The 64315-nt window shown below is 42.0% G+C and overlaps 2 protein-coding genes, 1 long non-coding RNA gene and 2 other non-coding genes across 7 annotated transcripts; 3 read left to right on the top strand and 2 right to left on the bottom strand.

The window, feature by feature from the left end:
• Nucleotides 1–19792: 19792 nt before the first annotated feature.
• Nucleotides 19793–36899, top strand: fanci (FA complementation group I). 3 transcript variants are annotated; one of them, XM_048256787.1, is made up of 38 exons: nucleotides 19793–19843; nucleotides 21062–21238; nucleotides 21337–21409; nucleotides 21492–21622; nucleotides 21723–21876; nucleotides 22889–22946; nucleotides 23042–23083; nucleotides 23238–23361; nucleotides 23540–23625; nucleotides 23956–24088; nucleotides 24205–24294; nucleotides 24419–24555; nucleotides 24755–24935; nucleotides 25189–25276; nucleotides 25617–25747; nucleotides 26625–26695; nucleotides 26832–26946; nucleotides 27042–27164; nucleotides 28012–28080; nucleotides 28180–28281; nucleotides 28454–28642; nucleotides 28749–28870; nucleotides 28978–29136; nucleotides 30092–30271; nucleotides 30536–30701; nucleotides 31674–31748; nucleotides 31978–32094; nucleotides 32479–32530; nucleotides 33958–34085; nucleotides 34336–34401; nucleotides 34597–34693; nucleotides 34983–35164; nucleotides 35582–35623; nucleotides 35754–35813; nucleotides 36087–36158; nucleotides 36280–36375; nucleotides 36547–36654; nucleotides 36765–36899. In XM_048256787.1, exons 2-38 carry the CDS (start codon nucleotides 21146–21148, stop codon nucleotides 36825–36827), a joined length of 3975 nt encoding a protein of 1324 aa, XP_048112744.1. In that variant the 5' UTR covers nucleotides 19793–19843; nucleotides 21062–21145; the 3' UTR covers nucleotides 36828–36899. The 3 variants fall into 3 exon arrangements, with proteins under 3 accessions (XP_048112744.1, XP_048112745.1, XP_048112743.1); XM_048256788.1 differs by lacking the exon at nucleotides 19793–19843 and adding an exon at nucleotides 20583–20676 and having other exon boundaries at nucleotides 27042–27143; XM_048256786.1 differs by lacking the exon at nucleotides 19793–19843 and adding an exon at nucleotides 20584–20676.
• trnar-acg lies at nucleotides 20305–20377 on the bottom strand. Its single transcript has one exon. It is a non-coding gene; the product is annotated as a tRNA-Arg (tRNA).
• Nucleotides 35968–49733, bottom strand: polg (polymerase (DNA directed), gamma). The gene is made up of 22 exons (XM_048256789.1): nucleotides 49000–49733; nucleotides 48685–48880; nucleotides 48351–48518; nucleotides 47934–48080; nucleotides 47762–47841; nucleotides 47441–47623; nucleotides 47077–47219; nucleotides 46757–46880; nucleotides 46305–46529; nucleotides 46072–46189; nucleotides 45903–45983; nucleotides 44981–45097; nucleotides 43928–44088; nucleotides 43710–43763; nucleotides 43484–43601; nucleotides 42008–42143; nucleotides 41652–41898; nucleotides 41253–41375; nucleotides 40965–41133; nucleotides 37728–37936; nucleotides 37293–37453; nucleotides 35968–36970 (listed from the first exon to the last, which is right to left on the bottom strand). The coding sequence occupies exons 1-22, from the start codon at nucleotides 49569–49571 to the stop codon at nucleotides 36906–36908; spliced, it is 3597 nt and encodes a 1198-aa protein (XP_048112746.1). The 5' UTR covers nucleotides 49572–49733; the 3' UTR covers nucleotides 35968–36905.
• A 226-nt stretch (nucleotides 49734–49959) lies between these two features.
• trnar-ucg lies at nucleotides 49960–50032 on the top strand. Its single transcript has one exon. It is a non-coding gene; the product is annotated as a tRNA-Arg (tRNA).
• A 4829-nt stretch (nucleotides 50033–54861) lies between these two features.
• On the top strand, nucleotides 54862–62555 carry LOC125302936. The gene is made up of 4 exons (XR_007194987.1): nucleotides 54862–55126; nucleotides 56410–56606; nucleotides 57842–58083; nucleotides 62107–62555. It is a non-coding gene; the product is annotated as an uncharacterized LOC125302936 (long non-coding RNA).
• Nucleotides 62556–64315: the final 1760 nt, after the last annotated feature.

Here is a 64315-nt window from a genome sequence, read left to right as displayed (position 1 = left end):
GACATGCATTATACATGAACTGGTGGTCCGCGTTCTTTCCTTATATTCTGTCGCTTACTGTTGGCTTTGTGAAAATGTCATCAATGAACCTTCAGCACTGGAGGGGCGGAGGCAGAGCAAAGTGCTGTTAACAATTAGGCAGGGCCTTGTTGAATATTCACAGATTTTATGCACTTAACATGATCACCAGCCAAACTTGCACACCGGTTCATTCTTTCACACGAACATATGGGTATTTGTGGGCATTTAAGGGCGTTTTTGGGAGGTAACCAAGTAAGCCATGCTTTTGGAGGTGCAAACAAACACTGCATTGCCATTGAGATCACATAGTAAGGAACCAAAAATCCGATTGTTTGCACTATGTGACGCGAGTTTGTGTGAAAGAATTAGAAAGGATGGCGGCTGTCTGTGTTTATGAACAATGCTATGAGAGACTTTATTATTAATTATTAATTATATGTGGCACAAAGTCTCTCATAACATTGTTCATAAACATTTCTCCTTACTCTCTAAGTTCAACACGCCTTGGTTCTAGTTCTTCTAGAATTAAAAGAACATCCTCTTTCCTTATGTTTAATACACGACTTCAAAATTCGTTTTAATGTCATATGCAAACAATATAATGGTAACGACTTACAGAAGCAAAATCAGAAGTCATTATTAAAATATACAGGTGCTGGTCATATAATTAGAATATCATCAAAAAGTTGATTCATGTCAGTATTCAAAAAGTGAAACTGAAAAAACTGAAAGTGAAAATATTTATTCATTACACACAGACTGATATATTTCAAATGTTTATTTCTTTTAATTTTGATGATTATAACTGACAACTAATGAAAATCCCAAATTCAGTATCTCAGGAAATTAGAATATTACTTAACTCATTGAGTGCCTTCCTTCCCATGCGTTGAGTGCCAAAAACTTAATATTACGTTTTTAGCTTTTTTTTTTTAATTACGAAACTAGACACTCTAACACACCTTGTATGTGATTTTGTGAACTCTGTGATGAATGGAAATGAAATATATAACGATCGAAAACTCATGAAAACACACAATCTGGACATTTTATCTGGACATTTTTATCATAACTCGGTTGCCGCTTTGGGTCGAATCAGTGACTCATGCACGTCAGCTCAAAACCAGGCCATTTTCGTGGGTCTATCACTAGGTGGCAGTCTCGCCAGGTCTCGCTGATCACTTCCCGGAAAGTTTACAGGCAACACTTAATATTTCATGAAAGATGTTATATCAGAAAAAAACAGCGATTTTGATGAAAACTAGCCACTGTTTAGCTTGGGATTTCTCAGGAACAGAGGCGTGTAGAAATACACGGTTTGCACCCACCGAGAGCTTAAAGTCTCACCTTTTAAACGAGCCACTGTATGTGTTCATAGCTATAACATAGAATATGCTGTGGCTGTACAAAAATCATCAACAATGGTCTAAATTGCTGGCACTCTAGGACAAAGCTTCCGAAAACAGCTTGGCATTCAATGAGTTAAACCAGGTACTGGTAGCTTTGGCACTGTGTGCAGGTGCCAAGTCCTGTTCGAAAATGAAATTGGCATCTCCAAATAGTTGGTCAGCAGCAGCAAGCATAAAGTGCTCTAAAACTTAGACAGCTCTGTTGACCCTAGACCTCAGAAAACACAGTGGAACACCAGCAGATGACATGGCACCGCAAACCATCACTGACTGTGGAAACTTTACACTGGACTTCAAGCAATGTGGATTCTGTGCCTCTCCTTTCTTCCTCCAGACTCCGGGACCTTGATTTCCAAAGGAAATGCAAAATTTACTTTCATCAGAGAGAGAACATAACTTTGGACCACTCAGCAGCAGTCCAGTTCTTTTTGTCCTCCTTGTGTAAGGTGTCAATGGTTGTCTTTTGGACAACTGTCAAGTCAGCAGTCTTCCCCATGATTGTGTAGCCTACAGAACTACTGAGAGACTATTTTTAAAAGGCCTTTGCAGGTTTTGAGTTTATTAGCTGATTACGTGGCACCAGGTGTCTTCAGTATTGAACTTTTCACAATATTCAAATTTTCTGAGATACTGAATTTGGGGTTTTCATTAGTTGTCAGTTATAATCAAAATTAAAACTAGATGTACCGCACAGCGACACAAAATATACTTCTACTCCATCCCCCACTCTTGAAACTTTTGTGTATGCTTGTTTGGCATGTGTGTTTGCGAGCCGCACAGAAAGTAGCCTACTGGCGCTGCAAAGGTGAATAGATTTGTAGCACTTGCCAAAAAATTTGTAGCATTGTTATAAAACCTTTAAAATCTCTAAACAATCACAAGTAGGGCAGTTCATCACAGTCCATCCATTGCAACTGGAGTGATGAAAGGTACACCTATAGGCCAGAGTGCCAATTACCCCACCATAATTGAAGGGTACTGCTCCTTCACTTCTTCTGACCATAATGGTCCATTACCATATCAATCCCCACCGTGATTGCCAAGTGCAACATGTGTTGTGCAACACACATACAAGGTCTAAACATGCGACAAACTGATAATCAGTAGGCTACAGAATATCTCATCGTTTTTATACTGTATATCCAAAAGAGAACTGTTTTGATCAACTCTGCCCTCTGCCCTCATCTTGTCTCCCTGCGGCCTGCTCACGGCTTTCATCCTGTGCCTCTCTTGTCTGCTGGTCCTTAACACATGACACGAACAGTGTATAAAACCTAACTGCACCTACACTTTTAATGTAATTGTTTGTAGATAAAAAATAGTTTCATTAAGATAGTATCAGGGTTCTCAGATGAAACTACATTTATCAAACTAAAAATAGGAAATAATAGAATGTATAAACAATACCAACCAATTAAAAACAAATTCAAATACTAGCACATATTTAGCCTAGGCTACTTGGGTCTTTTTATGTTTCCACAGGTTTCACTGATGTAGGCTTAGCTACATCAGAATCAGACCCTCTTGTGCATACCGGTAATATAAAAACACAGGATCTGTGCCAAACTAATTTCAAAAGGGCACAAGAATTTATTCAAGATATAATGAGAATGGATACCTAGGCTATGGAGTTCATCTCCTTGGAAATGACAATCGATTTTACCTCACCACAATGTAAAGGTTTATTTAAATAGAGAATTACCTTGCTAACTAACCTTGGTAACTAAACAAGGTACACTTTACTAGCCTCAGTGGGTAAGTAAGTAGCAGGTAAGTAGCCAGTAATTCAATGTATGAAGAGGTGACATGAGCTATGAAAGAACAAACACGTTTATAAATGAAGGTTGTAAAATAACACATTTTCAACAAGGTAGACGTCAGTTAGCAACTTACATTTACCCATGCACGTCAGCAGCAAACCGAATTTAGCCTACTGGAGGAATTTACCTAGCGTTTTGTCATTCAATGTTGACACTTGCTCAGTTGCTTCTAGCGCCACGGTGGTTAAAAATGGTACGGTCCACAATAGGGGTTTCTGAAATCGCTTTACATTAAAATGTTCCTACAGTGAAAACAGGAGTTGACTTGTATTGTAACTGTAATGATATTTTTCACAATATCAGAGAAATTATCTGACCCCCCCAAAACTGATATTTCTGTCTCTTTGGGGGGTACTGAGTCTTCATTGGGGGGTATAGTACCCCCCAGTACCCCCTGTAATTCGAACTATGCTATACATTGTATTTGGGAAAAGCAGAAGGTAGCAGCATAATGTATTTATTTATTATTTATTTATTATTAAACAAAACAATCCCTGTCAGTTCCATGCAGTTTTCAACAGCTATCAAGAAGAGAGGTCATGTCATGGATTTTTGTGAATGTTTCTTCTTCTACATAATGCAAGAGTTTAGTCATCTAGTTCATATGATATTCAGCTTTATTGTCAATGCACAAATTAAATACCAGTAGTCTAAAACAAAATGCAGTTTTACCCAGTGGTGCAAATAACTGACATGTCCAAAAGGGCCTTCATGATGCGTCGCTAGACTATTCATACACATTTTAACGGGCCAAGTGTAAGAGCTGCTGTCCGTTACTGTTCGTGCAAATAATAGGCTGATTCATGTTCCCTTGCATCTTGCTACTGTGAGGTCCATGGTTAGTCTGGCTTTCGCCAGACCAAGCTCAATCTTTTAAGAAATCGAAAAAGGAATCGCCGGCAGTAGTCCATGGTAGGTATGGATATCCACGCACTGGCGCCCCCTCTGCGACGTGTTCGCCCCCCGGTTTCAGAGCTATCACACCCTAAACACGCACTTCGAACAAACAAATAGCAGTCTCAGTCTCACGGTATTGGACCGGTGTAACGTTGGTACTAAATCATCCATCGCAAATAATGATTTTTGTAGCACGTGCAACAAATATGTGTAGATACAGCCCTGCCCTGGATACATCTCAACGTGCGCTCTAAAACATTTGGTTTAAATGGAGATCTACACTGCGGCGAGTTGACACAAACTATTCACTTTGACGAATTTATGTAGTTTCAGTCCTAGTTAGCCTACTTTACTTTGAGCCACGCTCTTCCTTACTTGAATCACCTTTGAAAATAGAGGATTGAAGTAGTGGTTGTTTGGGAATGAACGTTGACTCAGATGCTTTTTGAGACTTTGAGCAGAAATGTCCCAGCCCGGTGTTTAGGATGCATCATAGACAGGTTATCTTTCAGGTAGCCTATATATTTTCCATTAGAAAACCATCACGTAGCGAACGTGTTGTGGCTAACTCACTTACAGTGATGGGCAAGTTACTTCAAAGGCATAATGCATTATTTATTACTTGTTACTGTCATCTCAAAGTAATGTGTTACATTACAATATTACTGTCTTTGAATTGTAAGGCATTACACTACGTTTACATTACTTTCACCAAAATAACAGGAAATATGGATTTGGTGTTCTCAATAGATCTTCATGTGTTCAATGCAGCTCATTACACGGCAGGAGGTGATGTGGTATGGCATAATGACTGAGCTAGGCTTAAGGCTAACAAAAGAACAATATAATGGTTGCAGTTATGGCTCATGGGACAATGTAGGCCCCAAAGGCCAAAGGTCACTCACAACTTAATATAGTAAAATATAGCCATGGTAAAATATAGCCATAGTGAAATTGTATGTTGACTTTAAATGGTTCTCATCATTGCTGGTTGCCTTTCCTTCCATTTACAGTGGTGTAGACTTAATGCAAATAGTTTGAGAATAATGGCTATGATCTTTGTCTCACTGCTTGAAATGAGAAGTATAGCCTAACCATGTTAGATCTGTTGCATGAATGGCAGAGATAACTCAAATTCCCTTTCTACAGTCATCTAAACAAGGCAATCAAATTCCAGGACCAGCATAGATGACTTTTTTTAATTCTTGGATAATCTTCTCTGGTGCCAATTGAGCATTTCTCAATTTTGGATTAAAAAGCAAAGTAACTTCAGTTACTGAGAATTGTACCGAGTAAAATATTACTGAAATTGTATTGGTAATGCCTTACATTACTGCATTACAGCAAAAAGCAAAGCAAAAAAGAAAGATACAATTAGTGCGGTTATCAATTTGCTTGGTAGCCTATACCGCATTTATGGTTTTCTACAAATACATCAATAATCAAATTGGCCTCCATCACTCAACCAATGGTAACGGTAACATTATTTTACCTAGCCTACGTCCTAGGCTATAACTTGTATAAGATTAACGTAGCCTACCTGCAGTAAAAACCAATCATGTCCAATAAACATTCTCAGATTTATTTAGAAATGGGAATTACATGTCACGCGGAAATTATACACTTATTAGAAGTTCTCTGTGGTAAACTACAGTGTTGTCCTTGTAGGAAGCGTCTATTGTCTTTCCAACCCACTTTAGATTAACTTCCAACAAAATTACGTCTCACTGCAACGATGCGCCATCTGGTGGACAAACGACTACGTAACGCCAATACTGGAAATTCAGCCAAATGATGATGAATATTTGGTTTTCCTTTAATCCTACTGAATTTGTAATTATGTATCGGCCGTTCTAATTGCCGATACTGATAGTATGTGCGTGCCTGTGTGTGTGTGTGTGTGCGTGTGTATGTGTGCACCACCATCTACAGGCCAATGAGTGTACAGTCACTAAATGTACACATAAATTAATTTTTTTAGAACCCCCATGGATGAAATTCTAAAATATTTGGCATACCCCCAGAGAATGTCAGGTTAATCATACACATAACATTTGTTGCAGTTCTGAACATTAACTGAAGAGAGGGGTGATTAAAGCAGAATAATATAGGATTTTCATTTTTTACTGGGGGCAAATCACAAATGAGTTATTATGGGCTAGGTTGATGTGGGCCCTTGAGACCAACATACCATAAATATTTCTTTATCCTCGGTGCCACGGTTCAGCAGCGCAGGGGGGAGGGGCCCCTGGGGACCAAACGAAAATTTTCCGTAAAAGTGTAGTGGGGCTACATACCCACCAAATTTCATGTGCCCCGGTGGTTCAGTGTCCCAGGTATCGTTGACCAAAAATTCAGGAAGTAGATGAGGGGAAAAAAAAAAAAAAAAAAATATATGACCCTTAAGCTAGCGGCGGTCATAATAAACACTTTTATCAGTCTGTGTGGAATTAATAACAAGTCTCACTTTTTGAACGGAATTACTGAAATAAATCAACTTTTTTATGATATTCTAATTAGGCCTATATGACCAGCACCTGGTCCATGCAGGCCCGTGGACCGTGGCCTACTGGTTAGCACTTCGGACCTGTAACCGGAGGGTTGCCGGTTCGAACCCCGACCAGTAGGCACAGCTGAAGTACCCTTGAGCAAGGCACCAACCCCTCACTGCACCCCGAGCGCCGCTGTTGATGCAGGCAGCTCACTGCATCGGTGTTATACGGTAACTGGCTTTCATGTTAACTGGCTGGACTGTTTACTTTGCCTCTGGAGTTAACGTAACCGCCCCCTTCTCTTGCAGGTGTGTTCAGCTGATGATTTAGTCTCCGATACCTGGCCGCAGATTCGTCTGGTTAACTCAAGTTCAAATAGACATGTTTGTGATGCTCCACTTTGTTGTTTAATAAAGCTTTACAACACGATGTGTCGGCGTTGGAAGTGTCTGTAGTAGGCTAGGCTACATGCGCTGGACCATGAATATGCCATCAAATAAATAAAACTAAATAAACTCCATGTGGGTCTCGAACCACTACTAAATTAAACTGCTTGCATGATAACCTGATATTTACCTGCTTGCGCCACTAAATAGGTGAAATTACATTACAACCTAGTGAAATTGACCATACTTATTTACTAGGCCTACAAGTAAAAGATGGCTTTCCCATCCATCTTACTCACGTTCGATGAGGGGATCTCACTCATTTTCAGGGGCCACATTACCCTCTGGTAGAGTGTAAATTGATAGCACAAGACCTTATACTTCCCAGGGAGTTGGCTTTGGTCGATCCTTGCCAGGCCATCACAGAGCTGTTTCACGACGGTTTTCCCCATCTGCTTGTCAGACAGCTCTGTGGTGTACTGCCTCCCCAGGCTTTTGATGGATTGCTCTGCGAGGAGTGGTATCTTCTCCCCTCCGACTACAAAGGTGGTGTTGTCGTTCCTGACTCCTCTCCTGAGTGACAGGCTGCGGGACTTGGAGGGCTTGATCTTCATTCTTGCCCATGACAGGAAGATCAGCTCATCCAACCTCTTCAGCAGTCTTGCTGTACATGCTGCTGTCTGAAGGAGGGTGGTGACGTCGTCCATGTAGCTCCTTAGTGGGGGAAGCCTCTGACCAGTTGGCAGTTTGATCCCTCCTACCATTTGCCTTGCACCGATGAGGATTCAAATGCTTCTCAAGCTTCTCTTCAAATGCATCTCAAATGCTGCTACGAACAGTATCGGAGAAATGGCACATCCCATTGCAATTCCGACTTCAAGCCGCTGCCACCCAGTAGTGAAGTCCTGTGCGGAGAAGCACATCTGCAGGTTGTTAAAATACTGTGCTACCAAGTTCTTGACACAGGTGGGCATGTGGAAGAAATCCATGGCATAGTTGATCAGCTGGTGCGGGACTGATCCATACGCATTGGCAAGGTCAAGCCAGATGACGCGCAGGTTGGTCTTCTCCCGCTTAGCTTTCTAGATTTGGTCCCAGATCATTGTGGAGTGCTCTATGCATCCGGAGAATCCTGGCACTCCTGCTTTCTGGCAGTTGGTGTCGATATAGCCATTCTCAAGCAAGTAGTTGGTCATCCTTCTGGCAAGTACTGAGAAGAAGATCTTTCCTTCTACTTTCAGTAGGGCGATGTTACGGAACTGGCCGATGTCTTTGGAGTTTGTTTCCTTGGGGATGAAGACTGCTACGGCTCTTTGCCACTCAGATGGAATGAGTTGCTTTTTCCAGGCAGTTCTCATTAGGTACCATAGCAGCTCTAGTACCTTGGGGCAGTTCTTATAGAGCTTGAAGGGGACTCCGTTGGGGCCTGGTGCAGAAGTGGACCTTGCCTTCCCCACGACTTGCCTGACCTCACTGAGCTTGGGAGGCATGATGTTAAACGCAGCTGTTGGCTGTGCGGGCTGAGGTACGTATCCTGGTGTTCCTAAGGGGATGCTCCTTTGCGGATCACTGTACTGTTCTCTGACATGCTGTTCCAACTGCTCCCTGGTGGTTTCGAGCTTGCCAGTCTTCTTTTCCTCCAGCCAGGCGCGTAGCAAGCGTGGGGGATGTGGGTGTTATAACGTATACACTTTTGCTGGAACACGATTCTATCCCCCACACTTTTTGTCAAATTAAAATGAAAGTAAAATATAGAAATAAACGCTCCCGTAAAGAGTTGGAACCGTATCTACCATAACACACACACACAGACACAAATAGGTCTGTTGATTTGATTGAACGTCATCCAATCACATCAAATTAGCCAGTGAAGAACCAGCGCCTCTCTGATCAAATTCAAAGTGTGCGTCTTTCAAGGCTGTGCTGCTGCTGCTTGGGTCTGCATTATAACGTCTGCAGTGAGCAGATTTCAGGTAGAATTGAAATGATAATTGTTACCGCATTACGCTAATTTAGTAAACCAAAATTCACTGTCTTTATTCACAAGTTTTTGTCGTCACTGTCGTTATTCACAAGTTTTTGTCACAATGTAGAAACGTTATTCACAAGTTTTGTCACAATGTAGAAATGCAGGGAGTCAAAGTGAAAGCCAGTGGGTTGGGTAAGTGCGGGGGTGATCTTCTCCTCATTTCCAGGTTATCATGCAAGCAGTTTGATTTAGTAGTGGTTCGAGACCCACATGGAGTTTATTTAGTTTTATTTATTTGGTGGCATATTCATGGTCCAGCGCATGTAGCCTAGCCTACTACAGACAACCTGACACTTCAAGATGCCCAGTCACCACACATCATGTTGTAAAGCTTTATTAAACAACAAAGTGGAGCATCACAAACATTTCTATTTGAACTTGGTGGCATTAAACCAGCGTTTCTCAAACTGTGGGACACTTCCAATGCGAGTTGTAGACTTGCCAGGTGGGGCGAAACTGGCGTGAAAAACAGGAGTTTTTTATTTATCTGAAGCCTGGGCCCAGGTAGCACATGCGCCAATGGGCGCACTGTGTTATTCACAGGGGCGCCTTCGTGTCAAGGCAGCTTAGTTAGTCCCGACCTACATGAGATTTTGGCGTTGTTGTGAGAGTGGTGAATTTCATCAAAACCGGCCCTTAAAGTCGTCGTCTATTCTCCGCTTTCTTGAAGAGATGGTAGCTGACCAAAAGCTACTGTTTCACAGTGAGGCAAGGTGGCTTTCCGAGGTAAAGTGCTGTCGTAGGCGTGTTTGAGCTCGAATTAAGCCTCTTCTTGGAGGAAGAGCGATGTTTGAATCTGCAAGCACGTTCACTAATGAACATTTCTTGGCCCGAAGCTGGCCTATCTTAGCGATATATTTGATATATCTTAGTGATACATTTGAGTTAAATGTCCAGTTACAAGGCAAACACAAGCACCTACCTCACCTAGCAAATAAGATTATGGATCCATTTAAAGGGAAACTTGGCAGGATTTCCGGCTCTGCTGGAGAAATTGTGCATTATGCTATTTCAAACTGTGGAAAAAGGTAACGATAAAGCACATGGATTTGTTTACAAGCTAGCAAAACGGTTAGCATAAGTTTGGCAGACAATGTGGATGTTACAAGGTAAGAAACACGATTTAAAACGAGTTTCTTGTTTCTCACTTCTCTTTCGGGGCCGGTAGTCACAATGTTGCAAGGTTGGTTTTCCGCCTGGGGACGCTAGGGGCAGCGGGAAAAGTCACCATTTTCACCGGAACAGGTCATTTAACCATCCAAATGATTTCTAAACGGGTTTATTACGTTAAAATAGTTGCCAAGTTCCCCTTTAATGCAGCATGTTGGTATTTCATTGAATATATTGTACAATGCTGTAAAATGGCCTATGTTGCTGGAAAACAGAAATATGTGTGTTATGTATTTATTTATTATTATATCTGCAGCACCAGCTGATTTTAACTGTTGAAGAGGATATATTTAGCACTTTAGAACTCTATATTTAGAATGACCTACCACTTTCTTAGAGCGTTGAGGGACCGGTGGGGCTCGAGAATGCCCCCTTGATCAAAGTGGGGAATGAAAGAGAACCACTGAGTTAAACAGACGAATCTGCGGCCAGGTAACGGAGGCTAAATCATCAGCTGAACACATCTGCAAAAGAAGGGGGCTGTTACGTTAACTCCAGAGGCAAAGTAAACAGTCCAGCCAGTTAACATGAAAGCCAGTTACCGTATAACACCGGGATTAGTGTGTGCTTCACCTCACTGTGTGCTGTGTGTGTTTCACTAATTCATGGATTGGGATAAATGCAGAGACCAAATTTCCCTCACGGGATCAAAAGAGTATATACTTATACTTATACCTGTAGTAGCTAGCCTACAACTACTGTAGGCCTATACTGTAGGCTAGTCGTTCCATAGCTGTCGCTGTCTCCAATATGCCAAGTAGGACTACAGCAGGCTTTCATGTGCTCACACAAAAGTTTTTTACCAGCCACTAGAGATACAGTATGAACATTTGATGAAAAATCATGACCAAAATTATCACGGTTATTGGTATTATTACGATATGATTAAAATGTGCTGACTTTTTTTCTAAACCTATGCCATCAATGTTGGACAGAACTCATAATTGGCCTGCCCTTCATGCCCAGTAGCAACAAAACTAAAGGACAACAGAACAGCTAGTGTCATAAAAGTGGTGTGGCTCCTTTAAGACACAATCCACTGGTGTGAGTTCTGGAGCCATCCAACTTTATCTAACTCTATACCATCTAATTTTAATATTATATCTAGGCTATATTTAACATTTATTTTCTATTTGGCCTGTTATGAAATCATGCATTGCCCAATTTAAACACACTTTAAGACACTTAAATACATGCATGCTTAGCATTTTGTGAAAATAAAAATCATGGCTCTTAGCCATGAGCTGTATATCCTCTGATTTTAATATTTACAGATATATAGGTATTTAAGAACAGCTCAGTTTTAAGACACTTAAAGCCCAAAGTTGGAGACCATATAGAAATTTGCTACCATTTCAAAACCTATTACTCTGGAATGGCTTATTGTACAGGGGATTGCATTACACCTTTGTGTTCGGTAAGCTCTGCTGTTTATTCTGGTTTACGGTTTGTCATGTAGTTGAACGAAAAGTTTGTGAGATATTCCACCTTATATGAATTGAGATGAGCGCAGAGCTGTAGAGTAAAAGCCTATGATTATTTCTTGAAAGTTAATTTTCTCGCGAACCGTTTATCACAGCAAATAGCGGCTATAGCACCGTATAAAAGTTATTTAATGTGATATCTGTGTGATGACTAGGCTATGTGAGTAGTTCAACCGAGAAGAATGGGCGGCCACACTTTGCGTCCGTCTCAGGTCTAACTAGATGTACCGCATAGCTGTAACTAACAAACTAGATCCTAATAGAAAGCTGTTAGCTTCCCTAAGCTACAGGTAGGCCTATTTACAACATAAATTGTCAATAGGCTATGCTGGCGACACAAATAAAATCTCCTTTCCGCCACTTCTAAATGGGACCCACTACACTGTGGGTGCTGGATGGCTGGGTAGCTGGGGTGCTGCATGGCTTGGTAGCTGGGTGCTGGATGGCAGGGGTGCTGGATGACTGGGTAGCTGGGTGCTGGATGGCTGGGAAGCTGGTGGCAGGGTAGCTGGGCAGATGGTGGCTGGGTAGCTGGCGGCTGGGTGGCTAGGTAGCTGGGTGCTGGATGGCTGGGTGCCTGTGGCTGGACAACTGGGTAGTTGGGTGGCTGGCTGGGGAGCTGGGTGCCTGTGGCTGGGCGGCTGGGGTGCTGGGTAGCTGGATGGATGGGTAGTTGTGAAACTGGGTGCTGGGCGGCTGAATGGCTAGGTAGCTGGGTGCTGACTGTATGCCATTATGCACTAAGAACAAAACAGAAAACAACCGGAAACCATGATTAGTTTAACTGCAGTGAAAGGGGGGTACAAAAACGATGTTATAGGGGCATGATTTGGAGAGTGTCTTTGTGCCTCTTAACAGACACAAAATGCAATTAAAATTTCTGTGCAACATGAACAGGGCCTTACTTGACAACAAGATGCGTTTTAAACTCATACATTGCGAAGAAACCATAGGAACATAGGTCGGTGACAGTACAAACTTTGAATTTAAACGATTTCTTCGCAATGTATGAGATGAAAATGCATCTTGTTGTTCATGTTGCACCGAAATTTCAATTGCATTTTGTGTCTGTAAGAGGCCCACAAAACTGGCAATATAGCTAACTGGGAGCTCCCCGCTAACCCTGGCTATCGGCTCAATTACCTCTCTAAACCACAATCTTGTTTCGTAATAGGCAGGTATTTGCTATTTCTTGTTCTAATTATCTAATCCTTATTAACCATAACAGGCTACCAGAGCTGCAGGAATATCGTCGTGGGAACTAGCATCTAACGTTAACAGTATCATGGGAACGGCTAACGTTAGCTTCAAACTGTCTCACAACAATAACAGCAAATCCAATGTTACTATAAGTAAATTAATAACATGTAAATGTGTTTAACATGTTTAAAGGTGAACTTGGCAACTATTTCAACGTAATAAACCCGTTTAGAAATCATTTGGATGGTTAAATGACCTGTTCCGGTGAAAATTGTGACTTTTCCCGCTGCCCTTAGCGTCCCCAGACGGAAAACCAACCTTGCAACATTGAGACTACCGTCCCGAAAAGATAAGTGAGAAACAAGAAACTAGTTTTAAATCGTGTTTCTTACCTTGTAACATCCACATTGTCAGCCAAACTTATGCTAACCGTTTTGCTAGCTTGTAAACAAATCCATGTGCTTTATCGTTACTTTTTTCCACAGTTTGAAATAGCATAATGCACAATTTCTCCAGCAGAGGGGGAAATCCTGCCAAGTTTCCCTTTAAAAGTAGGCTGTACAGTTGCTCGACCAAGGTTATTGAATACATTTTCCTGAATGTAAAAGTTAAAAGATGAATGGAGACATAATACATACCTCAACTGCGATTGCTGGTCGAACTGGGGGATAGGCTGGGTCTTGTCCGAGTAGAAAGTTTGAAAATTCCCGGTCTTTGCTGAGTCTTTTGGTTAGCCAGAAACATGCCAAAACTCTGTCCCGCTCTTCGCCCATCTTCTGGCTGTCCATAAACATGCCAAACAGCCCGTATGCGTCATCAGATGCTGTCCCCGCTCTTAATCTAACGCTACGGTTGGCCAGAAATATGCCATAATTCAGCCATACACTACTGGTGCCTTCTTATCTGTTATGGCTGCCCATAATCATGCCAAAAGTTTTGGTCTGCCAAAACAAAGCCCAAAATCACCAGATGTATGCCAAAGTGCTGCCAGAAAGTCTGCTATCTGGGACGCTAACGGTAACATTACCTAGGTCCTTATTGATATTATAAGATTAACGTACCTGCAGTAATAACCAAGCATGTCCGATAAACATCCTTAGATTTATTTCGGCTTCAAGAAGAAATGGGAATTACATTTCATGTGAACATCGTCCTATCCTTATTAGACGTTCTCTGCGGTAAACTACAGTCCTTGTAGGAAGCGTCCATTGTTTTTCCAACCCACTTTTAACTTCCAACAAAGTTACGTCTCACTGCAACGATGCGCCATCTAGTGGACAAACGACTACTTATCGCCAATACTGGAAATGCAGCCATGATGATGATGATGAATATTTATTTTGGCTTTCTTTTAATCCTACTGAATTTGTAATTATGTATTGGCCGTTCTAATACCGATAGTATGTTGGTGCCTGTGTGTGTGTGCATGTGTATATGTATATGTGTGCACCGCCATCTACAGCCCAATGAGTGTACAGTCACTAAATGTACACATAACCTAATTTTTTTAGACCCCCATGGATGGATGTATAGGAGAACTATTCTGCATTGGTTTGGAGTCACTAGGTCAGATGACTTGGGAGGTATTAAAAAAAAGGAGACCATTCCTTATGGGAAATAATGTATTTTCTTTAAAATATTCATATAAAATACAGTGTGCAAACAGTGACTATAAAAAGAGGTGTGTCTGATGAGTCCCATATAGGATAACTATTCTGCATTGGTTTGGAGTCCCTAGGTCACATGACTTGGGAGGTATTGAAAAAAAAGTCTCTTTCTTATATGAAATAATGTATTTTCTTTTTAAAAATTCATATAAAATACAGCGTGCATACAGTCGCTATAAAAAGAGGTGTGTCTGATGAGTCCCATATAGGATAACTATTCTGCATTGGTTTGGAGTCACTAGGTCACATGATGTCAAAGCTATTGACAAAAAAGACTATGAAGGTAATTCAGAAGGTACTTTATAGACGGTCCCTAATAGGTCGGCTGGGAGCAAGTAGACAGGTCATCTGTTTGTATATTGTCTGCAAACTCGGGGTGAAACCGGCTGCATTAAAAAAAATTGAATATCTGTCGAATATCTGAATATCAAATATCAAACTAACTTCACCTCGGTGTTGTGGACCGGATAACTGCGCTGAGAAAGTTGTATGCAGATAGACCCACCTGCTGTTGATCTAAAGACATATATGTATGCCTTACACTCGACTCTTGTTATTTAGAAACAATGCTGTGGTCTAGTCTAGTCATCAACAAAAAATGAACGGATTGCAAAAAATAAAATAAAAATGGATTTGGCGTGACATTTCTTGCATGTGCGTGAAAGCGTGAGATTGGTGCTGAAAGCGTGAGTGTCACGCCAGATGCGTGAGAGTTGGCAACCCTGCAGTAGGCTAGTGATTCTTGGTTGAGGGCGATCTCTCACATGCTCATGAAGTTCTTCGAATGTGGTTGGCCTCCGATAACCAAGAATGCGCTGTTCGACAATCTGCTGCCCTTATGCTTATAGCGCGAGAATGATGCCAAAAACCTCCCTTCCTACCAACCGGTGGATCCATCATGTCAAACGCCTACCAGCACGTTCATTGCTTTATCATGCAACAACTATGTGTAGCTACCTCTCTTAGAAAATCTTAGATTTTAGTTTCACATTGCAAGTAACGCTTAACATGACCAATACCCACACAGCAGTAGACTCCTAGGAGGATCCGCCTTCAACACGCCAAACCCGCGTGACTGTCGCATTCGTTTTGGTGCCGCACAGAGGATCAGCTCCGCCTCCAGGCGGCCCCGTAAATTCCACTGTCAAACAGCGGATCCTGAATGGACCCAAGTCGGATCCGCGAAGGTAGGACAGCGCATTTACTGTAACGGTTGAACATGACTGTACACCAAGAGCCAAGAAGAGTCATACTAGTGGATATTTTCTTTGCTGGGACACGGTTATGCTGAACCCTCTCGAGTAAGTGATATTTATTAATATATTGCGACATTCACAATAGCTAAACATTGGCCTTTGTGGTTTTATAATCATCATGTTTATTAATTGTAATGACGTTGTTTGATATTAGGACTAACGTTAACGTTAGTGCAACCAGAGACGTTTGTCATTTTGTGCAACAGTTTGTGCAAAGTTAACGTTATTGTTAGCTGTGATGCTCATATGAGTCTGTAGCCTATCTGATTTAAAATGGGATAGCAATTTCGGCAGAATATGTTATGGTAGTGTGATTTAAAAAACACACATTGTTATTTAACATTAGTCTGGTCTTGTCTGTTTTAATGTGTCGCTGTTGTCCATATAGTGCTACTATGCTAGCGGCATATAGCTGCTAGCTAGCAGGCTGCTAGCTAGCAATTGCATAAGTTATTGCTAATGTCTATTAGTGCTATACATATATTGAAATCACGTTTGCGATGCAAACCTTGATTAAGGTGATATTGGCACTGGTATTTCAGTCAATGAAGTCAGTGAAGCACTCTGCTATGATAGCTACCTACAACTTTAGCATGTTGACTCACTGATAATGGTTTAGCCCTAGCCTCTAGCTAGCTGTGCATTAACGTTTGCATTTTGCCAAGTTTGGTCTCATACGTAACTTTAGTGTCAATCTGCCATCTTTGTAATGAAAGCCTCGGCATTTTAATCACTGTTTAAGTCGGTTCAGACAACTATTGGCATCGGTTTGTGATTTATTATGCTAACGTAACGTAACTGTATGGAACTTGGTCCCCATCTTCTATTTTGTTTGTTCTGCAGCGTCAACTTTTATCGGCTGGATTCTAGCATCTAACGTTAACGTTAAAATGAAATGTGAACACATTACCGTAGCATTCCAAAATAGACCAGAGATGCTTGTACTATATGTATATTTGGAAATTTTGGGATTGCAATAACCATAATGATATCGTTATGTAACAGCCATCGTTTCGGGGACTCTGATGACAGTGAAGAGCCAGAAAATGGTGACTTTGCATCTCTGAGGTACCTTCCAACTCGCCTGGTATATCAGTTGAACCCTCAAGCCCAAGCCAATTGCACTGGCAAAGTAAGTAATAATCTCTTAACATTGAAATAACTAAATCATAATCTTAATATTAGAGATATGGTTAACATTCTTAGTGCTAAAGACATTCCCCTCTCTTTGTATCTATTCCTCCAGCTCCACCATCTCGCAGAGTGCCAGGCAGCCGAGTCACTACCCCTCAACCTGGAGAAAACTGTTAAGGTAAAGACTGATCTCTGAAATAATATTGAATACAGTGGCCCCATCTATATTAACACAGCAGTAGTCACTCCATTTCAGATCAACAGATTGCATCTGCATTACCATCTGAGATTTTCTGCATACTTTATCCATTACTTTCAAAATCTCAGCCAAATATTTTGTCAGTTAAAACATCTGCATTCATGCAATATTGCCTGAAAAGTTCATTCATTATTATCAGATTGTATTGAAACACATTGATTTCAATGTCAATCCATTCATGGAGTTGATATAGATAGTGCATACCAAAATATTGAAACATACAAATTCATGTCCAGCATGACCAGAGATTTGTTTTTGTTTGCCATTGTTTGGCCCTGTAGCTCTCAGCCTACCATGGTTAACAGATCACAACCATTTATCTCCCTTAGCACCCTCACCATGGGGCAGGACCGCAACACTCTTCACCACCTCAACTCCCTGCACCTGCACCTGCATTTAACATAATGGAGAGTTACTCAAGGTAGGGACTGATCTCTGAAATATTAGTGAATAGAAAGGCCCCATGTGTATTATCAGTCATGGTTAACAGATTTAATACAATTTTATACTACCATTTAAAAAAAAAAATTCCCCCATCGCACAAAAAATTCCCCCACCTCACTATGGGCCAGGAACGGCAGTCCCTCCTCAACTCCCTCCACCCCCACACCAGCCCTCAACGTGCAGCGAACAGAGGAGCTTTGTAAGTCATGTTTCTTTTAAATTTAATCTCCTTAATACCTATCTCATATATTGTATTGTGTAAGCATACTTGGCTTTGGATGCTACATACCATAAACATAAACATATCTGTCTGTTTGATTACAGGTGCTGTGAGGAAAAACATGGTGACACGGTTTCAACACTGAGGTGGATCAGGTGTTTCAACTTGGGCAACGAGAGATGTGTTCCGCCTCCATCCACACAAATGGAGTAATAGGAGAAATAAGCATTAAACAATCTTTTATTGAACTTCTTGTCATTCACCAGTTATTCATTTTCTGATATTTTAGCTGTGCATAGCGCAGTATTTCATTGAAGTTGTAGCCTATTAGATAAAATATTTCATGTCTGCACTGACCTAGGCCTATAAAGCACTAAATTAGGTTTTGACCACAAAATGAATGTAAAGTAGCCTAGGCAATGTAGGCTACTTAACAAAAACAGAATAGCTTATAACCTGTAACTTTCCATAAATTTCCATTTTATATTTCCATTGAGTAGTGATCACGTTTGTACAGTAAATTGATGTCTTGACTTAAACCTTTTCTGTTAGGTTTATTGACAGTATTGTTAAGTTAAAAATACGAGGCAATGCAGATTAATCGTAGGCCTATATTGCTGTAGTAGCCTAGGCTAGGCCTAGTGATAGTTTTACTTTTATCCTATAGTTGCCTAGTTTTATCCTACAGCAAGAACAGAAGGAATTTTGAAAATGAGATAAACGGACCCGGGCCAGATGAGCCTTTGAGTCCGTTGCGGGTCCGCGGCGGATGTATGTATCGATTTGCGGATCCCAAACGGACCCGCCGCGGAGGTAAGGTTTTAATCGCGGATGCGGAGTGGATGCAGTGCGGAGCCACGGCGGGTCCGCGATCCGCCTTCGTAGCGGATCCGTTCCTGAGAGCATCTGGACTCCGATACGGGTCCGTTTCGCGGGTCCGTTCCGGAAGCCGTCATACCTCCGCGGCGGATCAGTCCTTTTGCTGTGTGGGTAGGGCTACAAATTGCGGTTAACTAGTGTCGATAGCATATTGCGAGTAGTTGTGAACCAGGAACTTTAACCGTAACCTATAGCCAAATTGAAATAAATGCGAATTTATGATAAGCCTGTCAGTTCGACTGGCGACCCACAGTGTGATAAGCAGGTTCCCCCGAGCAGTCTGCATTGCTACACTGAGGGCTTCTCTGTCTGCTGATGTTTTGCTCAAAGGTCCAGGCGGTCCACATATCCTTCATGCCATTTCAGCTGAAAACACTTTTCATTTGTTAGCCTACTTAATAAACGTATCTTTATTAGTGTCAACATTACAGTATTTAGGCTATGTTAATCTAGCCACTCTAAGAAATGGCTGTAGGCCTACTTTTACAGTACAGCACAGCAAAATCTATTCAGATTGCAGTCCGAGGGATATTGTCCATAAAACGTTGTTAAACTTAGCCTATAGGCTAGGATACATTTGGAGATGATTTGAAGTGGGCTCATATGCTTCCATAACGTATTGATGTAAGAAAGAAAATGTGGTAAGGCCATGGCATTTCTCATATCTAGCAGATAATTGGTTGGTCCTGTTTTGCAGATGCATTACGCATAATAATTTAAGCAACAATAGCAATAGCTTGGCACTAATAACGGCACAAATAGACTAATGAATGTTCATTTAATGAAGTTTCAACATTGTAGTTTTCCTACATGTATTCATGTTCCAACACAAACCTACATGTATCCATCATGTTCCAACAGAATAAGTAGCAATTCTGGGCACATGTTGGATACGTGTAGGTTCATGTAGGCTGCTTATAAAAAGGCAATTATTCTGATACATGTAAGTAAGGCGGGTGGTATGACGTTCGGTTGTTCGATCGGTTGGTTGATCAGATGGACGGTCGGAAGGTTTTAGGCACGATATGCTATCCTCAGGGATGACTGATAGTTTTCTGTTGATCTGTTATTGCAGGGTAAGGAGCTATGCATGTCTTTCTCATAATTGTGACGTGAGCTATTTTCAGACTTGGCATTACCAAGGGTGGTTCTGTCGCACACGAGCCTGTTCATTTGAGGTATGTAGGTTATCTGTATTGCTTAATGTAGTGCTAGGTCAACTATGTCGATACTAGGAATCGCTCTGTCAACACAAAGCAAATTACACTGGCTACTCTCAAAATATTGTTGGTATTATATTAAATTACTGCAGATCATTATTTAATATAGCCTACTACTTAATAAAATGGTTTCAAGCCCGTGTCTACCCCATGATCGTTTAGCTGGCAGTGATAGCTGGCGGATTAATGTGTAACTGACAGATAGGTGGCGCTGAATTCAATTGGTGATAGACCTTCTGTGTCTCTTGAGCATCTTTCATTGTAAAACAAACCAGTTTTTCAGATTTTCCTTCCTCAGGTTGAACTCAAAAAGTTTTCGAGCCAGCCAGGAGTCGAACCTAGAATCTTCTGATCCGTAGTCAGACGCGTTATCCATTGCGCCACTGGCCCGATGATGGGTTTGAACATAGCATTAGTATTTAGCATGAGCAATGATTCACTATAAGTGGTGAATTGCTTTGAAATGACAACACTTCACATAACACAAATACATTGTTACAACATTATTCATACCGTTGTTGATACCATTTAAATCCCATTCGGTGTTAATACGTTAACATTAAATTAGAGAATCGTAGCCAATGGCACACATACCGGAAAAGGAAAGCTGTGTTCCGTGTTCACTTGAAGTGCTGCTGCTGGCGGGAGTTTGAAGTGGGTTGGTTTACAGAAGATACATTGGAGATTTGGTAAATTATTTTAATCTATATACAAATGATATCAATGACGAATTATTCACAAATAATTTCTAAACTCTATATTGTCACATCCGTTAATGCTATGGTACAGGGTTGTTGCTGATTTGGCTACCCTGGCGAGTTCGCTAACTTGGCGATAGTTGCTTCAACTGCACTGTTCAACTTTATTAACGTTAGCTCAACCTGCTAGTGCTAGCCTGCTGTCTTATCTATCACTAGAACTAACAGGAACGTTATTTAACTCTCTTGACCACCCACATAACGTTTTAGATGACATTATCTATGTAGCAGTCTATAAAAGTAGAAACTAACGTTAACACGTAAGTTAGTTAATTTTTATTAAACGGTAATTGTACGTTAACGTTTTCATTCTCAGTTGCAGCACGTACGTCTCAAGTACGCACGGATGAACCATAAAATCAAAGCAGTGCAAAGAAAAATAGACCTATAGAAATTCAGCATGGATGTTGACATTGAAAAGATCACCAGCCTGTCGGAGAGGGACAGTACAGGCGAGCTACAGAAATACCTAAGCTCTGTGACGGCTGAGCAGGTGGGTGTCCCATACTGTGGTCAAAAGTTGCTAACCTTGCATGCATGCATTCATTTGAAGCACACTGAAAAATATCCTTTACTCACCATAATTTTCAGCTCACTACATTGATTACAAACACTGCACTTAAAGGCAAAGATATTGGGGCCCTCATCAAAGCCATCTTTAAAGGTAATACAACAGCACTAAATATTTTACAATTGCAGTGGATTATTATGCATTTTGTGAAAATACCCAACACTGTTTTACTTAGGCTCTCCACCCAGTGTTGCTGATGGGGTGTCGAGGCGGGCTCTGCTGTACCAGCACTGCATCTCTCTGTGCGACTCAGGGGACTTGCAGACTGAGGTGGCCTCCGATATCATGGGCTTGCTGATGTTGGAGGTAAGTGTTTGATGGAGTCGTTTGCATATTCACCTTGATCACATTGATTGATTGATTGATTGATTGATTGAAGTTTACAGACTCTGCCTCTGTTTCCTAGACACACAGCCTCCCTGGGCCTTCCCTGGCCCAGCTGGCTTCTCTGTATGTAGATTCCATCAAGGCAGGGATGATGGGAAATGGAAAGTCATTGGAGCTTTTTCCAACCATTTTAACCGCACTTGCAGGAACCGAGGCCCTCGCCTATGGCAAAGGTGAGAGTGCAACAATTACTTCAGACAAAATTTTAGGAGAACAAGCAGAAATTTAAACTGACCTGCAACACAGTTATTTACATTTCCCCCCATTTCAATTACTGATAAATGCTTTGAAATGGCAATGTGCTGTTAGTTCCAGTCAAACTATTTACTAATTCCACTGAGGTGGCAATATCTCATCCCCACTTCAACTGGTTTCCGCTAGTAATCACTCTGCATTTTCATTCCATTCATTCAAAACCAGAGAGCAGCAATTTCATAACATTACATTTGACAGTTTTGGAGGGAGAAAATGAAATAGGTTAGCCTAGAAATCTAGACGCACCCTAGCAGCAGCAAATATAATTTGAAGCCAGGGTAGTCTAGCAACTCTGTTGGCTTGCGAGCTGGAAAAATGAAACAGGCCAATCACATCGTTTATGGAGTCGGCGACAGTGAATTTCCTTGTGAATTTCCTGCTACTTGAAAACAAAGACGATGGATGCTGCTGCTGGCGAACAGCGGTCTTTGAATTGTGATTTGAGTTAAGCTTTTTTTCAAATTGGTAAAAGTTTGATGAACTAGCCAACTAGCTCTGCTGGTGGGAAAATGCAAGGGACTCATCTTGATGCAAAATGCAAGGGACCCTACATCTTGATGTGGGTCTGGCTTGTCAGGCTAGAAATAGGGTTCAGGTTTAAGGGAAACTTGGCAGGATTAACTAACTATATTTCCCCCTCTGCTGGAGAAGTTGTGCATTATGCTATTTCAAACTGTGGAAAAAGGTAACGATAAAGCACATGGATTTACAAGCAAGCAAAACAGTTAGCATAAGTTCGGCAGAATAATGTGGATGTTACAAGGTGGGAAAGTAATTTTCACTGGATCAGGTCATTTGACCATCCAAATGATTTCTAAGCGGGTTTATTAAGTTGAAATAGTTTCCAAGTTTCCCTTTAAAGGAGAAATCTGGTTGATTTTTACATGGATCTTGGAAAAATGGGGCTTCTTTTGTCATCTCTGTCTGTAGGAGAACTGAGTGGGGAGGAGTATAAGAAGCAGCTCATCAATACTCTCTGTTCTAGCAGGTGAGCACAGCCCCATTTCAAATACTGTGTTAGAACACTTTAGGTTAATAGAATATGCATAATGCATCTTCATATCTTGGTTGTGTCACATATAGGTGGGATCCACAGTGTGTCATACACTTGACTACCATGTTTAGGTAAGAGCCTAAGGTCATATGATTTCATTCTCCAATACTGCTTGAATCAACACAATGAACTGGCAAACAGGGGCTATTCAAAAAAGTGTTGTTGTCATAAACATCATTTTTGTGTTGTGAATCCTAATTCAATGGTGACTTTTCCTGTGACCAGGGATGTGCCCTTGTCTCCAGAGGAGCTGCAGTTCGTTGTAGAGAAGGTGCTTAGAATGTTCCAGAAGATGGAGCTCCAGGAAATCCCCCCTCTGATCTATCAGCTCTTGCTGCTGTCGTCCAAGGTTAGGAAATTGCATTATTGTGACTGAGATAAGTTCTATATGCACGGTGTGTATATGATATTTATTTTTAGCATGTAATACAACCAAAACAATTTCTCTCTCTCTCTCTCTCTCTCTCTCTCTCTCTCTCTCTCTCTCAGTCTTTGAAAAGTCAGTCTTTTGCTCTTCTCTGTTTCAGGGTTGTAAAAAACAGATTCTGGAGGGAATTGTACAATATTTTAAGCACCAGGATGAACAGCAGAAATCAGAGCAGATGGAGGGGGAGTGAGTATTGCTCTGGGAGCTCTTACTTTTATTCTGTGTGAAGCTCTTGAAAGCTGTCACTTGTGCTGTTGACTCGTGAATACAGTGAGAGTACTGGATGGATTCTAAACTTTAAGGACAGCTGATGTCCTTTAAGTCACATACCATTTCAGTTAAATTACAGTAAATAATCTTTACGGTACCTGTATGTCTATGCTGTTCATGAACAATCTAGTATTAAGTTATTGTTGTATTGGCACCAGTTGGATATCCGTTCGTGTCCCTACTGTTAGGTGGAGGTTTTTCATTACAGGAAAATCTGTGAGTTCACACTAGGCTCATGTGTCACAGGAATCTGGATGTCGAGGTGCAATCCATCCCTCAGGACCAGCTGCGGCACGTGGAGGGAACGGCCATCTTGCACATCGTGTTTGCTGTCCGGCTTGATTATGAGCTCGGCAAGGAATTCCTCAAAACCATCAAGGTTGCGTTCATTGTTGTTATACCTGCTGAACTAGCAGTCTGGGCAGCTCCTTGTTCTGTTCATATGGGCTCAAAGGGATCCGTGGTCACAAAGTGTTAAATCTCTGATGTTTGCAGGCAGCTCTGGGTGAGCCGTCACGAGTGCTCTGCTCCTTCAGCATTGCCCTGCTGCTTTCCTTGTCTCGGATTCAGCGTCTAGAGGAACAGGTACTGATTCCATTCCTGCCACTGGCTTCTGTGCTGTGTAGTGCATTGCTGCCAGCACTCCAGCATGAGTGTGACATGATGATGTCTGATAAGCTGTGCGGGGTCCTTGTCTTTCCCTGGGCAGGTGTTTGACTTCCTAAAGGGGGCCATTACAAAGTGCTTCAAGGATGAGCAGATGCAGCAGGGCTCCAAGTTCTTGCAGGATCTGGTGGCTCCACCCTGTAGCGTGTCCAGCATGATCCTCGAGACTGTGAAAAACAGGTCAGAGTGATATTTTGAAAGCCAGTAGTTGTGGGGTAATTTAATGTGTAATTGAATGTTTAATGATTGTCATGAGGCTTCAAATCATTGGATTGATTAATTGATTCTAATTTTACCATCAATGTGTGTATTTATGTATGTAGATTTCTATATTACTGTGTAGGAAGGTGTGACGAGTCAGATCTCTTGATGTTTTCAGTGTGTTTGGTTGGGACCATGTTACCCAGGGACTGGTGCAATTAGGCTTCATCCTCATGGACTCATTTGGGCCCAAGCCTGGGCCCTTTGGAAAGACTGCAGAAGTCCCCAGCTCCTTAGCCAGGAGCCCAACTCAACTGGCCTGTCAGCTTGGTGGCCAGGTCCTCTTGGAGGGCTTCAAGGTAATACTCCAGTCTAATACTACAGAACCACACTTCTTCACTTAAATCTTTGTACGCATTAAAAACTCATTTAGCATTTTGAGTCAATAACATCTTGAGCAGTTACAAGGACTTTATTTTTACATATGGCATGTTTGGAAAAATACATACTCTTCAGAACTTGTGGGATAGGCAGATTTACAATAATGAAAAAAGTAAGCTGCAAGTTAGTTATTGTATTTTTAGGTGTGAAATTGTTGTTGTGTGTCTGTAGATGCATGAGCAAATCAGAGGAGAGATTCTTGAGCAGGTCCTGAATCGGCTGGTCACAAAAACAGCATCTCCAGTAACTCATTTTATCGGTGAGGTTATCTTCTACCTCTACAATTGGATGTGCATCTGTTTTTTTGTTTTAGATTATACAGTGTCCATTTAAAAAACTGAGGGGGGGAAGCAAAAAAAAAATGTTTGTGCCATGTTTAGGTCCAGATAGATAGATAGATAGCCTTTATTGTCATTGTACAGTTGCTTGTACAACAAAATTTGTTTAGCTACATCTGATAAAGTGCATTTGGGATAAAAACAAGAATGAATAAATACTTAGGAACAGTGAAAGTGGTGTTGTAATAAATAGAGAAATAGATTGTAGCCTTTAGTACACTACTGTCACCCTTATTGCTCACCCATTGACCCCCATCCTAGATCTTCTCTCCAGCATGGTCACTTCTGCTCCCATGATCCTCCTGGAGTCCTCCTCCAAGGTGTTGGAGACTTTCGACCAGCTGTCTTACCTTCCACTTAGCACCGTGGAGGGGCTTCTGAAGGCTGTCCAGGTGAGGGCACATCCTCCATCTTGACATTTACTTCATGCCTTTGGAGAAGGTTGAAAGGATTTTATCTGGAAAAATTTAACTGCATGACCAGGTTGGTCAGCAATGAAAGTTGTGTTAATTAGGTTTCAGGGCATTTCACAGAATTTGTTCTGTTAAAAGTAACAAATGATATTTTATGTAGTGCTAATTCTGGTGATTGTTCAATCTTGGTCTTGCTGGACTTGAGAGCTGCATTTGACACTGTTTCAAATGTTCAATGAGTACATTGTGGTCAACACTGTTGGAATCAAAAGTTTGTCTCTGAACTGGTTTAAGTATAAGTATATATACTCTTTTGATCCTGTGAGGGAAATTTTGGTCTCTGCATTTATCCCAATCCGTGAATTACTGAAACAGACTCAGCACACAGTGAACACAGTGAGGTGAAGCACACACTAATCCCGACGCAGTGAGCTGCCTGGGGAGCAGTGAGGGGTTGGGTGCCTTGCTCAAGGGCACTTCAGTCGTGCCTACTGGTCGGGGTTCGAACTGGCAACCCTCGGTCACAAGTCCAAAGCGCTAACCAGTAGGCCACGGCTGTCCCCCAAATCTTCAAACAATCAAACACAGGACTTTTTTTCCCATTCCTCTTCTGCATCATCTGCTATTGTTTTTGTGTACACAACATTTCATTGAATTATTATGCAGATGTCTACAACAGTATTTACCTCTTAATCTTGCGAATCTTTAATGTGTCTGAAAGGCCTCCAATGTGTCTGAAATACTGTGTGTGGTGTGGTTTCTCATTTATTGTAAAGCTCTTTGGTTTTACAATCGCTACATAAATAAAATGTAATTCCTTACTTAATTAATGGGGTTGTTTTCTCCCTTCTCCCAGCCACTTCTGAAAGTTAGCATGGCGTTGAAGGACTCCTTGATCATTGTGCTCAGGAAAGCCATGTTCTCTAGGTACTGAACTGCTTCTGTCATTTTGTCATGCTGCAGCTATATGTGCATCTCAACCATATATTAATCAGCTGCGTACTGTGTCTTTATAATTTGTCTTCTTTACTTTCTCTAAATGTTCTGCTATTGGCCTCTGTAGTCAGCTGGATGGGAGGAAGTCTGCTGTGATGGGTTTCCTCTTGCTGCTGAAGAACTTCCGGGTCCTGGGCAGCATAGCCTCCAGCCAGGCCAGCCAGGCTATCACATCCAGCCAGGTAGGCCATGGTGGCTCTGCTGGAGCTCTTGCTATGCTCCTGTTACCTTGACTCCAGTTTTACTTGGCGTGTTTTTCAAATGGGTTTTCTCTCAGGTCCAGGCAGACGTCCACTCGCGCTACAATGCAGCGGCCAACGAGGCCTTCTGCCTGGAGATCCTCAGCAGCCTCCGTCGCTGTCTCAGCCAGCAGGCCGACGTGCGTATCATGCTGTATGAGGTCACTATCTATTTTATACAGTCCAAATTCTGTAGCCCCTTATTTACTAGGGACGCATGTTATGAACGATATCGGTATTAGCAGATAACGGTTTCAGAATTGTCGGCATCTGCAAATACGAATATTTCTGCCGATATTCCTGGCAGGTAAATCTACAAGACTGTAGTTGGCACAGCCTATTGGGGTTTCAGTGGAAGTGTCATCATACAGATCTGTTCATGTTTCGTCAAAGAACAGAACACACTAAGCATGAGCACAACCGCAGCTTTTCCAACTCCAGGCCTGAAGAGGGCAGAGAACCCAAATGCATGAGTGGACCTAATGATTTAGCCAGCACTGCTGGAAGGACTGCTTTTATCTGCGCACCTGCCAGATAAGTGTGGGTATACAATGTTTGGGGTTAGCTTAGCCACCCTTTTGCTTGGATTCCTCAACCTGAAAACAAGAAACACAGCTCATTGTTCAACCCTAAAGACGCAACTGGTTATCAACCTATTCCCTAGTCCGTAGTCCCTAATCCTATGTCATTCAATTCATTCAACTCTATTCAACAATTCAACTGTTTCAGCATATTACCATTGGCATCAAAACCATCTGGAAGAAAAATACACCAAAAAGGAACTGAGTTGTCCCTTTGCATCCTTCATGTGTTGAGCAAGCCATTTTCAAGTTTGGGCAGAGCTGAACTGATTGTAACACCAGAACAACTTGACAGTTCAAATAGGATTCATTTTTATTTTCAAATGTCTTATATCAAATTACATATTTTACATCAATATTCAATCCAATTCACTTCCTATTCTGGAGTGATTAAGATCAGTACATTAACATCAGGTGTCCTTCTCAGGGTTTCCATGATGTTCTGCGACGCAACTCCCAGCTGGCCAGCTCCATCATGCAGACCCTTCTCTCCCATGTGTGTGAGCTCTTCAGTTGGAGGGGGTATTCAAATAGTTGTTGTGTATGTCAAGGACAGGACAGCATGTTGATCTCCTTAATATTGACTATGTTTCAGTTGAGACGCTACTATGAGCCAGAGCAGGACTTGCTTCCTCCAATGAAACTGGAGCCCTGTATTAGTGCACAAGGAGACCAGGTGTTCCTCCAAGAACCTCTGGTAATCTATAGCCACCAAGTCTCATATTTGTATTGACCACGTCTGTCTGTATATGTGTGCAGCTTGTGCCAGGCCACTTCTTTAAATTCTCTCATTGCTTAAACTGTAATGCAGTCCACTTTGGTCCACTCTGACTGCCAGGCCAATGACTTTCTGTCTTTCTGTCTGTCAGGCCCACCTGCTCTCTTGCACAGTCCACTGCTTGCTCTGGCACCAGGGGCTGCAGGCAAGAAAACCTTTAATAGAAGACGAGGAAGAGGACGACAATGATGATGAAGGAGGGTTTCAGGCAGAGCTGCAGACGATGCTGGAGAGCATGACCAGACGCATGGTGAAGAGCGAGCTGGAGGACTTTGAGCTGGTGTGTAGAGATGGTCTTCAAAGATGCATGAGGTGGTCAGTTGAAGTTAGAATAAGTGTTGCATGTGCCCAGCTTTACTCAGTGGAACGTGATGGTCTGTGTGCAGGACAAGTCAGCTGAGTTCTCCATGGCCTCCAGTGTGGGCGTCAGGAACAGCATCTTCGCTACGCTGCTGATGGGCCTCTATGAGGTTCTCATCGAGTACAACTTCACTACCGCCAACTACAAGTAACCCCCCCCCTTCATGATTAGCTAGTTTCAACATAGTAGTGGTGATGAGGAGGAAGATGATGATGATGCTGATTATTGTTTGCTCTGTGTGTTCTCCTGAGCAGCAAGAACTGCTTTGAGGAGCTCCTGCAGCTCTTCAGCCGGTACCAGAAGCTGTGTGAGATCGTGAAGGAGAAGGCGGGAAAGGGCAGGGCGTCCAGCAAAGCCCCACGCAGCCTGCTGTCCCTGGGCTTTATCTCCTCACTGCTCTATGCTCTCTTCAGGTACCAGCCTCCGTTACTATTGTCTGCCTTCATATCACCACTGACTACATTATACTGTCTGCCTCTGCTTGCACGGGTGAAAGCTGGCAAAGTTAGAATCTGGTATGTTAGTTTGCATGAGTGTATGCATGTGCCACTCCAGACTTGTAGTTAGGGATGTAACGGTATGAAAATTTAACCTCACGGTTATAGTGACCAAAATTATCATGGTTTTCGGTATTATCACGGTATTTCTAAAAGTGTGTTCAATATGTTAAGATAGCACTGATAAGGCTACACAATCTGAAATAGTTTCAAAAAGTCTCCCGTTCACTTTTTTCTTTATGTTTAATTGTCTATGTGCTTATAGCTTAACTTACCCTACCATAACTTGGAGTTTGCTATTTCTGTTATTTGGATCCAATGAGTGAGACCAAAGTAAGCGTTCGAAATAAAACTTTGGGCTACTGTATTCTCCTGATAACGTGAGTGGAATGGATTTAATGTGGACGCAAATATAAAAAGACGCAGAGTGGCTACATAATACAGTGCACATTTTGCGGTGAAAATGTTCCGCCTTTTAAAATCAGGTGTAGCCTAATCCGAATTGTAGTTAAAACCATCAATTAGGCAACAGAATCAGTAGGGTACAAGTTTTGTCTCATTTTACCAGGCCTACTGTATGTCAAGCAGGCTCGGATAAAGCTGGGAAGGATTAAACACACGGATTCCACACCGCGGTAATCAACCGTGATAATTATGATATTTGAAAAGAAAACGGTAATTGTTATTGTCAACATTTTTATTGCGGTTTACCATTATACCCGTAATCGTTACATCCCTACTTGTAGTATGTATTTCTATGTAGTTACTGTATATAGCCTTGCAGGCGTACGCATGTATGTGTTCAGTATGTGTTGTAATGTTATACATTTAGACTGTCAACTGAAAGTGTGTGTGTGTGTGTGGGGTACAGGGACAGCACTCAAAGCCGAGAGGAGAGTCTGTCCGTGCTGCGGGGTAGTGCGGACTTCATGCGCCATGCAGTGGGTGTGGCTGTGAATAAGATCCAGCAGCTGGAGGAGACTGGGCACACAGACGGCCCAGATGGACACCACGCGGACAAGACATTCCACCACCTCTGTGACATCACTAGGTCTCACTCACATCTGCAAACATACACACATATCATAGACATATACAAACATGGCCAAACAAGACAAAAAAAGCATACAAGACAAAACAAATATTTATGGTCTCTATGGTTTTGAAATATATTGCCTCTGTTTTAGTTTTTTTCTTCAATATTATGCACTAGATTGTTTAGGATTATGGTTGCCCAAAACCACAACGTCAGACTGGGTAAACTATTAGAAATAGTTGAGCTCATGATGGCTGTCTCTCTTTGTCCTGGGTGTAGTGTGCTGATGTGGAGGTACACCAACGTCCCGCCTGCCGTGGAAGATGCTGGGAAGAAGGCTGGCAGCCGCAGTGTGTCTGTGCTGTGCCTGGAGGGGCTCCTGAGGGTCTTCACCACCGTGCAACAGCGCCACCCACCAGACTGGCAGAGCTGCTGGGCACCATTGGTCAGAGAGGCCGCCAATCTTCTCACACCTTGGCATCTCCATAGGCTCACACTCAATACAGTCAACTTAAAGGTTGTATCAGTGATAGCGGGGATACGTCACTTCTGTTGATGTTCAAACAAAACAGAGAGCTAGCTCGCTACTCCCTCCCCCTCCCTCCCGTGCAATTAAAACTCTCCTAAACATCTGCATCTCGTCGGTTATTGGTTGAAACACTTTATTTTGCCTTTGAGGGGTTGCCAACCCTTATTGGTAGCAATTGTTTCTGTGTACAGATCTCGGAGCCTACAGAGACACGTTTTTTGATGGCCTGCTTGTGAGGCAGGCAGCTAGCAGATCGTTAGGAAAGATTAGATGAATGTGATCATTTATGTTTGGGCCTTTTTTTGGGCCTGAAATCGCTGATACAACCTTTTAAACCCTAAATATTTTTTGTCCCCACTCCCCCTCTCTACTTCCTTCTCTCTCATTGCACCCTCCATTGACTGTGCTGAGTAAAGTAGAAAGTATGTGTGCTTAGTTGGCATGACTGAATATAATTCCAGTGCAGCATCAATACACAGGTCCTCCCAGTACATCCGATCCTCCTGATCAGAGACTTTCTAATGAGGAGACACAGCACTCAAAAAAGCCCTCCATAGAAATGCATGGGGCTAGATAACGCCAATATGGCCGTTGTCTACACATATCCCACCCCTTCCTCAGCAAAACGTCGACATGTGAATACATTGAGCCAATCATATGGTGTGTTGTGAAGATATCTTGCCAATCATGTCTTGTAAACTCGCCGCTGGAGCAAGATTGGTGTTGTGAAGCCTTGCGCACGCGCATTTCTGCGGAGTAGGATGCCCGATGAGTGCCCAAAAAGCGTTGCTATATGGCCGCCGAGTGGAGGGACTTGCCTAAAAGGATTTTGCTATAATGCTGCCCATAGACGTTTCTGTGACATACATTTACCTTTCTCCCCATCAGATGCTTTGGAGGAGGAGGGGCGAGCCAGGCGAGGGCCTAACTGAGAAGCTGCCTTTCTACTTGCGCCAGTTTCAGGTGAGGTCATGGTTCACACCGTCTGACAGAGGTGTGTTCAAATTCGCAAACATAGGTGAACCGTTTGAAAACGGTTTTCTGTTAGTTCCCAAACATTCGTGGAGAACTCGAGGCACTTCTTTACGCCACAAACGTTCCCACTGCCGAATTTGAGCACACCTCAGGTTTTGAAGCTGAGGTGTGCTTGTGCGTCTCGAGTGTGAGTTGTGTTTTGTCTGCCCTCCATCAGCGCTCCTTGCTGACCCAGCTGAGTGGAGGTGAGGAGGACTTCAGTAGTCGGGAGGCCCAGCTGCTGGTGGGCGTACTGGCCGCGCTCGCATCCCGGCTAGAGCCCGGATCCCCACAGGTACTGAATGATACAGTTAACCTATTAAAAGTCTCATCATAGATCACAGTCATCTCTTATTTGACCCAGTCACCTCATCTCCTTAACAAATATGATGTTAAAGACCCTGTAAACTAAAAATAAATGTATTTCTGAGTCACTCACCTCACAGAAAAGGGTCATTAACCATCCAGACAAATTAATAAAAACATTGCCAAGTATTGTATTAGGTTTCAGAATCATGAAATAAATGGCCGGTATACTCTACTTTCAAATGCTGTGGGCAGGTCTGCTGACTGCTAAAGCCATGCCCCATTCCAAAAATGTTCTTAACCAACAGATTCTAACTATCACAACTCTTCTGAATGCTGAAGATGGGTCTCCTAATGTGTTTTCTGTTCTCAGTTGGACCAGATGATTACCTGGACACTTAAAATCTGCAAGGAGACCAGCTTTGGTAATTTCTCACCAACCTTAACCAGAATAGGCTTACGTTATTTAAAATAATTTAAAATCAAATGACAAAAAACATCTTATGTATGCTTAAAGGTACTCTAAGCGATGCCACGTGTTTTTTAGGCTAAAACATTTTGTCACTTACTGCCAGGGGCGGAGCCAGAGATTCGATTGGCCACCCCAGGTGCCACGCCCAAATCTTAGTCTATGATTGGCCATTAACATGGTGGTCTAAGGCAGGACCTTTCATGATGCACTTGCAGCAGTTTGAAGTATCAGACGTCAGAAATGTAAGTGGCAACCACGCTTGCCTTTATTGGCCTACAGGCTACTGCTTGTGCAAACACGCAAAGATATCTATTTACCTATTGCATCTGCCAGTGCCTATTTATCTAATCACACACTCGCGGGGTTTACATAGCTTAGGCTAAACTGTATGTTTCTTTCGTCCCCCATGCCTGTTTTATTCGTCCCAATCAGGAGGGATAAATGAAACATTGCGCACGTTCCACTTTTGCTTAAATAATTCCTGAATGCAGGGCTGGACTGGCCATCTGGCTTACTCTTTTTCTTTTTTTGGCCGAGTCGGACTTTATAAAGTTAATTTTCCATATTAGTGCGTGACAACAAAATCATATGCCTGCGTTCTGTTCCCGGAGCTTTCTCTGTCTATGATCTGCAGCATTTCTCAAATTATGAGCCTCCTTGACAAGTAGATTGCTGGTCTACGGAGCCATGAATTTAAATTACGCCCCACTTCTGTCTGTTATTTGCGGCACAATTTAATGATATTATAGAACCGCGGACCAAAAGGTTTCCCCGATCAGGAAATACTCTTTAATTCGCAACTTTTTGTAGGCCTAACAGAGGTAGCCTAAATATCGTAATAATAAAATTTATTTAACTTGTTTCGCTGGATTGAACGCAGAATGTGAGCTGTTGCGCAAATACTGTAGATGAATGAGGGAGGGACATGTTTTGCCTCATGCCACCCTTGAATTAATTAGTGCCTCACCAGTGCCATCCTTGTTAAAAATGTCTAGAATCGCCACTGCTTACTGCAAACATCACCTAACCATCCGTTAGCTGTCTGTGTCCTGAATACACTGTACACCGCAATCTCTGTGGACAGCCCAGGCTCCAAAAACAGCAACAAAAATAACCTGGGTAAACCTAGCCCATAAAAACATAACATACTGTTCCAGCAAATCACAGACAAGATGCGTGTTAAGGAGAGTTTCAATTGCACGGGAGCAGAATGGGAGGGAGGGGGAGGAAGTAGCAAGCTAGCTCTCTGTTTTGTTTGAAGGTCAACAGAAGTGACGTTACCCAGCATTGCTTAGAGCACCTTTAATGATCTTATCATTGTGTATAACTTGTTGAGAGTTGGGGTTAGCGGCACAGACTTAAGCTGTGCTCCATCCTTAGAGGACGTGGCTCTGACCAAGGGCCTGCTGTCACTGCTCTTCTCTCTGCTGGCGCTGCAGAGGAGCCCTGTGACGGAGCTCTGGGAACTCTGCCAGGACATCCACAGCCAACTGGGAGACATCGACCAGGTGAGCGACCGCTCTCCCGCCCACTCACTGGACACATGTTGGCCACATTACAGACACTATTGCACGTCCTCACCACTCTGTCATATGCTTTCATGAACTCTAGTCTGGATGTTGATGTAGGCTGTTCCACTTGCTCCACTGATCGCTCTTAGCGCCTGTGGTTTTCAGTTCACGCTGTGTGTTGCAAACATGAGGAGGATGGATTATTTTGCACAGTAACTGGGACTGATTGTGGTCTTTTGTCTTCCAGGATGTTGAGCTGGAGAAACAGTCTCATTTTAATATTGTCTGCATGAAGACTGCTGCCCCAACAACAGTGAGCACACACTTCTACATAATCAGGTTTACCTGAGGCCTTGTTCTTTATACTCGACACATGTATTTTCATGTGTGTTAAGTTAGATGAATAGCCTCATGAATTACTTCTGCATGAGTATCTCTGGATACACACACTCAATCTCTCTCCATCTCTTCCATTTCTGATTGGCGTTGTGTGATGGCTCTTTTGCAGCTGCTCGTGTTGGCGCAGGTGGGCCGTTTGCTGGATGAGGTGGACTGGCTCATTGCACTGAAGAAAAGCCAGGCAGCTGTGGACAAGAGCAATGCAGGTGAGTCTGACTATCTTTCAGCTCTTTGCTTAGGGAAATATTTTCTATTCTGTCAGAGTGATATGAGCAAGGATGTAATCAGATGTTTATTGGCAGGGTGCTGATGTTAACAACGTTAATTGAGGTTTTCTTCTACATAGTGAATATCATACTAAAATATTTAGTATCACCCACTGAAAAGTTTAGTTTATTGCAAAGGTGTGCAAATGCATACTCATTTCACAGTTGTTCTATGGATACAGGTGTGTATGTAGGATTTTTATTCTGATATATTGTATGTGTGTGACAGACCTCTCTCAGGCGCCGGGGCAGCAGGATTGTGTGCTGAAGGCGGTGACGCTACAGCTGGGCACGATGCTGACCGCCCTGCACGAGCTGCTGCAGACAGCGCTGCCCCCTGGTGTCTGCAGCGACACACTGCTGCGCGACCTGAGCCGCACCTACGGCCTCCTCACCGCCCTGCTCAAATACGTCAGTCACCTCATCTGTCTATAGAGCTCTGTAACACACCTGCCTTCTCCTCAGGCTGCCAGCTGTAATGCATTGTCAAATATGTCCAATATGCTGTCCAGTGTATGTCTGTAAAATCCATAAACTGAGACAACCATGGTTGTGGCACAACTGGTGTGTACTTAATTTGAAATTTCTTAACCTATATTCCAGTAGTCTGGCTTCAGACATGTGGGGGATCATCTCAAGAAAAATACCCAGTTCCATTCATTTCATTTAACTCTGAACACCATAGTTTACATAAGACTAAATACAGATTGTCAGAAAACTTTCCCTAATGATTCATTATCAAATAAATATGGTTTTCACTGATCTATGATGAAATGTTATAGGTCTGTGGTTTACACACATCACGTGATTATGCTTCTTTTCTTGCAGTACATCCAGCTGTGCCAGGTTCCATCACGCCTGGAGAAACTGGTATGATGCACAATTTTGCCCACCCTATTTTTCCCTATTGAGTGTGTTGAGTTCAAAGTTTGATGGATATACATGAGTTCATGGTGGTAGCCACGATGTGTAATGAACCTGCGTGTGTGTTCTTCTACAGGTCAAACTGTCAGGGTCTCATCTGACTCCCCAGTGTTACTCCTTCATCACCTATGTGCAGGTAAGAATTGACACCTGCACCTTTGGATTAATGCATCAGCCAAAATGTAAGAATAATTAAAATATATTTATAACTTGCTTTCTTACACCATGAAAATATGCACATTTTAAGTGCTATACTACTCCTCAAAATACTGACATCCAAAATGGAGAGGTCAAAATATATAGTTCTTTAATTTCTGCAACTTTAAACACAGTCGTTGTTTTTTTTGTTTTTCTTTAAATGCAACAGATTGGTTTTGACTTAAATGTGCATGATTAATGTCTCTTCCAGAGCGGTGAGGGGAATGGAGGAGGAGAGAAGAAAAAGAAGAAAAAAGAGGAGGATGCTATGATGGCAGCTTCTGTAAGGATCCCATCTCCACTTCTCTGTTTTCATTAGGGCTGTCCTAACTTGCTCCAGTAGTGGTTGTAATGTCTCTCTCTCTGCATCCTCTCTGGCTGTGTCTGTTTCACTCCCTTCTCAGGTGAAGGTCCTGCGTCAGACCAGAGCCATTCCCAACCTCATCTTCAGCATCGAGCAGTACGAGAAGTTCCTTATTCTCCTCTCCAAGAAGTCAAAGGTTGGCAGGCACTTCTCAATTCACCACATGTCTACAGTATTTAACAGTGCATTTGAAACACAGAAAATATCACACATTGTCCCCCCATTAAAAGGACACTCACACTTTTAATTTAAACATCAGTGTGCATATAAGTCAGATGTACACATCAGAGGTGTTCTTTTTCGGCAGGTAAATCTGATGCAGTATATGAAACTGAGTACTTCCAGAGACTTCCGCATCAACGCAGCAGCCCTGGACACCATGTTGCAGGAGCAGCAGGAAGCTGACAGTCAGCAGGTAAGTGCAAAGGTTTGACCTCACAACCGCTCCCTCCCTTGGCCTCTTCCTCATGACGAATGTGAAGAGGCGGTTTGACGGCTGCCTTACTAACACACCTCTTCCTCCAGACAATGGTCACCCAGAGCCCTGAAGTGAGTCAGCAGCCCAGGAAGAAGAAGAGGAAGGTGTGAGGACGCTCATGTCGTCGTCTTTACCCATCCGCCGCACTACACCTCAGTTACAGGAGGATCTGGTCCCGGCTCCTCCTCCTATCTGGCCTTCTCCAGTGAGCCCTTGGTGATCTCCATGATCTGGTAAATATCCAAGGCTTCACCTACAGAGTTTGCACCACAATATTAATTGTTTTGTCTGTGTGTTTCATTCATGGATTGTTGACTTTAAAAAATGTTCATTGTAGAACATTTAAAATATTTTATTGTAATACTTTTTTTTTTCATGTATTTTCATTTTTAACTTAATTAAAAACATCCTAGTTCTTAAGAATTTGGTGTGCAGGACTTATTTGGTGTTATTGTTAAAATAAAACCTACTGAGACAGTTAATTCCCCAAGCTTATGCTTTCATCAACTAGAAATGCATGTGTTTTCCATTAGAAGTGGACTTGGGATCGGGGTAGGGTGCTCTATACTGCTCACCTTGGGCAAAGCCGTATCTGCGCTCCAGGCCCGTGGGGTTGGATGGAGTGACGCAGTCCATGGTCACCTCCTTCCGCAGACACTGGTCCACATCTACAGCACTGAAGAAGGCCACAGACTGGGGAAGGTCCTGCAGGTCCAGCTTATAGGCAAACATGCATCTACAAAAAAGGGATACCACAGACTTCAGTACTAAGAGGTTATGGCAGAACAAGATACAGTGAGGTGATTATTATGATTTGAGTGGGTTGAGTTTAGGATGATGAAACTCAAGCAATTCTCAGAAAGTGCTTAAGGATGACATTATCGAAACACGAAACATTGGCTGAACAAATCCACTTCACATGGTGGTGAGACATGGTCCAACAATGTCAATCATTCCTCCCGCATGTGGGACAAGGCTTGTGAGCATATTTTAAATGGTCAGGTTCTGACCTGGTCAGCAGGTTGGTGATCTGCAGGGCTAAGGCTGCTCGATAGCGGTCCTCGCTACACACCAGGTAGCGCACCTCATCGTGGATGCTGATGCAGAAACGGCCGTCGATGTCGTACTCCTCTAGTAGCCAGCGCATGGCAACCAGCATCAGGTGCAGATAATCCACGGCTGAGCTCTGGACTACCCAGTTCACTCGACTGGTAATGAACTGATGGCACAAAAACAACACTACTGCCATACCTTTGGCTACTCTGTACTTACTGGACTACAGTTTACCTGTGTAAGGAATGGCATTCTTTATTACACATGATGTATTCATTAGGGGTCCAAGCAGTGAAAACTGGGTTTTTTTCCCATAATATTATTCATATCTTTTTTGTCATGTGCTAAACATTCTTTAGACATTTTCAGATTTTCAATTTCATCCATAATAATCAGTTTTCACTATTCACTTCCATGCTACTCTATATATAGTCAAACACACAAAACTCAAAATTATGAGCTTGTCTGTGGTAATGTCTCATACCATGCCAGGTTTATATAGATAGATAGATAGTAGTGCTGCCACTAACGACTAATTTTCTAACGACTAATCTTTCGACTAATTTTTCGATTAGTCGACTAATCTAAACGACTAATTTTTTTAAAAATCAAATATGTTATTTTGTTTTGTCCGTTTTATTTTGAAAAAGCTACCTTCAGATCTAATGTCAAACCTTTGATAGACTTTAATTGTATGCCAGTGTTGCCATGGACATAGACAACTTCTTTGACCTGTGGCCCGGTCATGGCATAATTTGGGGTCATAGGGCCCACCTACATGAACCCACCTCCCATCAAATTATCATATCACAATTATTATTGTTATGCTATATTGCTATACATGCACTTCAAAGCAGCCAGTGTTTAAAGTGCTAACATTGTTTACAAAAAGTTTGTGAAAACATGCACATCAGAGGACTGCTTTACTAATGTAAAATATAATTACAATAGTTCCATTGCTGTTGCATGATAAATACTTCTCAAAACAACAGCAATTATATGGGTGTCATCGTTTTGGGATGTTTCCCTCATGCAAGCATCATACACTGGTAGGCAAATGGAAAGAATATTGACATATTTAATTATGCCACAAGCTTTTGGCCACGTTATTCAAATTTGACTATACAATAGGCCTACTCTAGATAGTGTATTATAGTCTGTGCTCTGTTTTTTATGGAAGTTGCACAAATCCACATTGTTCTATTAAATGTAGTTTCATAATTAAATAGCCTTCCAATAGGTTCGTAATATCGTAACACCCCCAATTATCACCACTTTTGTTCAGAAATTCTAAAACAACGATGTTTTTTAACACTTCAAAATAACATTTACTACATGAACCTTACATTTTTCAGTAGCCATAGATGTGTAGATTTGAACAAAATCTGGTTTGGTTCTTAACGGGAGCATTTACTGCCTGAAATATCCGATTTTGTTTACCACGCTCTGAGTTATAGGCCTAGTGCTGGCCTGATGGGTCGCCTATTTACACCGTTTCAACGGCACATGAACGGTTAGACCGAGAATTCTCGTCATGAAATTAAAATTCCACTGGAGCTCCAAGCGGTTGTGTACACGCAGCCTTACAACACTGTTTACAGCTCTTCGAGTCACGGTAAAAAGTCATTTTTGGGACATAGCTAATGTAGATACACCTATGGTGTGGGTGCTTGCGTTTCTTTAGTTGTCCGCTGTCTTGGTTTGTATAGAAATGGATACATACACGCAAGACGGTGGAAATACGGGACCGACGGTAATAGGGGGAGTTCCGATACCAACGTTATCAAGTGGTTTCAGTTTCTCTTGCGCATTGAATGAACGCTCATACCACCATTTAATTGTATGCCTCTATGTTTGATGACAAAATTAGCAAGTATTTCCTACTGATTGCAGAAACGTTTGTTTTCTTTTTCTGTGGCCCGCGGTTCCTTGATCAATTGCGCAGCAAATTATCAGACGAAGCCCCGGGAATAATTTCTCTCCGCGGCTCCGGACCAGCAGTGTCCACGTTATGGCCGGTGCTGGTCCGCGCGGCCCATAGTTCGAGAAACGCTGGACTTTGAAAGGCGACAGTAGTTGAAGACTTTGCAAATGAGCAACATCAGCATGTTCAAAACAAGTAGGCTTGAACGCTAACAAAAAAGATGAGTCGTGACTTATTGACCATGGGAAATTACGCGCACCTTAATTGTTGATATCACGGGCGGCAGCATGTTAGTTTTAACGGGTTTTTTTTGTATGAATGAATTACAGTAATGACACGCCGTTGCGTTGTCAACGTGAGACACTCTTCACTTCATTTATTTCAATTTCCACAAAACTACTGTATATTAGTCAGAGTCTGGACTAGCGGAACCTACTAGCTCCCCCCACTTAGCTCTGCCTAATAATGAATTGGCTGAAAGCAGGCAGGCACGCAGTGTGGTTAGCTGGGTTTAAAACATGACTGCCAAAGTCTTAGTAGCCCGTTTAACATCCAAAGACAGTCATTGTACTTTTCAAGAGTTAATATAACATTACAGTGAGCCGTTTGAGACCAAAAAGAAATAGGTGGTCAATAGTAAAACGACTCTTCGACTAAAAAATTTGCCGTCGACTAATTTTCATGGTCGATTAGGTCGACTAATCGCGGCAGCACTAAGATAGATACTTTATTGATCCCCAAGGGGAAATTCAAGAAAACCCCACATGTCCTGGAGTGCTTTTTGTCTTACCCATTGATTTGTAAATGTCTACCATGGTAAGGGCCAAATGTTGCCATTGAGACTTAGTCTCAAATACATCAATTAAGTCAAGATGCATCAAACTGCGAAAATATTAAATTCTGGACCAATCTAGACAATTCTAAATACCAGTATATGCTCTCTCAGTGCCTTCCTCCTCTTTTGTGTGTGCCTTTGGTACAAAAGACTGTGTACTGCTCATCTGCAAATTGCTTTGTTATCAATGTTTACTCAATCATAAGGTGGTGCCTCTGAGAACGCAACATGCTTGCACCCTGTTAATCTTCCGTAAGTACAGTGTACTTACAGCCACTGAAAGACTGCAATGTTTTTTGTTCAGTTGAACAAACAGTGAGTTGAACAGAAGTGAGTTGGTAGGATATTTGCTTTGTTGCTGGTGGTAGCTATTATAGAAAAGAGGCCTTGTAGATTAAAGAATGAGGAATTTGTTGGTATTGTTACTGATCTCACCTCGTCCCCCACCGCGGAAGGCTCCAGGGCTCGTGAGATGCGGCACCCCAGCACAGGGGTGGACGGCTGAGGGGAGTGGGCGATGCTCTCCAGCTTGTTGAACATCTCGGACTCTGTGCCTCCTCCCCAAACACGCTTACCAACTATATCCCACTTACGCCTGCGGGAACTGCAGAGCAAAGAAAAACTGCCATCATTCTCATGGGAGCACCACCTGCTAATCGTCAGTCGGGTCAAGACCAGACCAGACCAGACTCTCAAGTATCTTGTCCTATTTGGGCCGCTCACCTCTGCGCTGCTGTCCGTTGGATCCTGTGCACGTCCTGCATGGAGACGCTCCCGTCCTCAGCTTTCTGCACATCCACGCCCAGCTTCTGCAGTAGCCACTCCCCCTCCTCATTCAGATGGCACCTGAGCACAGGGTCATCCAGGAATGTATGAAGCACATAAGACGATCTTATTATATTTATTATGACATGACCCAGAAATGGGTCAACAATCTATGAAAGCAGTGGAAGGCTGAAAGGGCCAAACTAGTTTTTTTCCCCCATTTCAAGACAATCATTTGGGCTTACTATCCCAAGATAACAAAAATGGCTCTTCTAGTATCTAAGCCTTTGTAGATTGGTTTGTTACAGTTTATTGGCCCATTTTAGGACCTTGAGACAACAACGGATGGAGTCCTACCTGCGTAATCCTTTGGTCAGCGCATACATGTGCCTGGCCTTGTCAGCGGCGTCGGGCTGACTGAGCCGGTGGTTGAACTGCATGAGCAGGCGCTCTGCAAAAGGCCGTCCAGCACCATAGATTCGGCCGTAGTTGAAAACCTTGGCGTGCTCACGGCTGATGCCCACAGCATCGGCGGTGCGGCTGTGCAGGTCTGTGCCCTGGCTCTTCTTGCCCTGGAGGGTCATCCAGCCGAATGCCGTGCAGCCTGGAAGCACGCGAGCAAAATCAGTTTAATTTCACTCACACTAATGAAGGCAAACTAAGCCAGACTGTAATCTGTGGAGATGACATGCTGTCCACTTCCGGCATCTCACCATGCATGGTGGCAAAGTGAGCCTCTCCTAAAACTGCCGCGATCCAAAGCTCCTGGGAGTCCACGTCAGCCCCCACCAGGTGATATCCTGGTGGTACCTGCACCATGGCCTTCAGCTCGCTGCCCACTCGGTCACGCTGATGGGCAAACATAAGACACCAAACGCTACCAGTCAGTACCTTGATATGGCCAGTAGAACCCAATACTGTAACAATTTCCCAATAATGTAATAACTCCCAATAATGTAATAAAAATCTTCTCTGAACTCCATCAAATGCCATGTAATAAAACCTGATCATATAATAATTTCCCAATAATGTATTAAAATGTTGGTTTTAGAAAACAATGTGATAATTGTAATAACTTGGTCAATGTGTTGGTAGCATGTCATCAATATTTAGGGGCCATCCATTGTTTGTCTGCAAGCAGAGAAGTTGCCACCTTTTCTTCTACATTTATTAATTCACTTATCATTACTATTATACACCTTCTGCCATTGGATTTTATGGCAGGCTCTAGAAACGTATGGTAAATAGTACTTAAATAGTACTTAAGTTTCACCAAAGCTGCTTTAGACATAGATGTAAGTCCGCATGCTCTGCAGATATCAAGCAGTTGGGCCTTATATCTGAACAACATAACCGGACATTTGGAACTCCAAATTTAGCCGACTCTTACACTACTCCCTTCCTAGTATTTCGGACGGGCAGTATGTAAGCAAGCTATGTAAATGAGCTTATGTCTGAACAAAGCGAAGAACGTGCGGAGATTCTGTTCATGTGCACGTTCAACCACACAGAAATTCTGTTAATGTGCGTCGGTGTCATTCACACATAATGTCCGCATGTAAGCAATAAGCATCATATCTGAATCACCCCAAGACTCATTCGTTTGACAAAGATCCGCATTTAGTGCAGAGGACATGTCTGAAAACGGTTCAAGTATCATGTGTACACCTTGAGGGCTCCAGCACCACCATTTTGGAATTCACTAAAAGGTTTAAAATGTTAGTGCCTAACGAATGCAAGCAGCGATGGGGTGGCCACACTGCCCAGTAGGGCATAGTTGCTATAGAAATGTGATGCCAGCACATATAAAGACATCTTATTACATTATTGGGAAGTTATTACATTATCAGATCTTATTACATTTTTGATGGAGTTAAGAGGAGATTTGTATTACATTATTGGGAGTTATCACTTTATCGGGGAGTTACCGGTACATTATTGGGTTGTACATGGCCTTCAGAGTTTTGATGGTGACCGTTTATATTACATAGCCCTTGTTATAATGTAACTGCTCTATGAAATGTCTAGTGATATAACAATAGATGAGTTAATGATCATACTTAAATGTAAGGTTATGGGGTAGGATTAGAACTGGGGCTATTGTAAGAGAGATTGTCAAAGTGGTTTTGATTGAAAATGTAAAAGTATTATGCATTATTTATATGTTACAGTAGTGCTCTGGACATTACCCGAGCATTGCTAGCCGTCAGCCATGTTGGTTCCACAGCTCTACGGGTCACCGTTCCTGCAGTGACGACCTGTGGCAGGATGGCACCATACTGGCCTTCATCATCATACTCTTTATGTCTGTGGAGGGTGGTTGGGGTGGGATTATTCACGGAGTTGAAGAACAGCACACCATTATTTAATTAAACTTGTGTTACTGCCAAGTCCTGATGGATATTACTGACAGACCTCCTCACGGTGAGAGGAAAATCTCCCTTCCGCAGCCAAACCACCTTCTGGGAACTACAAGAGTGAGATAGGACGTCGATTTAACACAAAAAAGATGGCTGACTCATGTCCATCACATCATTTAAGACAAATTCATGAGCATTGGTGTCTAAATTTCCTCTTCCGTGAAGTGCTCAGGATCTATTTAAGAGGGCGGCTAACGTCTGACGGGTCGGTACCTGATACGGTTCTGGGCATTTCTCCAGAATGAGATCATCTTATTAATCTCGAGGGCCCGTGTGGCATTTGTGCCCCCTCTGCCTGCCTGAAGAGTCCCATCCTCCATCTTACTTAAGAAATCCTTGGAGAAAGGACTGCCAACATTGTTCTCATTCCCATCCTGTTACAGGTAAAACAATGAGAGCATATTACTTAGAACACCATTGTTGGTACCGGGTCATTGTACACACAGTACACTCAAGTACATTTACTTGATTACTGTAATTAAGTATGATTTTTGAGTATCTGTCCTTTACTTGAGTTAATATTTTTGGAAACTTGTGACTTTTACTTAACTACATTTGAAAGACAAATACTTTTGACTCTAGTACATTTGAAATATGAGCATGAAATACTTGTTACTTTTAACCACATTTGATTCTATAAATGTAATAATGCGATAGACTATCTTAAAGTTATTTTTTTCAATAGTTCAATTTGAAGTTGGCTGAATTGACTGTGGTAATGACAACAGATTCTTCATCAGAACATCCTCCATGTAGCCTGGGAGAACCCAGATGAACCTGTTAGGAATTGAGATTTGAAAAGTGGTCTGGTGTTAACCAGGCTATCCTCCGATCATTGCGAAATTGGAATGAAATTAGACAATCATCTGACATTCACCACATTACTAGATCTACATCACAGAGCTACATTATTAAACGATAAATAATCTATTCATTATTGAGTTTTCTGGTTTTGTTGTCGGGGGAGAAAATGTCTTAAATAATGATTTAAGTTATATTATTGCATCCATTTGAACAGTTGCAAAGTTATGAAAATAGGTGAAATGTTTTTGTTGGATGTAAGGAACTAAAGGTCTCTTGAAGTCCTATGACCGACCAAAGGATGTATACAACATTACATTTCAATACATTAGTAAAAATGTGACTTAGCAGTTTTCACTTGTTTTAGAGTAATATTTGACATGGTGTATCTATACTTTAACTTAAGTAAAGGAATTGTGTACTTCGTCTTCCTCTGCACACCAGTACAGTTCATCAACAATATACCTTATGAGGAAGTTTGAAAAACCAGCACCCTGGAATATTGACATCATTATATGGACCATTTCCATGGTGATAAGGACACTGGCTTTCCTCTGGAGGACCATCGGGTAATCTGGATTCCTAAAACACAATATGAAAAGCTTCTGAATGGAAAAGACACAAAAAGATCATTTAAATTAGGGATGCAACGGTATACGGTATATTATCGCACCGAACGATATGCCCCCACGGTTCGGTGGCAGACGTGAACCGCGTGAATCGGTGGATCTGTCATTAATGATTTTCAAACATTTATCATTGTGCTGCAAACTACACGAAAGTTAGACATTCACAAAACACCTCCAGAGAACCCTGCTCATGTAGAAAAACACAGATAGGTTGATGCACTCTGTATGCAAATTAGTTCAACAAACAACAGCTGACTGCTCCAACGTGAATGGACTGAGCTTAGCGAGAGACAGAGACACTAATTTTGCAAAGGTGCCGCCATCGGTCATCCACTATAAGGGAATATTTAGAATTTCAGTACAAACTGAAGACCGTAAAGTTTAAACCAATAAAGCATGCTAGGCCTACAGCCCACAAGCATCAGACCTGCTTTGCTAATGCAGGCAACCGGAGCAGGCGCTTTTAAGTTCAACGTGATGTAGCCTATCGCTCAGCCGGATTCGTTGCTAGTAGCCTGCAACGAGAATCTGTTTCTCTCACTGTCGCTTATCAACAACAATTTGCGATTAAAATATACAAAATAAACGTTGTTCGCTGCCAAGACACGTCTTTCAAATGTATTTAAAGGGAAACTGGGAAGTTTAATGGATAGGATTTTTTTATCCTATGATACATACCGAACCGTGGGAACACTGTACCGTTGCCTACCGTTACCATCCCTAATTTAAATACAGGTCATGTTAGACTGCTAAAGTACCTTGACCTTCTTGACCCTTGACTTGCTCTTGACTACAAACTCATCCTCAGCCACATCCTCCAGACGGCTCAACTCCTCAGCCTGCTCAAACACACACACACACACACATTGTATTTTTAACCATTTCACAGTTGACAGAGAGACAGTTTCTATGTCCAAAATTGCTTACAGTCTGCCACACAGCGCTGTCACTCAGCATGAGGGCATCAGGCAGAGGTGTGTCCAGACACTGCGGCTGCTCCTCCCCCCTCTGCTCACAGTACTCTCTGTAGATGCTTTCGATGGCCCTGTAAGTAAGCATGTATTTTCAAGGTCAAAATCACAACGCTTCCAAATGCCAAGGCCACCATCCCTGCCATATCCTCACAGTGGAGAAGATCATGATGTTTCCCCATGGTTCACCTGTGGGGACACACTGGGCCAACTTCCTCCTCGTCCAAGTCCAGGTTGTCCCTGCGACCTGGCACCAGGTAGCCCCAGCCATGCCGGTCCGTGTAGTGCAGAGGGAAGCCATCCCAGGTCATCCCCATCAGCTTGGGGGTCACCCGCATCTGCAGACTGATCAGACTTGCTCCCGGTGACCAGTCCTCACTCTCCGACAGCTTTACACACAGCTTACGATACCAGCTTGAGTTATGTAAAGAGAAGAGGACAGTTGAGAGGACAGAGGACAGTTGACACTAGGTGAATGTCTCATTGTTTACCTATGAATTGAAGACTAGGGACACCAGATATGGAGATCTGCTAAGAATAAATCTATTCATTGGAAATCAATGAAAATCTTTTCTTCTACTTTTCCTATTGACATTTGCACTATACTGTATAGTGTGAAATGCAGGTCTGTAAGGACACACCTAGGATGACCAGGCAGATGTTGTCTCCTCTTTGGTAAACAGCTCACTGTTTGCTTCAGTTTGTCCAGCAGTTCTTTACTGGGGTCCACACCATTCAACTCCTCCTCAGACGGGGGGCCAGTGTCTGCCAGTACAGAAACAAGAACATTTTCACTCTCCCTCACAAGATGTCTCCTGAAAAAAATGAGGTTTCAGTATGTGTCATTTTGAAAATAATAGTTAGCATCCTGAGTAGTAACGTGTGTTCTCAATATACAAAAAGCTGAAGCTGTTACCACTACAATGCATTTGATGTTATTCTCTTTCTGTTTCTGTCTTACCCATGTCCCAGTCAACTGCTGAAATGGTAGGTGCTTTTGTCTCTTCTGCTTTATTTGCCTTTTTCTTTTTCTGAGGCACCTTCTTCTTTTTAAATTCCTGAACCTCCCAGTCCAAGTCCCACAGCCAGGGGTCGTCTTTGTATCTTATGGGATCAAATGGAAGAGACCCATGAGGTTTTTTCGAAGAACATTAAGCACTACCATGAATATCAGATTAGCAAGAATAAGAAGTTATCAAAGAGTAACTTCTCATACTCAACAAGGGAATAGCAGGATGTTATGGAGAACTGCAATAAGTACAAGTATGAGTATAAGTATGAGTAAGTTTCAAAGACTTTCCATGAGCAAAACAAACAGCTTTCACCTCTGGCCTTCTAGAAGCTGACATGCATCATCTGCCAGCCGCATCAGGGACTTTTTCATCTCGAGCTGCAGTTCCTCATACGTGTCCTGGGCATCCTCTAAATAACGTTGCCAGTTCTGATTGACAGGCAAGTAACTCACCCCCATCTCCAGCATCCCGGCAAATGTGACCGGATGAGGGCATCTGAGAGCAGAGAGAGGAAGAAGTTATGTAGTATTTACATAATTTAATAAAAATATGAGAATCATGGAAGGATACTACCCCAAGGATGCGAGAACATGCCATAGACAAAGAATATGGGTATTGTTTAAATGGCCTGACCTCTCCATGAAGAGGGGCAGCTGCTGGGTGAACACCTCATGTGTCGCCAGCACATCCAGGGCACAGTACTGCATGAGCTCCTGCCGAGGACAAAAATCAACTGTCTAAGCTGAGCACCTTCTTTTTGTATATCTGGGATTCGCCATTTTAAGATGTGTATGTAAACACCTACCTGAAAGTTCTCCCGCACGTCAATCATGCTGCCCTTCACAAAAATCTCCCGGGCCTCCTTCTTTAAGGGCTCCCCACCGACATACAGAGCATGGACATCACCTAAATTATTGATACTGCTGATCTCCACCCAATCCCAGGAGCCAATCTACAGGAACAAGGTAAAGCCATCCATACAGACCATAATGAGCTGTCTTTTCTGTTACAGCATTTGTGCGATATACTGTATTTGATTGGACTGTACGTGCATGGCACTATATGTTATATATAACTCTAATTCAAACTGCATTTCAAGAGCTGTAGATAGAAAGCAGATGAGACAGAATTTGATCTAATTGTCAAAGGGTTAATGGAGGAGAAGAGGATGTCCAAAGTGCCGTGTGTAAGTAATTAAAAAACAAAATGCATGGGGATAAACCTTTGGCCCCTCAGTCCGCCTCCCTATTTTCTTCATATGTTCCTTGACTTCCTGCAGGCCTTTGCGCTTGCCATATTTGCTGGCCATCCAGAGGGAGCGCTGGAACCCAGTCAGTCCAGAGATGGCCATGTGGAGACTCATGGTGTCCAAGAACCGGACTTTGGAGCCCTGAGTTAGTCAAAAATGTTGTTCCTTAAAATATCTGAACAAAATCTTTCATGCACTTGAATCAGGGAATGAGTCAGGGATGAAACACACTGAACTTCACATGGAAGTTGGTAAAATGGTTAGTAGGCATGTATGAGTGACCAGGGATCACAAAAATCAGACTTACCTTTAACAGGTACTGCTCCTTAATGTGAGCACGGTCAAAGCTGACATTGTGACCCACTACCAGTCGTTCCTGCCACATACCCCTTGGAGGTCGGCTGGAGTTGACGGTGGTCTCCAAAGGAATAAGGTCAGCTAGTGTGAGCTGATTAGACCAAGTGTACCTGTCCTCAACGAGCCTTTTACTGCACCATGAGTACCTGATGAACAAAGAAAGAACCGTTACAAACGACTAGAGTCTAATAGCTGTAAATATATTGTAGTTCAATCACAAACAGGCACACTGTCGACGACAGATAACTAGTCGAATGTTACTAACCAAGCACAGGGAGACACAGCTACGGCAAGTGTGGGACAGTGACCCTCTGCCATGCACACCTCCACGTCAAAAACAAGGGCCTTCTCGTCAGGAAAATCCACTTTTCTGCACTCCCCGTCCGGTCCATAGCGAGTCCATCCTACTTCCCATACCCAGGTACAAGGCATTGGGGGCAACTGCGTGAGCTGAAGCAAACTAGCCGCCTCCAGGTAAGGCAAACTCTGCTTCTGAGCCAAAATCCGGAAGTGTTCGTCAATATCGCTGCCATACATCTGAGGCAACTTCAGCTCAACGTCGGGAAGAAGCGCGGCTTCTTTGCCCCAAAGTTGATGCTCCTCCAGGTGCCTGACACTCCGCTCCACGTTCTCCTGCACGTACACTGGCTCCGTTCCGCGGAATATCTGCTCGTGTAGGTTTGTAGATAGCATCTGAATGTTGAGTGGGTTCACTCTCCTCTGAGGACAGTTGTGCGCTTGTTCCAGGTGAGGCTCGGTCGAGGAACTTTGCCACCTCCTCAGCTCCAGCGCAGGGTACCATCGTGGTCGACACCGGAGTAACAATAATCGCAACATCAGTTTTGTCTGATGCACGTGAATTTCAGAATTTCATCCGCAAAAAAGACCGCATCGTGTCCAACTGTAGACACGTTCGAATAACGGTTATCACAAAAACAACCTAGGACAGGGCAGAGAAAGGTTTACCACTCCTCAAACACGTTGGACATTATATCAACAAACGCGCTGAATCCAGAGTAGATCTAACCTTAAGTAGCATAACTAGTGACACCTTGTGGCGCGGATGTCTCAGAGAATTGTTACACTGTAACATGTTAAATTGTCTTCCGGGTAGAATATTCACCATAATCCAATTTGAATTTTAAATATCCACACATTTGTCACGCATTAGCCTACATTATATTTACCAATGAATAAAAAAGTGTGATTTGCATGCTGTGCATTGGGCCGCGTGGCCTAATGGATAAGGCGTCTGACTTCGGATCAGAAGATTGCAGGTTCGAGTCCTGCCGCGGTCGATTATTTTACCATAACTATTTGTGCAGGTGTTGCTGGGAAACATTGTGTAGAGTGCCAATGATGACGACGGAATAATCTGCCCAGGAGAAAGAAAGTAGGCCTACAATCTGCCTACTTATACGGGCGCCAGTTATATTCGCAAGATAGCCTACATCAGTGGTCTCCAACACGGTGTCCGCGGGCACCAGGTAGCCCGCGGGATGGAGGCGCCCCAGCGCACCTTCTAAAAATAGCCAACAGGTCGCCTGCAGATCACGCTCTAAAAACACGCTCCATTGTGAAGTTTTCAATAGATATTTAAGTCTAGACCCGAACCATTTTAAGAATGTATGTAGCCATACATCTGTAACATTAAATTAATATTGGTGATACCTTACAAATTGTAGCTGCGTTACATTTTAGCCTTTGGCTCCAAATCCGTTTCCCATTCAATCTTTAAACAACAACGGAAGCGGAGCGCATACACGCTGCTCGCATGCATAGACAGTAAAGGGGGAAAAATTTGCTCGTCTGGTGTAGCCAATGGAAACATATCTTTGCAAAAGTTCTGTGGCCATTCCATGTTCGTCAAATACGGTTCTTGCATGATTGTTCAAGGACTGAAAAACAATTGCTTTAGCTCACAGGCCTTTTCTCCTCCGTAGGCTACTGCCGTAACAGCGCTACAAATTGTGTGGCATGCATGACTGAGCAGGACTGTGCATGACCTTTTTTGTCAGATCATGGAGAGATTTCAGGTGTGCAATAACTTTAAAAGGAGTTTTCATATGTTAGGGTGGAATGGGCGATTACTATTGAAATGTTAAAACCGAATTGTCCACTGAAATCAGGACTTAAACAACCCCTGAATTCATATTGATGGGTGGGTATAAATTGGGTACAAATTGTAACCCAAATTATTAATTGCACAAAAATATTGTTTTTTTGTTAAAGTGTTGCATAGGCTATTGATATTAGTCTATTAGTTTTGCATAGGCTATTGATATTAAAGTTGAAAATACAGTTGCTTAATATATAAAGACGTATAGGCCTACACAATATTGATAATTTAAAAGTAAAAATCACATAGGCCTATTATTTCGGAGGACTACCCTCGCAAAAAAGGGGTGAGGGTATGTTTGTTTCAAATGAGTAGCCCTCCATATGATTTCCCAAAAAGGTTGGAGACCCCTGGCCTACATCATCTTGTAGATTTCTAGGCTAGGTGTTTGCATAACCTACAAGACGTATGCATGACAACTACTCGTCTCGGCTACAACCCCAGGTAAATATATCTGAAATTGAACAAGTAGGCCTAGCCTACGGCATTTTTTTTAACCAATTACCGTATTGCCCCCTAGTGGTTATTACGTAAATTGCTTTCAGAACTGAAGCAGTGGGCCTTCGACCAATATAATAGCCGAAAAGTCAAGTCAGAGACGGTTGATAAAGGATCTTAGGTAAAGTTAAAGAACTGTGTTATGAGTAATGTTATGTAGGCCTATATTACACAGGCCTACATAAACTTAGTATGTTTTACTGCTTGATGACTGACATGATTGGAGTGTAAATTTTAACTTTAGGCTACCCTGCATTTTAGGCCTCTCATTTGCGTGAAATAACGTTAGCCTCTCATGGATCATAAGTCTCTTATTAAAATGATATGCTGAGGAATATGATAAAACACTATGTTAACGTTGCTAGTTTATTTACCCTACATGATTTCAGTTCATCTTGAGCATGAAGATAACATTTGTGGCATAACTTCGCTTGCAAATGTAGGCTATAGTCTAATACCTAGGCCTGTATTGTCATTTTAAACATTTTTAGCTTTGAACTGAACAAAAAATGAGATATCTCCTGTACCGCACAGGGGAAATTTGGTCTCCTTTTCTCTGCCAAAAGTTAACAATTTTCAAGCACCTTGAGTCTTTCTTTCATGCGTTTGCTTGTCCTCCAAGTTCCTTATGACGGTTGTTTGGACCTGAAACCGGTCCACAAAGATCTCCATAATTGGGAGTAGGCCTAGGCAGTGAATAGCATTTCTGAGAATGTTAACTTTTATAAAATATTAGTTTTATTTAGATGGATTTTGATTCTGCAAAATGGAACTTACACGCACAGGTAGGCTACATTAATAACATTTGAGAAAACAGTTAATTGCCCTTAATTGTGTTGTCCGTCGCTAGGGGGTGGTATTGTCTTGTATTGCGGTGGATTTCATCCAGTTATTGAAAAACGTGAACGTGAGCGCAAGCTATTTCCAATACACCTCTCTTTTTGTATGCTATTTGTGCTATTTTATATGTAGGCTAAGATGGTATGGACTCAGTTGCTACAGTTAGCCTAGGCTACATCTTCTGACACAAAAGTCCAGATCCATTATGAGTAGTCACAAACGATTTGAAACTGTTTTAGCCTACTTTACCATCAGATTGCACATAATTTTAAGGCAAAAGTATAAGCATAATTACACGCACACGTGTAGAATGTGCCTAAGCATAGCCTAGGCCTACTTCTTTATCAGACACCACAATTAACAAAAACATTACGATTTATGGAAGCTGTATCTTCTTGGCACGTAAGAGATTTGATGAGGGGCCTTACAAGCCAGTTTAACCTTTAAACACTGTTCGTTGCTACCCCCCTTAATTTACTGTTTGACCGGACAGTTTTAACTGCTCTTAAATACCAATACCATGACAAAAAATATTATTTAATAGAACATTTATTGTAAACAGAACCTTATTAGAACATTAACATCTGGGCAATTCCATGGAAAGTTAGGTTTTTTTTGTAACATCCATAAGGCCAATAAGTGATGGTATGATGATTACATGAAATTTGAGCATTTGCTATTTTTGGCTGAAGAATGTACATGAGAAAAAATGCACAAAAAATGAATGTTATCATTCACATCATACAAATGCCAAGGCATTTCACTGGCATTATGGATGTGACAAAAAGTCAATTTTCCATGGAATTGCTCATTTACAACATGTGTGTTTGTGTGTGTGTCTGTTTCTGTATGTACGTGAATGTGTGCGAACACTCACTGGTGGTTCACATGTACAAGTGGCAGCATGACAATATGAACTGTGTATGTGTGTGTGTGTGTGTGTGTGTGAGAGAGAGAGAGGGTGTAAATGTGTGTGTGTGTGTGTGTGTGTGTGTGTGTGTATGTGTGTGTGTGTGTGTGTGTGTCTGTTTGTGTGTGTGTTTCTGTGGGTGTGAGTGTTTCTGTGTGTGCGTAGGCTACATGCATTTGTGTGCAAACATTGATGGTTCACATGCACATGTGACAACATGACAACATGAACTGACAACATGAACTGTGTGTGTGTGTGTGTGTGTGTGTGTGTGTGTGTGTGTGTACATGTTTGTGTATGTGTCTGTTTGTGTGTGTGTGGGTGTGTTTCTGTGTGTGTGTGCATGCATGTGTGTGCGAACATTGGTGATTCACATGCACAAGTGGCAACATGAACTGACAAACCTGAACTGTGTGTGTGTGTATGTGTGTGTGTGTATGTGTGTGTGTGCGTGAGTGGGTGTACACGTGTGTGTGTGTGTGTGTCTGTTTGTGTGTGTGTGGGTGGGTATGTGCGTGAATGCATATGTGTGCGAACATTCGTGGTTCACACACACAAATGGCAACATGACCACATGAACTGACAACATGTACTGAGTGTGTGTGTGTGTGTGTGTCTGTGACTGGTTGTATGTGTGTGTACTTTATGTGTGTCTGTTTATGTGTGTGTGGGTGTGTGCTTCTGTGTATGCATGCATGCATGTGTGTGGGGACATTGGTGGTAAGTTGCAGGAGTGTGTGTAAGAAGTGTTTCTAAGTTGTATAAATCACTCAAAATTCCTTTTTGTAAAGGATATCATAAGATCTTGACACAATCTGATGAAAAATGCCATATTTATGGTACAGGGAATGTGTAAATCGGTCATTTTTGACCGGAAGAGTGTTAGAAGGTTAAGATAATCTCTCAAATATATAATTAAATATGTCTTTTTTTCTTTCTTTCTTTCTCATTTGCTTGCCTGTTTTTGAGGACTTCTCACTGCATCAGACATGGAAGAAAACTGCTAAAGCCTACACGTGCTAATAGTCTATTAATTCAATTTATATTCTTTGTTTGGGGATAATCGACTAAGTCTTTATGCACAGTCATCCTGCTTAGACCTACTGAACAGAAACAAGTTATTGGGCTATTTTAAAATATGAAACAAGTTAACTAGAAGGCTGAGTGGCTTTTATATCGAGCAACCTCGTGTAAAAACGGTCTGTTTTTACAGCAGTCTGTGTTGCTTTTAGAAATAATGTGACAGGAATTCTAAATGACTGATAGAAGCGCAGGATAGGCCTACTGTAGCAGCTTGTTGTAAGCTTACACACACCCATAACTTTAAGCTATGACCAGGCTACGTGAAATGGATGGTTTTGAGCGCTTGTGATTTTATGTGTGCAATAGCTAAATAATACATAGACTAAAACGAAGAGCAGATGGCTTTGATTGGTTTGATAAAATTGAAGAAACCTATTAGTGAACCATATGATATTTTCTCATTGACAATTATACTCGTAGGCTACCATTAGTGGAGTAGGCTATGATATTAAATTGAGAATCTTTGAATTTCTGTCGACTCTGATTGGCCAAAAAGAACCTCTGTACTAAAATGACGTCACTACAGGCTAGAACTATCAGAGGAGGAGGCTTAAGAGTCGCTCGCAGAAGAGCCCATGAACATGCAGCTCTAAAAGCAGAGACGCAAACGAACGTGGAGTGACAGGACCCTGGAGAGGGTTTGCGAGGGTGCTGCCTGTGTCTCCAGACCTGTTGCAAGTGTATGCCTGTAATGAGGATACGTTCCTTTTCTTCAGAAAAGATTACAAATAGAAATCATTAATCCCACAAGGAGAGACTCACCCTGGGTACAGAGGATGGACTGCACCTCACAAGACAGGTCCACGTGCTGCTGCCGAAGACACACCAATTCTGCTGGGCGCGAATGGATTCTAGTAGCGCATCTGTTACCGGTCACTTATGACCACAATTTTCATTATTGTCTGGACAACTGCAAGGAATGTACAACCTTCTACACAATTGGTACGTTTTACTTAATGGGATTATGGAAAATGTTCTGTAGCATCTAGCTCACTCACAAAACAATGTTCTTTCAAATAATTCATGTTTGAAGGGCAGTGAAGGTCCATTTATGGCCGTTAAAATTAAAATATGGGAAATATGATTTGGAGAAATATAGCCTGGAAATGTGAATAGTCTACTATGGGCAATGTATGTTAACCCTATACAGCGAGTCACGGGTGGTTGATCGGAGCTCACGAGTGCAAACATAGGCCTATGAATACAGTTATTTTCCAAATTGTATTTATAACATTACAAAGTATGTGAATGTAAGAGAAATGTTGGATCTGCCCAGTGCTGCTTTGTCATTTCTAAAGCTTTCAGGTTCATCTCCCTTATTGCTTAACTAAAATTAATATAGCCTACCCAAATCTGTGAGTAAGGGCCTGTGCGTTTTGTGTTTCGTAATTGTTTTAGACAGTTATTTGTACCCTAGAATAAACTTTGCTACATCTAAATGAAGGCCTAAATTGACGTAGAAAATAATGAATGCATGTCGGCTATTTGATAGTGATAGTGGTTTTTAATGTAGGACTTATGGATCATAGTAGACTACAGTATGATGAAATCCCACTGAAAACGGATCCTCTTGTATGCCATACAACAAAACATAATTTGCAATAAGTTGCAGCCATAAAACAGCCAGCCTCAGTGCAGTCTGCTTGAAGTGAAACTATCCTAATCAACTTTATCTTATTACAATAGACAAGCTGGAGCGAAATCGAATTGTTATCCTATTACTATGATGATTATTATCATTATTAGTAGTAGGCCTAGTAGTAGTAATGGTGATATTTGTTGTAGCAGAAGTCTGTTATAGGTATAGTCAAGTCAATTGGGCATTGGTCACCAAGAGCTAGGCAAGACCCATATTTTTCTTGAAGTCATTCTATCGTGTCAGTGATTTAAGACCTAAGAAATTAAGGCAATCATGGACCTTCTCTTACATAAATGGTAATGCTGCTGAATTTTCGATTTAGGCTTAAAAGCCATGGGACTATGCAGGCCTGTTATGCTATTTTGATATCTGGCCATGAAGCGACTTGAGAGTTAACTTTAAAGTGCGCTATTGTGCGTAAAGCCATACGTTGGGAAAAAAGGTGTTCAATTTTTAATTGTTAACGAGGGTGGCATGTTTATACGGGACCTTTCCTCCGTGCAATATCTTTATAATATTTAAGAATTAGTAAGGCTTTACGTTCCCATTTTTTGCATTCATTAATGCCTTCATGTTGTTCTTTCAGATGGCCAAGAGCTGTGTCTGTCTCTCAGCACCACAGAGCACCGAGAGAGTGGTTTCTATCTTTGGTTTTCTAGCTGTATGAGTGTACAGAACCTTTCATAAAGCTAGATAACCGAAAGTAGGAATGATTCTCATAGTCGCTTTATTTTACTGGAAATGCAGCTGACGAACATCTTCTGCGCTCAAGGCTCATCCAAGGTACGGTGGCTTTCAAATGTCAGTCGGCCTTTAATGACGAAACCATTTTTTAAACGGATACAGGCTTTGTGAATCATGTTAGGCTATACTTAATGGTTCTTTTTTTATGGCCGAATGCTTGTTATAAAATGAGGCCTAGGAACTAAATCATTACTTAGGCATATATAGATATATTCTCGTAAATATTATGCAGTGTTCTTTTCAAATGCATTGCGTCTGTAGGCTAAATTGGCTACGATGATACAAATTCTCATCAAATACAAAGTCTATTATACCCAAGTCGGTCAAAAAATCCCAGAGATGTTCGATGCATAACTACATGACCCAGCAACACGTTGTTCACATGGGCCAGTGATGTTGTTTCAGTCATTAGAATCTTTACCTTGATATATACATATAAATATATATTAGAATAACCATCTCACACATCCAGAACAATTTTGTCGAAAGGCCTAACACCTGAACTAACACAGCCAAACAAACCAGAAAGCATTGTATCGGTCATTTAAGATAGCTTTAGCATAACTGACCAAACCATTCCAGTTGTTGAAACGAATGCAAAAATGGCAAAAATACAATGCAAGAAGAGATTTATTTTGGCAATCAAAAATCACTTGCGAATGACGTGGCAATATAGGATTTGCAAATGGTCATAATAACACATATTTACAGGTTACAATGCCACAAACCTCACATTACATTTCTAAGTATTCAAATAATTGCATAATGTAGGGTATGGTTGAAATTATCTAAATTAACTGGGAGCCCACTGTGGATTTGAGACCATAAAGAAGTCATTCAGCACCTGTAGTCTAGGTGCATAAAAGTCAAATATTTCTTGTGGGCGTTGATAACAACATATCAGAATAGACATGTCTTGTCTTTGATGTAAACTTTGTATTTCTATGTGAGTTGATTCCATCACCATAAATTAAATGTTGTACTGATGTGTTGAAGAATGTCAAATATTTTTTTGTTATTTGTGGTTGTGTAGAACAGTTATTTTATTTATCTCTGTATGTTTGAAGAGTGTATTGCAGACCTTTTTGCACCCATTTTAGCATTGCATTTCTTTGTTTACACCATGCTTATACGTAATTCAGTCAGCTGACTACAGTAGGCTACAATAAATATACTGTGTTAACTTGCACCTATTTAGCAATCACAGAGGTTGTCATGACATGAAGATATGTCTGTATTTGTTATGTTTTGGCTTCTTCTCCCCTGTCTCACAGCTGTGCTAACCGTAGGAAGAGCCTGGCTGTGCTGGGAGAGATAGAAGGGAGCACATGTCTGTCCTCGGCTCTCAGCTCCTTACCCACAAAACCATGGGTGCCATCTGAGAAGAGAGAAGCTATGGCAATGCCACAGTGGGAGATACAGGCCGCCAGTCTGCGGGCATAGGGGTGCGGGCAAGGAGGCCATCTTATGTGGGAACGTCTCTGCGGTGTCTAAGATGGCTGAGCTGGCATCCGAGGTGCGTTGCTTCATAGTCTTTTCCGCCAAGTGTGTGTGTGTGTTGTTTGTTGGGGGTTGTTCCTGATGTCAGTTTAATCGACAGTACATTATATGTCGTTTTAATTACCTCCCTATCTCATGGTGCTAATTATCTCAGGAGTCCTCCGTTAGGGCATTGCGGAAGCGAGAAGTAATAGAAAGAGCTCAGATCACAGTGAAGACAGGAAGCCATCTTTGTTTATTTGGCTGGCCGGGCATGATCTAGAGGGAATGCTACCCTTTAGAATCAGATATATTCTAGAATGTAATAATATTCCAGAATTCTGTTTGCAGAATAAATCCTCTGCTAGTGGCAGCAGTTAGAAAGGATCATGGTAGCTTTTCACTGGTGCTGAATTTCAATATAGACACATACCACTTCTGAGAGAAATAAGAGTTGAAAGAGTTCCTTAATGCAACATGATTTGGCACATTGACCACATGAAAAGCATTGTAAATATGCTGCAACTTCTTTTTGTTGTGATGAAAGCTTCCAATTATTGTCAGAGTGATGTCTATTCCAGGGTCATACCTGTCTTTGTCTATGCGTCCTTTACTGTTATTTGGTTGGCTTCATACAGAAATCACATTGCATTACTTACAAGGACTCTCAACTGTATATACACTCTGTTAAACATATCAATAGTTCCTTTAATTTATGTTCTGCTCAAAAATATCTCTCTCTGTACTCTTTGTATGACTTCCATGTGAAGATCAAAGATGTCACTACCTCCAAATACTAAGTAGTAGAGAGATATGCATGTAAAGTCATATTTGCATTGTTTTTTGTTTTTCATTTATTTTACCAAGAATGCCGTATTGGAAGGCCGGAAGAGATGTGTTTGCCTATAAGAGATCCAGTAAGATCATGCTCATAATCAACATGTTTTTTTGTAAGCTAATCAGACTCAATCAAAAAATGGCAACAAAGTAGATATCCATGTGGAAGGAAGATACAAAAGGTTCAGCATAGTGAAAAATATATGTTGTGTATATCTTTCGTTCAGATAAATAATTTGAAATCTGTTTTTTGTTACTGGTGCAAAACAAGTTGTTTGAGGAAGATATTATTCTTTCATTACAGTTTCTAAAAATAAGCATATTACCAGTAGTTTGTCCTTATTGAACACAGCATTGTTCACATATGCACTTCCCCTAGGGATCAATAGTATCTATCTATCTATCTATCTATCTATCTATCTATCTATCTATCTATCTATCTATCTACTTGACACAGGGTTTTTATATTTCTGAAGATGTGTGTGTTGTAATTGTTTTAAAACCACCTTTAAAAACATTCATACTGCACTGACAGGTCATGGTCACCTTTTGCTTGTGGGAAGTTTCTCATTCTGGGTGTCAGGATGTCTGGTAATCTTGTGTGGCTATCACTGCGGCCAGTCCTCTGTTCTTAAGGTGGCCAGTACACCTGCTGCCTGCAGCCCTTACTCTACGGCATGTGATATTAGGGAAATTAACTGCTAATTTTCAGTCAGACCACTGTATTGTAATGTTATGATCTTAAATAAATGGGTGAACTGCACCCAGCTCTGTGATACATCGACGTTTGGCTATTATCAGATACTGCTTGACTGCAGTCACAAAGTGGATAGGGATGTACGTGCATCCACCATATGCCAATCGTGTGAATGTAACGAATGTACAGATGAAAATCCAAATCCGAGCCTGTTAACCTCATCTGGGATGAGATGGGGTGGGATTTGTAGACAGTGCTGTCGCTGGTGTCTGACGGAGGTCTGGCGTGGCTGAAAGGGTGCTCTGTGCCCCAGGTGGGCGGGCGGGCGGGCGGGCAGTCTCCTCGCGAGCTCCCCTCTGAAAGCGAGCGTGTGAGTGGCTGGCTGCCTGCACTCAGGCACGCCATGTGCAGCTGCACCCTGCACTGCCATGAACAGAGCCCCAGTGTCACATTATTATTCTGCCCCACTCGCGCCGGCTCCCCATCAATAGTACCCCCCCACCCCACCCCACCCCACTCCCCATGCACACACTCACTCACTCACACACTCACTCGCTCACACACTCAGGGCTCTGTGTTCCCACCATTGTGAGTGCTAGCGCTGGCGCAGCGCTAAGGGGGCAGGGTGGGAAACCCAGGATGAGCAGACGCGCGCGCATGCCAAAGAGACTGTTGGGTGCGAGAGGCCCCTTTGTGTGCACATGTACACGGATAAGCGATGCGGAGTGCCACCTGATCATGCTAATTAGTGTCCTGCGTTCATAATGCGTGTCTGGGCTGCATGGAGATTTCAGTGGGGCCATTCCTAAGCTAATTCAGTGTCGTGTGATCCATCCATGTACCTACTGTAGTATTGTTTCAGATTTCCCACACTAAGGGTTGAATATAATGCCTTCATTTTACTAAACTGCGAGGTTTAGTATCTCTGTCTTAAAACCAGCTCCAGAATGAACACTCAATACACTCAACATTCAATACATTGTTTCAACCTGTGCTGTGTTCAATATTATTTGTACTGATAAATAGGCCGATTTTATTCTGCTCTGTTAAGTTCCAATACCGTTGAATCTGAATGGTGTCATGATGAAATCATGAAGTAAATAGTGTGAACGCAGGTGAAATTCTATTGCACCTCTAAATGATGTGTGGGAAAGCATGAGAGAGAGTGAAATGTAATGTGGTTTGATTTTGGGCAGTTGGAATGCACACAAAGTTAACATGCGTTAAGCAAGACAATGCTGTGCAATGGAGAAGAATCCCAACACTTCTGAAAGGAACTCTGATGTATTGCAATGTGTCGTGCTTTCAGGATGCAGTTGAAATGCTCGGACTTCAACATTTCCAGTCAAGTTCAAGTTCAGGTCTGTGGACATGTCTAGACAGGGTCTGTCATTGCTGAAGTTTCTGCTGTCAGACGCTTTAGAGGGTGTGTTGAACTTTGACCCCCAAGGAGGTTGCTAGGCTGGCGAGGCCAGCCGGCTCAGTAATGTGCGGGTAAAAAGGCAGCGCTGTCAGAGTTGTGTGGAGGGACCGTCAGCCCCCCGCCGCTGGTGGGAACCTCAGCTCAGGGGGAGCACTTTAGACTCAGCAGACTCCATTCTCATTCCCACCCACAGTCTAGCCGCCACCACCACCCCCACCCTCACCCCCATCCCCCCCCTCAGAGAGCCTGTCTGGCCGCTCCTCATGCTGGCGTATAGCACCCCTCACCACCTCCACACAGTTCCCATCCCAAACTCATCCAGGCCACACAAAGGCGTGTACAGCAGCAAGCACCGCACCTTTTAGAGAAGTTCTGCTGTGAGATGCTAATGGGCTTCTGCAGCCCTGCGAGCAGCACTCTCTCCATGAGAACAGCCTCGTGGACCAGTGCCAGACAGCAGAGCTGCCCCACACACCCATTTGCACCAGCTGTAATTAGATATTAAATAATATACAACTCACTTATAGGTGTTATGAATTGGCATGTTCTCTCTCTCTCTCTCTCTCTTTCTCTCTCTTTTTCACTTGTGTGTGTGTGTGTGTGTGTGTGTGTGTGTGAGAGAGAGAAAGTTCTCCCTCCCTCTCTTTCTTTCTGTGTGTGTGTGTGTGTGTGTGTGTAATAAAAGGCTGCCTATTTGCATAAGCTGCATGCAGTCTAAAGATATCAGAGAACAACAAAGTGGGAGAGACAAATGTGCTTTGCGCTCCCTGAAAGGGAGAAAAGGAAACTTTGCGTGTGGAACTGGATGGAAATTCAATGAGTTTACAACTGCTCCCCTAGAGAGAGAAAGGCCAATATTGCCCACTGAGTGTAAATTTAAAGACTTTGAGAGAGCTGACACATTTGTTTGTCAGGCTCTATGTCAGGAGGAAAAGATTGATTGATTTTACTTTTAAAGCCTTACGATCAAGAAAAAATGGTCGAAGACTAACGCCATCTGCGCAATTTGCATCTACCCTTTTTGTACAATGTGCTACTGTTAATCAATAAAAAGAATAGACCAATTTGTGGTATGCTTACATTACACTATTTTTTTTCCTTAGGTGTTTTCCATTAGATTGATGGACATGACTTTTGAAGATGGACTGGACATGCTGGCCCTGTGATATGATGGAAAAGATGGACATGACAGGAGTGTGTGTGTGTGTGAACAGACAAGATGAGACCAAAGACTATTCTCAGCTGCCCTCTCAGCCACCACAATTACAGCGAAGGATCAGGAAACTGTATTTTGTTGAATAACCAGCAGTTGTTTGTCGTCTATACAATACAATTACATAATTCTATGTTACTATATAATTTGAGCATGTTTTATGTTATCTTTTATGAATAAGTTAAATTTGAGACAGTTTACTGTCCTTGCATATGCAGTTGTATGAATGTGTTATTTTGATGCAAATTTCACAACTGTTGTAGTTATTACTTTATGTGACAAATGTCAAACAATAACAACTAATAAAAGTAATATACTGTAAATTAAAGTTTTTCTTTATTTCCCAATAAACTCTAGTCGGTGATTAAATGGGAGTTGATGTTAAAATCCAGATTAAATAAACTGCATTACAGCATAATAACAAATTGACTAATTATTAGTTTGTAACACAGAAGGTTGACATTTTTCTTGGATTTAAAATCAAAGAGCAAAAAAAAAGATTTTCAATGAATAACAGAATGGATTTGGCAACACATTTGTTTAGGCTATCATGGTCACAACCCTATTGAGTTCAAATAGAAGGTCAAGGTATTCAATTCTTTGGTGTTCCAAAGGAGTCTGTTCATGACAAGATTACTGATTGGTTAGCCAAGTTCATTAACATTGGGTTACTTGGCCTCTGTCCATGCCACACAGAACACATTTGAAATCAAAATATGCATAAAGATGTATGCAAAAAAAATAGAGAAGGAGGGAGAGAGAGCAATTAACCAATGGTCTACACTGAAAAAAATCCTTTTTTTTTTAATAAAATGGCCTTCAATGTATTTCTCAGTACATCAAAAGGTGCATGCCCACTGTATACTGGGTACTGTGATGTTGGATGTTGGCAACAACAGATACAACAATAGGTTATAATACCATAATAGTAATAGTAATAAGAATAATATGCTAATAATTTCTGTATATTCAAATAAATAGGCAATATGATAATAGATAAATGGGTCTAAATTCCTTTGATGATGGAGGACTGATCATGAGGATCACGGAGGAGAGGTCATTCTCTTAACAGATGGTCAAAGAGCTATAAACAACCGAAAGGGAGTATCAGACCATAGGCCAAAGCTATAGGTCAAGAGCCAGTAATTAAAAAACAATATCCCCTTAATCCCTGGTGACCGCTTTCCCGATGGTTGGGGAGGTCATCTTTAGAGAACATTAGTTTGCGAGGTGTCCATCAGAGCATCTTAAAGAAGCTCTTAAAACTCCTTCGGTCGCGGTTATAAGGCTTTTGTCTGACCGTTATTAACAAGATCAAATCACAGGCCTACTCGAGACACAGATTAGACCAACTGATTTTGGATCATAAATTTGGGTCATCAGATTACATAGTCTAGTATGCAAATTATGCCAAAATCAGGTGACCGTCCACAGTATAGCCTAACCTTTAGATTTTCTCTTTTATGCTGTTCAGTGGGATGCTCCCTAACAAGTAGGCCTAACTAGTGTCCTCCAAATCATGCATTATTACGTGTTGGTGGTCTTATCAATTTGCAGTGGGTTATCTGATCTAGGAAAATTATAATCGATTACCCATTAACAGAAGTCAAGAATATCAAAGTATTTTTCACAATCCTCTAACAAAAATCAAAAGATTCGTTGTCATTATTACCTAATTCATTAGTTCGTTCGTATTGAACTTTTTTTCAATGTGTCAGCGCCTTTGCAAAAACAAACATTTTGCAGGACACTGAATCATGGCAAGCATTCGATTATTAATTTTCTTTTCTATGCTATGTCCAAGCAGGGCCTTTAAGTAGCCTATAATATGTTATCTAAGATCAGTGTCTGCAAAGTCCGGCGGCGTGGGGCCATGTAAGACAGATTCCTTCTCGTTATTGAGAAAATATAGGCCTACAATAAGCTATGGGATAAGCCAAATCCATTTTATAGGCCTATAAGGGATTGAGTTGATATTAAATCTGTCTAACTAATCTCCAAAAAATATCGAATTTAATATGCATTCTTTTGTGAAATCAGGGTATTAGCGCTTTAGTCTCGACCAAAACACAAAACATGATGAATGTTTCAAAGACAAT

This window comes from Alosa alosa, chromosome 11 (assembly GCF_017589495.1).
Source record: "Alosa alosa isolate M-15738 ecotype Scorff River chromosome 11, AALO_Geno_1.1, whole genome shotgun sequence".
Lineage (NCBI taxonomy): Eukaryota > Metazoa > Chordata > Actinopteri > Clupeiformes > Clupeidae > Alosa > Alosa alosa.
The sequence above is the reverse complement of the archived record's forward strand: the minus strand, read 5'-3'. Positions and strand labels throughout refer to the sequence as shown.

What these genes read in the sequence shown, in the direction of transcription:
- fanci (XM_048256787.1), top strand. Translation starts at nt 21,146, where the DNA reads ATGGATGTTGACATTGAAAAGATCACCAGCCTGTCGGAGAGGGACAGT. An exon ending in CATCAAAGCCATCTTTAAAG is followed by an intron (nt 21,410 to 21,491) that starts GTAATACAACAG and finishes TGTTTTACTTAG; the next exon opens with GCTCTCCACCCAGTGTTGCT. An exon ending in TCACCGCCCTGCTCAAATAC is followed by an intron (nt 35,165 to 35,581) that starts GTCAGTCACCTC and finishes CTTTTCTTGCAG; the next exon opens with TACATCCAGCTGTGCCAGGT.
- polg (XM_048256789.1), bottom strand. Translation starts at nt 49,571, where the DNA reads ATGTTGCGATTATTGTTACTCCGGTGTCGACCACGATGGTACCCTGCG. An exon ending in ACAGCGCTGTGTGGCAGACT is followed by an intron (nt 45,984 to 46,071) that starts GTAAGCAATTTT and finishes GTGTTTGAGCAG; the next exon opens with GCTGAGGAGTTGAGCCGTCT. An exon ending in TGACGGCTAGCAATGCTCGG is followed by an intron (nt 42,144 to 43,483) that starts GTAATGTCCAGA and finishes TTTGCCCATCAG; the next exon opens with CGTGACCGAGTGGGCAGCGA.